Below are 50,910 nucleotides of genomic sequence, written 5' to 3'. Positions count from 1 at the left end.
GGGTCAAATGAGACATGTTCTCTTCCTCCAGAATCTGTAGCCTCCAGCGCCTGCTGTTATAGGAGCAAAGGAGGAGCCCAGCTGGGCTGTCCTCAGTCCTATAGTTTAACACTATAAATAGCCAATGTTTCTCAGACAAGCTTGTCAATTTATTTCACATGTCATTTAATAACTACAACTTACTATACGTCATAATTCTGTTTAAGTTGTGGAACTGCTTCACTGGTCATCAGAAACGTGGGTTTTGTTGCCATGCGGGACTGTGGATTCAAAAATAGCCTCCAAAGTCTATAATCCTGGCCTGATGCCTCAATATTGTTCTATGTCTTTGTAGGAGACGTAAAACACCCTCGTCCAACTGACAGATGGTTTGACTCAGAATTTTGAGGAGCCCAATACCCCATCTTTCTGGTTGCAGAAGGGGGCTTAAAGTAAGGATACCCTGGTTCTATTCTCAACTCATCCACTAACTTTTGTGTAATGTGAGCAAGTCAATTGGGTCACCTTTTTTTAAAGTAACTACAGATTTGGGGTGCCTCCATTTTTGGGGTGGCCAACTGGAGACACCTTGGTTCTGGAGTGCTGAATGCCCATAACGCCACTGAAAGTTAGCGAGAGAAGTGTTCAACACCTTTGAAGAGATGCACTGGGTGATAATGCTTATGTACTCTTGTAACATACTTTGGTATCTGTGGCTCATCCATTTTTATTTCTAAAGTATGTCACACCAAGAAGAGCAGAACTGGTGTTAACAGTGGAGTCAGTGCAAGACTGGAATAAAGAGGAGGTGGGTGAAGTTGGGATGATCTGGCTCCTTAAGGGTAGTGGTGCCTAGGAGTTAGTCCACCCCGCACGTGGCATGCTCCCTTTAAGATTTTGGGATGTCTAATATACAGGGACCTAGGAGACATTGTCAGAGAGAAAATGGTCCAGAGACGAAACAGTGTTTGGGAAGAAATCCCATTACCGTTCCTCTAAAGGCCTTGAACTAGGAGCCTGGCAGAGTGAGCAGGGCAAGACTCCGCTCTCTCCCAGCTGACTGAGCTTTAGGAAGGGGACTAGCATATATGCTGCTCTTCCCTCACAGGAGGAGACGGCTGCCTTGCTGAATCCAACCCTCTGAGCTTGGGGTGTAATTAGTGGGGAAAGGAACCAGCTGAAGGAGAAGCTGGCTAGGTCCTTCAGCTGACCTAAATTGCAACTTCACCTCTGAGGAGGAGAGCAGGGGACTCCTGCATTAAAGGGGGAGGGACTGGCTGTCTGAAGTGCAATTCTAGCAGGAAAGCTGAGCTCTTTGAGGGAGAAAGTTATTATCTGCCTGACCCACAACCCCAGCTTTAGGAGAAGTGCTGGGGGGACTCCTGTCTTGCAGAGGGAAACCAGAGGGGTTGTGTGAAATACAGCCTTGTGGCTGCCAGAGAGGTGAGTTGCAGTGAGCTCCTCAGCAGCCAGCTGTGAGGAGCCACAAACTCATGGTGGGAACAGCAGAGTCTGCAGACCAGTGTAAGATGCTGACAAGCAGGGAGAGGTAGGAGTGGCTCAGGGAAGTGGGGAGGGATTGAAGGAAGCGTCCTTAACCACCTAAAACAGGATCTATGGGCTGGAACCCAGAGAAGAGGCTGGGCTTGAGTTCTCCTGCCTCTGACCCAGACCAAGTGAGCACGTACAGCCTTCAAGAGCAAAAATGATGAGTCTCAGATGGGAACTGAGGGTCCGTCATAGAGTCCGCTAGACTGTAGGTCTTCCTGAAATTTTTTGGACCCTTCTATTAACTGCAGAAGGGGACTGGACTGAGAGGTGACCTGGCCAGAGAGCTAAAGAGGCTTGAAGTAGCAAACGCTTACAGAACAAGGTGGACAGACAAGGGTGTGTTATACTGGCAGAACCCTGCAATTCAGAGTCCTGGCACAAGAGGCTGCTCTGGCAGTGAGTATGCCCTATGACGTAGTTCAAACGTGTATGGTGTACCATGCTACAAAGAAGTAAAGGGCTGGCCGCATTTCTGAGTACTAGAAGAATGAGGGAAGTAAGACAGCTAGTGGTGATATGTCATTTATTGTGCTAATGTTTGCCTTGGGAGTGCAGCAAAACAGCAGCTGCTCATACTCCATCAAATGAGCATATACACAGCTTGTAGCTATGAACTCATGATCACTGCTTCTGTGGGAAGCACTGAGCATTACTATGTGATATTCACACCACAGAGTGTATTCTCTCATTACCCTTCACATGAGTCCATGTAATGTAGCAATTTTTTTTATTTTTTTGTTTTTAAAAGTACATAGCACATACACATTGCCAACATGAGTTACTGGAATGTGTATGTAATTCCTGGGTGGCCTGAAGGATTGGTAGTACCAATGTGACAATAGAAACAAGAGACCGAGCCTGGCCTCTGGCATCTCATTACTTGGTTTGGCAGGCTTAGCTGTATTGGCCAGGTAACTTAGGTGGACTTCAGGGTGAGAGAAGTGGATGACAGTCATTGACTGCATGTGGGCTATTTGCTAGATGATTCAAAGTATTTATACACAACTCATATACAATTCTTCATACAAAGGTTCTCTAAGTACAAAGGCACATGCTAAACTGCCATTTAGTGCTGCTTTGTCACTTCTCATTCCCCCTCTCTCCATAAAATCTAGTTATGGACAGTGCATACAGTGCTAGCACCCAGTTGGTGCTGTACAAATAAACTAATAATTCACAGATCTGTGGCACTGACTTTAAGACTGCATAGCCATTTAGCGAAAAGAGAACTCATGGAGTGAATGGAAATTAGGTGAACACTAGAAAGGAAATTACACTTAACCTTTTGGCATTCAAATATGATTCTCCCGGTTTCTGATCCTAGTCAGTTCCATGTTATTGTAAACAGGGACCCATTTGATGATGATTGTTTCTAGTGGAGTTCTGCAGAGATTTGTGCTTGGCCCTATGGTATTTAACATTTTTATCAATAACCTGAGAAAAAACATAAAGCCATCACTGATCAAATTTGCAGATGACCACTGTGGAAATACCATGCCAAGTTCTGGTGCCCTGCGATGGGGTGTACAAACCCCACACTGGAGAGCAAGGAGTTAACAAACAGCTCAGGGCCCAGGAGGTTCTGCCCAGCCACATCTGCAAAGCCAGTACAAGCTGGAGGCAGGGCTTTACAAAGGGGAGCAGAGCAGCTCAGAAGGAGACAGCTGACAGGAACAGAGGGGTGCTCTGAAGGGAAAATATTACCCAGGAACTCATTGCTAACAAAGGAGAGGCAGGCAACTGAGACTGCAGGCCAAAGACTTGATTAGAGTGAGTTACATCGGGAAGCAAAAGGGGACTGGGGTAGGGAGTGGTCCATGGGAGGGCAGTGGCTTAGCACCCCAAGGTGTCAAGTGTAGCTGCCCACCGTTGGGCCCTGGACTGGAACCTGGTGGAGACAGCAGGCCCGAGAGAGCATTACCACACCAGGAGTCTTCACCTAGGTGACAGACCTGCTGGAAAAGACCTTGACTGTTCCAGAGCCTAGCCCCAACAAAGTCTCTATGCTAAAGGAGAGGATTGGTAAGTAAGCCTTGGGGCAGAGGCACTGAAGGACTAGACTGTGCTTTAAACAGGGAGGTGCTCTGCCAAAACCCAGCATAACCATTAGGGGGCACTGTTGATGATTGTTGTGCCTTCTATATGCCCACAATTCAAAAAGACTTGATAAATTATAGCGGGTTCAGAAAAGCGCATGAGAATGATTAAAGGGTAGAAAATGTGCCTTCTAGTGACAGATTGAGCTCTTTCAGTCTATTTAGCTTAACAAAGAGGTGGTTAAGGGGTGACTTGATTAGTCTGTATGTACCTATGTGGGGAACAAATATTTGATAATGGGCTGTTCAATCTAACAGAGAAAGGTCTAACACACTTCAACTTCCAGCCATTTAAACAAATTCAATCTAAACAAATTCAAATAGAAATAAGGTGCACATTTTAAACAATGAGGGTAATTAACCACTGAAACAATTTACCAAGGGTCAAAGTGGATTCTCATCACTAGAAACCTTTAAATCAAGATTGGGTGTTTTTCTAAAAGATCTGCTCTAGGAATTATTTTGGGGGAGTTCTGGGGCCTGTGTTATACAGGAGGCCAGACTAGATGATCACAATGGTCCCTTCTGACCTTGGAATCTATTAATCTGATGGCACTCTTAGGTGAGTGGCAAGGCAGAAGTCTACCAGATTGCCTTGTAGAATAGTGGGTGAACAGCGTATAGAAACAGTGCAGTCTTTCTAAGCATGGATTTGCATCTGTGCAAAATTTTTCATTTGACAGCATGTTCCCACTATGACAAATGTCTGATCACCACTCATTTAACAATATTTTTATTGCTTCTGCATAAAGACTTATAAAGCACAATGCAAAGGAAAGAGTCCCTGTCCCAAATAGCTAATGGTGTGAGGACCAAATTGCAGCATTTAGCCACTGGCCCACAGACGGGGAAATGCAGAGCTATTCTACCCTCGAGGGAGCTCAAGGAAGCACAGTCTCTCCTCAAGACACCTGGTATGCAAGGGTACTGTACTTTCTGTAGTATCCTAAATGATGGTGCAGGTTATTCCCCTAGTGCACATGGCTGGTTTCACAGGCTGATACCTTCATCTGCTCCTTTCTGCCCCCTCTGAGGCAGTGTACAGGAATGGAGGTTGTTTGTAACTCTGAACAAAACATTGTGGTCGTTCTTTCAAAAGTTTACAACTGAACATTGACTTAACGCAGCTTTGAAACTTTACTCTGCAGCAGAAAAATGCTGCTTTTAACTGTCTTCATTTAAATTAACCAAGCACAGAAACAGTTTCCTTACACTGTCAAATTTTTTTAAACTTTCCCTTTATTTTTTTAGTAGTTTCATTTAATACTGTACTGTGCGGTATAGTTGTTTTGGGGAGGGGGGTTGGCTCTGCTGCTGCACTGCCTGATTGTGTACTTCTGGTTCCAAATGAGGTGCGTGGTTGTGGTAACTCTGGTGCTCATAACTCAGAGGTTCTACAGTATACCCCAGGTATGTTCCCTGTGATCTAATGTAGGGATTACCTAGGAATTACCACATAGGTTAACTTCTGTACCACCCATGGTCCAGCTAGTTCAATATCTTGTCTGTCGGTGGCCAGTACAAGATGCTTCAGAGGAATGTGCAGAAACCCTCAGTGGACTTGTTCATAAGGAAACATCTTCCTAATCACCATCAGTTGATAGCTGGTTTATTCCTCAGGATGTTGAACTTAATTATATTGTTGTCATAGCTTTTAGGAGCTCGCTATAGCTGCTGCTTGCACCAACTCCTGTGTGTTTTAGGACTAAATTGAGACTAGCCGCTTCTCTGGAGAATGCAATTGGGAGAGGCCTTTGCATGTGGTGGGACATGCTCCTCAGATATGTTTCCTCCATGCTTCGCTCTTGTGCAGCTATGGAAGAACCAGTCCCAATGTGGCCCTATGAAGAGAAACAGCAGGTGACAATAAACACAGAGAGAAGCTGGGTAGGTGGGATGAGGCAAGGCTGAAGACAATAAGATCATATGGCAGTTCAGAAGAGTAGTGCATTCCTCTTTGGGCTTGCAGGGCTTTTTGTTATATAACAAAGTATACGTAACGCTCATAGTGCTGTAGGGCTGACAGCAATTAGTCTTTCCTAATGAAGTCTCTCTTTCACTATTTTGCTAGAAGTGATTTCCAGCAAAGATGCACATAGGCTAGCTAGGCTAGAGGATGTGCAAGGAGCACACTTTCTCAGAAAGAAGTAGGTTGAGTTTTCCCTGAGATAGGAGTATGTTAGTGTAACCATGGTTAATCATTTCATATACTCTGTCTGCACATACATGTGAGTACAAAGAAATCTAATATTAAACAGCAGGACTGTTTCCTAGCACCTTCCCATTCTGCAGCTTCCCAGAACACTTCTCTAATATAGTACTGTATAAACAGGATTTGGGCCAAATCATCCACTCCTTACTAAGGCAAAACCATTATCACTGTAACACAAATATCAAACTTCCAGATAAAACCTCAGGAGAAATTCAATAGATGGGGGCTAGATAGTTCCCTGGGGGTCTGATGCAACTTCCATTGAAATTATTATGAATCTTTCAGTCAGCTTCATTTGGACTGGGAGTGAGAATTAGCCCTGCACAGTTGTGCAGTGAGCCTTCCTCTTATCCCTAGTGGACCTGTGCAGACGCCAGGCCCAGCCACTGTTGTTGCACATAAAGACCAGGAAACTAGGTACTCCACTGCTTCTAGGGTGTCTTAAGAGCAGTGTAAGTGTGCTACTATCATCTTGTCCCCATCCCCTTCCACTTCCACACTAGCTAGGCCAACAGAGGAGGTGTATATGAGGAGAGGGGGTTATTTTACAGTCTTTTAGAGGTGGACCAGCAGCCACTGTTGTGTACTCTTTCCCAACGGTATTCTGTTTGTCTTGGACACAATCCCTCCTCCCCCTGAATGTGCATGGTAGCTTCAACTAGCACTCTAGGCCTCTGTCCTCCGTGGGAGATTTTCTTGAGGAAAAGTACAATAGGACTTGTTCCTTTTATAGTGTGGCACATATGACCTCAGTTGAAAGAGTAAAGTGGGTAGGGATTAGACCTTGCCAAGCTTGTGTTCTCTTTCTGTAGATGTGATCTTTTCTGCTGTCTCTTGTTAAATATTTGTAGCAAAATCTAAAGTTCCCACCTATTTTGGGAAATAAAAGTGCTACCATGCCAGCACTCTGGTCCATGTCACAGCTGCTCGGTCTCTCAAAGCTCAAAAATCAAATTTCAGTTAGTTTTTATCTTGGATATATTTTTAATTTCAATTAAACTAGCTCTTAACAACATTTCACAGACTGAGAAAATATGTGCGATTAAATATGATGATTTGGAGTCATTTAATAATTTACTTCTATTTAGTCAGCAGTTGAATGTTTTCTTAGCTAATTTTATTAGGAAGCCGCAGGTCTTTATGTATGTAACAATAATGGGCTAATTCTTCCAAATTTTACTCGTATAAGGAGTCCCCATTGAATTTGGTGGGACTGATCACATGGCTAAGGTTTATAAGATTTCCATTTTTGCTAGAGACAAATTACTGATGCCACTTTACTGAGCTACAGGATCAGGCCCTTTGTAATGTTTGAGTTGTGATTTTCATATAACTTGAGACCGTTGGCTGTGTTTGGCTTTGGGTTTTGTTATAATATTCAGCAAAACATCTAAACTAAAAAAAGTCATAAATACACCAGAACTATAAGCTTAGTAGAGGATAGAATGACCTAGAGGATTGATAATGGTAGGATATTGAACCTTTCATCTCTTGGGCATGGAGATGAACCTGGCCCACGCTAGTGCTGGCTGAATGCCTTACCAAGGACAATCAAAGACTGTGACAATTCTGGCAAGTTTCTCCTTTAAAAACAAATTAAGGAATTTCTGCAATTGTTTTACTTAAAAACCTGGGATGTCAGTGAAGGGAGTTTGTTCATATCCTCAAAAGATTCTCTAACCAGCGGATGTGCTGGATCTCAAGTTCACAAATCTTAGCTGTCTAAATACAGTTATGCTGATGATGATGTCTGATGAAGAAATATAAAATAAAGTTTTAATTAGTGTGTCCAGATAAAGCTCTATCCTGCTCCCACTGAAATCGAGGGCAAAATTCTGATTGATATCAAAGAGGAGCAGGAACAGACCTATAATAACAATACACTATAGATCACAGAATCATAGAACTGGAAGGGACCTCGAGAGGTCATCTAGTCCAGTCCCCTGAACTCAAGGCAGAACTAAGTATTATCTAGACCATCTCTGATAGGTGTTTGTCCAACCTGCTCTTAAAAATCCCCAATGATGGAGATTTCACAACCTCCCTAGGCAATTTATTCAAGTGCTTAACCACTCTGACAGTTAGGAAGTTTTTCCTAATGTCCAACCTAAACCGCCCTTGCTGCAATTTAAGCCCATTGCTTCTTGTCCTATTCTCAGAGGTTAAAAACAACAATTTTTCTCCCTCCTCCTTGTAACAACCTTTTATGTACTTGAAAACAGTTATCATGTCCTCTCTGTCTTCTCTTTTCCAGACTAAAAAAGCCCGATTTTTTCAGTCTTCCCTCATAGGTCATGTTTTCTAGACCTTTAATCATTTTTGTTGCTCTTCTCTGGACTTTCTCCAATTTGTTCACATCTTTCCTGAACTGGACACAATAGTCCAGTTGAGGCCTAATCAGCACGGTGTAGAGCGGAAGAATTACTTCTCGTGTCTTGTTTACAATACTCCTGCTAATACATCCCAGAATGACGTTTGCTTTTTTTGCAACAGTGTTACACTGTTGACTCATATTTAGCTTGTGATCCACTACTCCTTCCTAGGCAGTACTCCTTCCTAGGCAGTCATTTCCCATTTTGTATGTGTGCAACTGACTGTTCCTTCCTAAGTGGAGTACTTTGCATTTGTCCTTATTGAATTTCATCCTATTTACTTCACACTATTTCTCCGGTTTGTCCAGATCATTTTTAATTTTAATCCTATCCTCTAAAGCACTTGCAATCCCTCCCAGCTTGGTATCATCCACAAACTTTTTAAGTGTACTCTCTATACCATTATGTAAATCATTGATGAAGATATTGAACAGAACCAGAACCGATCCCTGCAGGACCCCACTCGTTATGCCATTCCAGCATGACTGTGAACCACTCATAACTACTTTCTGGGAACGATTTTCCAACCAGTTATGCACCCACCTTATAGTAGCTCCATCTAGGTCAGGCTCCCTGCGCCCTCACCCCCCGCCCTCCCAGAGTTATTTCCTGCAGGCCGCCAAGCTCCCCTCCCCCCCCGCTTCCGCTCCCCCTCCCCCCAGTGCACCGCATCCCCGCTCCTCTGCCTACCTCCAGGCACTTTCCAGGAGGGAGGGGGCAGGAGCAGGGAGCCACGTGCTCAGGGGAGGAGGCGGGGCAAAGGCGGGGATTTGGGGAAGGGGTTGGAATAGGGGCAGGGAGGGGGCGGAGTTGGGTGGGGACTTTGTGGAAGGGGTTGGAATGGGGGCTGGGAAGGGGTGGGAAGAAGCGGGGCAGGGATGGGGCCTCATGGAAGGGGTGGAGTGGGGGCGGGGCTGGGGCAGAGGGGGTGGAGGGTATCAATTATTCGGCCTTGGGCAATGGAGCAGTGCAGGGAGCATGCAATATAAAACAATACTTCCTCCCCCTTGAGAAGGAAGCTGGAACACAAGATGCAGCTGAAGCGGTGGCAGGGGGGGACGCCCCAGAGGGATTGGATACTTTAAAGTATCATAGCTAAACAACTTTGTTTTGTGTGTGTGTGCGTGCATGTGCACGTGCACGTGTGAAAAAGTTTCCAGACAGCTAATGCATTGGCTGAAAAAGAAAATGCAGTTTTGGGTTGAACAAAAGTATTAATGAATTAGACGCTAATTTGCCAAATACTATTGCCCGAGCAGTTTTTGACCTAGATTCACAAGAGGACTTAGGTATCATGCTACCACCAATGATTTTGTGATCACCCCAGCTCTAACACTCATTTGGGATGTAGGGGGCTAGCGTTCAAGTCCCCACTCTGCCTGATTTGAACTTGGGTCTCCCCGGTGCTAAGTGAGTGCCCTAATCACTGTGCTGTAGTGTATTGTGGGCTGCATGGGTCAGTCTCTTCTGTTGAAGTTGTTCCACTTTTCACTGAAATACTTGGAAAAATCATTGGAGCAGTGACTGGAACCTGGGGGTCAGCAAGAGAGATGAAGAGAGCCTTGTCCTAGAACATCCAATAGCCTGGAGGTTAGGCCACTCATGGGAGACCCATGTTCAAGTCTCTGCTCTAGTGTAGGGCTTAAAATGTGGGTCTCCCATGTCACAGGCAAGTACCCTAGGCTATGGGGTAAAAGGGCTTCTTGCCCCCATCTCCTTGCTTTTGTGAATATAGCCCAAAATCTCACTTGCTTTTATTAATGAATAAATAAAAGCCTAAAATGTTCTGTTTGGGGTCCAACATGTTTTGTTCAACCCAAAACAAATGTTTTCCAGCTTCTTGATTCACTGAAAAACTTCAGTTTCATGTTCACCAAAACCCAGTAGATAGTTTTATATCTTTGGAACTGCCAGCGATCTGACAAATCAGTTATTTGACCAGCACTTGTCATGACTGCCCTGATGCTTCGCTCCAGGGAGCAGTGCAGGGAGCGTGCAGTATAAAACAATACTTACTCCCCCTTGAGAAGGAGGCTGGAACACTAGATGCAGCTGTAGGCAGGTCTCCGCAGGGCTGGGACACAGAAAACAAAATACTGAGGCTTGGTCTCCACCTAGGGTTGCCAGTTTTGGTTGGACATATTCCTGGAGGTTTCATCACATGATATAATCTTTAATTAAAGATTAATCTTTAAGATGGCAACCCTATCTATGCTATTCTGATGTAAAATCTTTATACTACAAGCTTTGTAACCAATATTCCTGGTGTCTCTTCCTCTTTCTGTCTCTACTTTGTACAGACACTCTGTCTGGCAGGCTCTGTGCAGCTGTCCCCGTTGAGGTTTGGCAAAACACTTTGGGAGTTAGTATTTTGTTTTTCGCCACTCACAGCAGCATCTTGCCCACCTCCCATCACCCCAAGAAACTAAGTGAGAGGCTCTACAGTTTGTTGTAGTGCACCAAGAGACTCAACTTAGCCAAAACAAATGGTTCCTCCAGTTTCTGTAAGTAATATGCTGCCTGTGTTCTGAATATAACACAAAAACATACTGATAAGGACCGAACAGACCGATGCTAATACAACAGCTCTTCCACAGTCACTTTTTGCGGCTCCTGCCTTTCTAGTTGTACTTGTTTTTAACACTTTCTGTAAGTGTCAGGGGTTGGAGCCTGTTTTATATTAGAGCTGTCAATTAATTGCAGTTAATGCACCCGATTAATGCAAAACAAATTAACTAGATTAAAAAATAGTTGTGATTAATCAGTTTTAATCACACTGTTAAACAATAACAGAATACCAGTTTAAATTGATTTATAGATATTTTTAGATGTTCTTCTACATTTTCAAATATACTGACTTCAATTACAACACAAAACAAAGTGTACAGTGCTTGTTTTATTTTTATGACAAATAAAATATTTGCACTGTAAAAAAATAAACGAAAGAAATAGTATTTTTCAATTCACCTCATACAAGATCACTCAGTGCTCCTTCTTGTTCAGCCAATCATGAAGACAAACAAGTTCGTTTACATTTATGGGAGATAATGCTGCCCACTTCTTATTTACAATAAGTAGAAGTGAGAACCTGAAAGTGAGAACAGGCATTCGTATGGCACTGTTGTAGCCTGTGTTGCAAGGTATTTACATGCCAGATATGCTAAACATTCGAATGCCCCTTCATGCTTCAACTTGTAGGCTCTAAAGGTTTACACTGTTTGTTTTTGAGTGCAGTTACGTAAAAATATTTATAATAATTCTACATTTGTAAGTTGCACTTTCATGATAAAGAGATTGCACTACAGTACTTGTATGAGGTGAATTGAAAAATGCTATTTCTTTTGTTTATCTTTTTTACAGTGCAAATATTTGCTTCAAAAGAACACTGGGAGGATTGTGGGTTACATTGCAGCTTGGGCACCTGTGGAATACTGGAGATGTGGGCAACAGGAATGAGAATTGCACGATTAGAGCACTGATTTTTTTTTTCTCTTTCTCCCTCTTACCTTGGTTGCTGATGGCTTCAACAGCCCAAGATGGGAATACAGGTCAGGCTGTAATGGGCAGGTCTGTTTACAAATGTTTGTACTTGCCTTCAGTTCTTTTTACTGAGGGCCACTACACTAGTCCTCAGTAATCTAAGGATTCATATGGTGTCTGAGGGTGAAAGACAAAATTGTCATGTGCAGGGTAGGCATGGATTAATAACCTAACAAGTATTTATTCCTTATCATGAAATGTTTTGACATTAGAAAAATTATTTAATTTAAATTAAGATGGTTAAAAGTAGCCTTTTTCTTCAGCATAGTAAAGTTTCAAAGCTTTCATAGTAAAGTTTCAAAGTATTAAGTCAATGTTCAGTTGTGATTGTTCTTTCAAAAGTTTACAATGTAACTCTGAAATGTTCATAACTCTGAATATACAAACAACCTCCATTCCAGAGGTGTTCGTAACTTTGAGGTTCTGTTGTATGTACTATCACCACTAGGTGGCATGAACCTGATACAGTATGGAATGTTTCATGTGTCAATGTTTCAACACTTAATGCACCACTGAACAGCTGATATCCAGTAAGTCAAAAAAGATCACTCACAAAGTCATCAAGCTAGACTCATTTAGGGATCCCACTCTATTTTGGAAAAAAAAAATCCCTACTAGACAAATAGAAAAAGAGTAATTTGTTCTGAACTAAAGTACGACTTCCTCCCTCCAAAAAAAAAACCAAAAAACCACTGCTACAATCAAGCTTCAATTCTATTCCTCTGTAGCTAAATCATTAAAACAAGTAAATTTTTCTGTCTCCTGTTCCAATGATGTGGACATCTGGGGCTGCGCCATAAAAATTAGGATTGTTGGCCCCTCTGGCTCTCTTCTGTCCCCTCTGGTCATGTCAGTACGCCTCATTTGGTAAAACTTTGCCTTTAGGCCACAAGGGTTGTAAATTTAAGTCTCTCACCAGAACTTGGAATCCAAGCCTGTACTGATACTACACTGCAGTTCTGGGAAGTGCTAATCTCACAGAGGTAGTGCCCTTTGAATGTGATATTAAACTGGAAGGTAACTGTCCAGATAGATGTTCAAGATCCGAAGGCACTTTTCAAAAAGAGCAAGGATAGTTTTACACCCTGGTTAATATTTCCTTTCCTCAGGGAAGAGTCTGAAGCTTTGTGCAATTTATGGCTAACTGTGTAAGGCAGTCTCTGCATGAACAGTATCTAACTTGTCACTTTAGAAATTAGTTTGCGATTATGGGGTTGGACACTTCATAGCTTCTGTTGGCCAAGCTTATTGCACTCTTTTTAAGACACATTAAAGGGGACCTACCTGGCTATTGTAGAGCATTTTTTTAAGTTACAGAAATATATTCTAGTTCATTAATACAATTTCAATTTAAGGTTTTGTAACAAATTATTATTATTTATACGGCTGTGTGGGTGTGGAAGGCACTTTAAAGATACAGAAAATGACAGGTCCATGTTCTAAGAAACCTACAAGTTAAATGAGATTTAACAGGACAAGCGAACAATAAAGAAATGGCTAGGTTGAAAGGACTGCAACAGTGAACTGCCAGACTTAATGATATGGCCATATCTTGTTTCCTCTTCAGATTTTTTTAATGCATCAAATTGTGTGGAATAAGGTTTCTGGACAGCATGCACAATGAAGGCCAGGGTGGAGATTAGCAACACAAAGCTGACTGTAAAAAGTGAGTCGTGTGGAGGGATTTTAAAGAGGAGTCTGAGGTTGCAGGATACATAAGATCAGAAAGGAACTTTTGTAATACTTGGAACACAACTACCAGAATTGATGCATGCTTTATTGCCTTTGTAAATTACTCTTATGCAAGATCCTGAGTCATTTGTGTCAAATGTGAATTTGGTTTGGTTTCCTGGAACTGATGCTATGTTCTAGATGTTGTAGTGATGAGGGCTATGTAAGTTAGATTTGGTCAGAAAATGGAAGGGTGGGACGGAGGTTTCTCAATGAAACCTGAGTTTTTGCCAAAGAACCAAAAACCTTCCTGTTTTTTGGCCCAGAAGTGACATTTTTGGGTGGGTATTGGTTCTTGGTTTTGATTAATTGATTTTTATATTTATTTATTTATTTATTTATTTTTGGTCACAGAAAGCTGATAATGTCCATGAGAATTTTCATTTAATCAAAACCCCAGTTTTCCATCAAAAAAAGATTTAATGGAAACTTTTGAAAACCCCTGATATAAGTACTTGGATAGACAGAAAGTAAACCATCTTATTCAACTGCAGTTTTGATTTCGATGCCTGTTAATTAGTACTGATTTATTGTGCGTATCGCTTCTGAGCACATGGTATGCCCACAAAAGCTATACCCGTACCTTGATGATTGTAGAAAATGCTGCTTAGTGAATTTTGCAACAGCTAGACATTGTGAAAGGACTTCACCACTAAATCACCAGGTTCTCCTAATCTGTGGTTAGATATGCTGGGTTTGTAATATGTGCCACTGCAGCTAAACCTAGAATCAAGATCCCGTTCACCCACAGGAAGCAGCATTTCCAGATGAGCTAAGAGAATTGTGCCTTGCAGAAGTTAATAATAGTAGGGGGTGGATCTTGTGCCACACCTTCATGAAACAACATATTTTAAGCTAATGTTGAAAAATCATTCCAGCCATTTTTTAATTGGTAACTACAAATACTTATGTTGGAAATCTGGTTTACAGTTAATCAGCCAGCCAATCGGGAAAGAGAAACATACCATGTGACATGACCTTTGTGCCAAATCAAATCAGCTTGAATTTAAAATATCCAATAGGCCGTACCTTTTTAATGGAGGTTGGAGTTCATGTTCCTGCATACGCCTCTCCTAGAGCCCCAGGAGAAACTCTGGCTGAGGGATTCCAAGTACTGCAGCTAGGGCCTTAAAACCACAATCCTCGCCCTTTTCGAAAAATCAGCTTATGCCTGTGCCAGTTCCACTCCCTTTTATACACCCCTCACCCCCACCAAAACCTCAGCTGTTCAAAAAATCAGCAGCACAGTGAGTGTATCCCGTATTTCTTTGTGCAGGCTTCCTGATCTATTAGACAAAATGGCTGATCTATTATTGATGGGGTTTTTGTTTTGACACATGTTTATGATTAACTTTAATCAAATCTTTGTGTAAAAACTGCCCTGGTTAGTGGATACTATTGTATTTCAGGTTTTGTTTCTTCTAAAAATACATGCAGATAGGCAATTGGAAAGCTGTTGCTTTAGTAGCAGGCGTTGTTTTTATTGGTATTATTTTCCTTAATGAAAATATTTTCTAATGTCAAAACATTTCATGATAAGGATCTCCGAGGTGCTACATGACACAGCTGTACTTATTGTTTCCATTAGCTGCTAAGATGCTGGAGCAGTATTCAAATGCTCATTTGTTTTGTACTGAGAAGCATCTCCAAACACTGGGTGGGGTTAATGTGAACCAGGCATTTTTAAATAGACCAGCCAGCCCACCCAGGAACATAAGGGAATGTTACAAGGTCAAGTCCAATTAAAGCTCTCCTCCCTACCCAAGTATCTTTAATTTCTTAAGACAACTTGTGTGTATCATATCATTTATGTAAGTCTGTTTTGTGCTGACCTCCAATTAATTCCCTTCCCACATATTATTCTCTCCCTCACCCACCACAGTTACTAATACATATGTAAAGATCAGACCGGCCCTAGCTTACGACAGCTACTTTTCATCTGCTGCTGTTCTGCAGAGCAATGTTGTTCTAATGATTTAAAACCTTGAAACAACAATGACAGAAAGAAAGAACTTCCCGAATTAGTTACTTAGCAGACCAACATGCTGCTACCTTATTAGATAAGTTTAGGGGCCTGGAAAAACATTACTTTGAAGACTTTCTTTAATGGTGGAAATAGAACAAAATTCAAGTCTTAAAAATTAAATATGGACCTGAATCAAAACTCCTGATCCAAACTGGAACCAGAATCAAATTCTACAGGCTAAATTGTTCTCTCAGTTACATGGGTGTGTGACTCTGGAGCAGCTCCATTGACCTCAGCAGAGTTTGTCCAGATTTGCTATGATGTTGCCATCAGGTCAGAATCTGAATCAAAGTTTGGGTGTTTTGGATTTGGCCCATTGTTGAGAGACGCGCACATTGTGAACTCAGACCCAACCCACGATTGACATTCAGAGCTGGAATTTAGGGGTTGGTTCAGGCCCTTCTTTATTCATAATTGTTGTTCCATAATTTTAAAAAGTTACAGCTACAAGGTACAATCTGGACACAGCTGGCAAAGGCCATTGTGTCAAACTAATTGGAAGGAAAATGTATTTGTTCTTCTAACCTTAACAAATGAGATTATATTCTTTGTCCTCTTTCAAAAGGCTTTTTAAAAACTGTGCCTCTCACTTACACCAGTGTGAATACAGAGTAATTCTGTGGAACATGATAGTGTAGATTTTCTCCCCTGCTCTGTGTCATTCTAGTGGCACAAAGGAGGAGTAACTGGCCTCTTCTCCCCTGATTGTAATTTCCATGGTGTGTGGAATTACCTAGTGGAAGAAGAGCCCAGGGAGCTGACTTCTTCTCATACACACATAACCCAGTATAGAGGGTGAGAAGGGACTGGGAAGGATGTGACCAAAGTGCATTGTGCTCCAGTCCTCAGCTGGTGGATGATCCTTTGGGACAGATACCAGCTGATGGAATGTAGAGCAGCCTTCAGTCTGCAATTGGCTTTTTGATGCGCCCCCGCCCCCACACACACAACTCACCATGCCGGAAAATCTGGCCCAATGGAACCTGTGTGAATGCAGGCTCGTCACATGCACGTGTGAATGCAGGCTGGCACACAAAATCAAGTCCTCTTTAGTTTTGTTATAGCATGTTTTTATTTTTATTATAGCATATGACTAAATTGGAATTTACCTTTCATAGGATTGTAGTTAGAACTAAGGTAAAACTCTCCTTCTTAGAATGCTGCCCCAAGTAATCTATACACAAATGACTTTTTACATCTTTTTAATGTATTTCTACCTGCTATTAAGAGCAGAATTGGCCTTTAAAGTTTGTAGTACAATAAAGATCCAGAATACAGCAACTCCCTGTAGCAATACTGAAATGTTTTGGGTGATTACTGTAGTGTTTTGGTTTTGGTTTTTTAGGGGGTTGTTTAAATAAGGGATTTTTAAAATATTTTTAAAGGAAATATATTTCTTCCATTCATATTGCCATGCTCTCACCATAACACCAAGGTTTAATCTTTGTGGGCCACGGCTTGTCTGCATACGCACATATGTTTGTAGCACCAAGATCTTTCACTTGTGACCGTGCTGTGAAACAAAGAAAGTGCATATTTAACAAGAAGCAGAAACCAAACATGTACACACCTTTTGCCCATCTGTCCAGCTGAAAATTGAAATGTCTTTTTTTTTTTTTTTTTGGTAATTGTGGCTAATGTTGACGGAACCCTGACATACTAAATAAAATTGTTTTATCAGGTCTGTTAGTAATTCAACTGAGATTTAAACATTTTAAAGGGAGAAGCAGAAGTGTATAGGAGTTGGTATTCTATGTATATCTCTACATATTTAAAATTGGGATAATTGGTGAATTTTGATCCTTTCGTTCTAATTATTTGTTTCTGAAGTTTGAATGACATACACGATCTTCCAGTACATTTTAATCTTTCGGTGGTTGGGTAGTTTATCATGGGCAAAACACTTAAAACCAAACAACTAATTCCTTATTCAAGACCTTACTCACAGATATTTTACTATGAAAGTAGTCCCGAATGATTTCAATTGCACCATAACAATCTAGGCTCAAGTTTTAACTCTGTGCTTATTGGGACAACTTGCAATGTGGTAAATGGGAATCTGCCTGAATAAAGACTAAGGATTTCATAACTTGGATAATATTTTGTTACAGGATAACTGCAAGCTAAAAAGAATTCCTTGAACATGCAAATATTTTGAGAACTCTTTAAGTACGATGAATGCATTGGGAAATATTTTATTTCCATTCTCTGGTGAGCAGCTTCCCACTGTATTTCAGTTTGAAAGATCTGGAGTCAAACTAGGAGGCAAGGGAATATAGCAATCATGCCAAATAACAGATCAGTAGATTTATTACATACAGCTGCATCTGTGGTTTTATTTATATTTTCAGAATAAAAGGAATACACTCTAAATGGAAGGAATATACTGGACTGTCACCATTGTCTCCTCAAGGTTCACTGCAATGAGCATGTAATTACAATTTCTTCTATAAAATCTCCAAGGACAGGTCTGAACTGTGGCGCAAAATTGCTTATTGTAGCATGTTTTGAACAGAAGCGCTACATGGAAATTTAACTCCTATTAATTATATTTTATCACAGGCAGTGTGTCTACTTACTATGTGCAGGAGCTGCATGTGGTCTAGGGAGTCTGGAATTATGCCTGATTTGACTAATTTAGACCTTTGCAGCTGACTTTGTACTGATCACACTTTCAGGGCAACCATCACCACAGACTGTGAGCTACTTTAGGCAGCATATTTTGCTGTTACATGAAAGGAATGGTGGTTTAGCCTTCTATTCCTGTATATTGCAAATAAAACATCGGTGTCCTGCTTCTCCACTGCCTTGTACCTTGGGTTGTCACTTACACCTGTGGCCGTGGCTGCAAAACACTACCTCATCGGAATAATAGCGTTATCTACCCTCTCCACACTTGCTTTGCACAGGAAAGGGCATGATACTGCTCCCAGTGAAGGCAATAGCAAAACACCTCTGAACTAGAGTAGTGTGGGATCAAACCCTGAATGACTAGGCAAGGCAGTGGAGAAAGAGGCCCATAATACTTCTGTACTATCCAATTTCATACTATGAGCCCTGTCCTCGAGAGTAAACATTACATCAAAGCTCTTCACCCATGTGAAAACGTTTGAGTCTTACACTGAGCATGGGTAGGTTTGTACTTGTGGCAATTTGTGGGTAAGTTGTCCACTTCACTACCCCATCACCGTCCTACGTGGTTATTTTATTTGTATTACCCGGAGGCTCCGGCCTCAGCACTAAGCCCTGCATAAACATAACACATGTCCCATGCCCAGAAGAACTTACCGTCTCGGGTTCCCCATCAGAAATGTGTCATCTGCTGTGTGGATTATCCTCGGCTTTCCCCTTCTGCCGCAGAAAGGCAGTGTTGCCATAGTGATAGGCCCTGCCGCTGCCACCTAAGCAGCCTCCAGAACTGGCCCTATGCAAAAGCAAAATAAAACAAGATAATACTTCATCATAAAACTCCTTGTGAACTTGTTATAAGCTCTTTGAGGCTCTGTCCACACGATAGTTTGTAACCACCACTTGGAACCATTTTCAAACCGTTACAGCCTTGCACAATCGCAACATTCTGTACATGCACTCTCTACTGCTGTAAATAAGAACAGTACTGTATATAGCATCACTTTTGGATTATCAAGGTGGCTTTTTAAAAAACAAAAAAAACCTGTCCACAGTGCACGGGGGGGAAATGATGTAATCATGCTAGCAACTGTCATAGGAGTCATGGGGGAGCTAATGCAGCAAGTTTTGCCGGACTTGACAACCATTTTCCAACACGATTGTTCCTAGCAGGGTTTGTTGAAATATTGCTGAGACCTAAGGTGAATAACCGTTTGGGGTGCCTCTTGCAAGCTAGAATCACAAGCATATCAGATCACCTTGTCTCATAAATTATTTGTTCTTCATCTACTTATGTTCTCATAATGTTCTGTTCTGTCCAAGTTCCAGGCCCCTGCCTGGCTCAATTAATTGCTAGTTTGGCAAGGAGTTTGAGAAATGTTATACCCTAACTGTGATAAACAGTGTCCTATATAAAATATACAAGTGCTTTTTATTGAACAGCAGAACATAATGAAGAAATAGTGATGCCAGCAGAGAACGGAAACACTTTTCTGACAGACAGACCACTTTGGCCCCAGGCAGATGCAAAGGAATACTGTAATATCAGCACCAGCACAACTTTGTCATCATGACCTGGCACTTTTGCTTTCCACAAATATTCCAGCATGCATGCTTAAAACTTAGTCTCTTCAAATGTTTGAGGACGTAAAACTCCATCCCTCAAGTTTCTTGGGGAAACCAAACACAACAGAAGCATGAACATAGAGGAAATTCATGTTTAAATTAGAGTGAATTCTTGTGGAAAACATTTTTGCTGCATTCACCCAGCTGTAATTATCTGATGACTGCTCAATGAGTTTTGGGAAATAAATTGATGCCCAGAGGGAGAAAACACTGCAACTTCACAACACAGCACAGGATGTACTGTATTATATTCAGGTTTTTAGACCAGAGAATCTGAGCACCTGCATGATTTAGTAAGCAGAAACAAGTCCAAATAGTCTGCCCAGCTCATCATCTCTAAGATGTATAATGTGTACTCAAACTTTTATCCTGACTCCCAGAACTTCTGACACTCTTCCTTTACTACAGATAGGATACAAGGTACTTGAATAAGAAATTTAACCTTGGTGACATGTAGAGTTTATTAAAGACTGGCGGTAATACCATTAGAATCAGATGATGTATGACTGGACTGAATCAACCGATGAAGGACAAAGACAGTCTTCACATTTAATTGATTGGTTATCTTTTCTATTGCTGTGTGGAGTTTTACTAACTAGACATATAAAAGGTTTCTTAAAGTGCCTTTGGCAGAATGAAGCAAATATGAAGCGTATTGCAACATTAGGATCATGCAATGGGCCAAATCGCGTTTGCCATGTTTAGACAAGTAAACCCATTGAAAACAATGGGATTTGCATGAGTAAAAGGAACAGGATTTAACCTGACGTCTGAAAGATACTTTGGATGGGTTTCATACACCTGCTGCTACATTTGTTGTAGTTTAATATAAAAATGCTTCCTAAGGCCATTTAAAGTATGCCTAGTATATTATTTACAGGTGTTGAAAGGAGGATTGATGTCTGAGAGGAGCCTATAGCAGGGTGAGGCAGGTGAGGAGTATGCATACTGAAATCTCTAGCTGACTCTACCACATATTACATAAAAATTCCAGTTTTTACCGGGTATCCTCATTACATCCCCTTAGGCTCACAGAGAAAACATGTTTGTCAAACGTTAAATAAAAACAAATATCGCTTTTGAAAAGTGAGCTTGAGCTATCAACCCTTCACATACTGGCCTCTGTTGAAGTCAGTTAGGTGCATTTAGCACTTGCTACAGGTGGTGGATAAACAGCACTGGAGACTAATGTTCTCTCTCCCTGTAAAGTGTGCTAGGCATAGCCTCTGTGCAAGCTTTCGCAGGTGGTCCTGACCAAAAATCCCACTTCTCTCTTTTTTTTTTTTTAATAAAGAAAATGGCCCTGATTCTCTATTCTCTTGTACCAGTTTATACCAGTGTAACTCCACTGGCTTTGATGCAGTCATCCCAGCATAAAAGTGGTGTTGAAAAATCAGGCCCTTGCTTCTTTGTCTTCATTTGCAGTTCTATTTTGATGTGCTCAAAGTAAATCTTCAAGCTCAAGTAAATTGAAGTGTACAGTTATTTACCAAGAAAATGCATAGAAATACAAAGGGTTGCATCTTCCATAAGAAACTGTAGAGATGTTCAGTGAAATAATTTCTCTATTGTTCAATGGCCAGAGCACTCTTTCCAAAGACCATGCCTCCGATAGCACATCCACATTCATTATAGAAATATAGCAAGCCGCATTGTTCTCTGTACAAAACATTTCCTCTTGCCCTCTTGTAGGGATTTTTCAATTACTGTAATACTTTCATAAGAGAAGGGGAGGTGGACGCTTTCAGGGGATATTTTAATGATGTTTCACTCACACCTCCTCCATCCATGCAGCGGAACAAACCCCCCTTTAGCCATGTGTGCGCTCTACTTTTCATCACACTTCTTTGCTCTTCTTCCCTACACTTAAGTATGAAGCACCCTCAGCATGTCAGCAGGCATTTTCTTTTCAAACCCCTACCCTACACTTTTCCTCTTATCGTAAGCGTCTAAGTACCATTCAAAAACAAGAAAAGAAGCTACAAGATCGTCCTGACTGATTATGCTCTACTCCAGCTGCCCTTGACATCTTTGCGGTTGCCAAACAATGAGATGGTAAATATTGCTGGGAGTGTGGAGTGAGGTCATGGGCATAACACAGCACTTGTACCTATTTCAGAATCATTCAATCGCACGTTGCCATTCCAAGAATATAACTGATTTACTGCAAGTAAATGCTCCATGGAGAATTGGCTTAAATGTCAATGGAAATTTTTTCAAAATGTTGACAAAAAATGGCAGACATTTTTTAGCAATGCCCCTGTTTGCTTTTTAGTCTGTTTTTGACTAGCTCAAACAAGAGGTATTCCTATGATGGTCTAGTAAAGCAGTTCAGTTTCCTGAACACCCGAGGAACCACTAATATTTCATCTGTACCAGTTAAATATTTTGTGAGCTAGAGCACATACAAAGAAGTTGGCAAGCTAGTTGCCAGTGCAGGTCATGGCATGCCCGAGAGAACTGCAGTTATGATACACCAGTGACTTTCTAAACACAGACACACATCACTTAAGGATAAAGTAAGAAGAGGATCCTACAAACATTATGAGGAAAAAAAAATGATCATATATGTGCTACTGCATACTAAAAGGATACGTATGATATGCTGTACAGGATCTTGGCAAGTGTTACTTTATTTTCCATAGAGAGAACTGAGCCAAATACAAGTAAATGGTGCACCATTTTCTTACAGCAGTTGAACATTATAGTAGTCTTTAACAATAGGTATTTCAGGATAAATTCTGCTCTTGGTTGCAGTCGGACTACTCCATCTGAGTCAATGGGGCTGCCCTGTGCCTACAAGAAAAGATGTGTGCAGTGTTGCTGTAGCTGTGTCAGACCTAGGATATTAGAGCGGCAAGGTGGGTGAGGTAATATCTTGTATCAGATCAACTTCCATTGGTGAGAGAGACAAGCTTTCAAGCGACATACCCAGAACTCTTCTTCAGGTCTGGGAGACTTACTCAGAATGCCACAGCTAAATGCAAGGTGGAACACATTGTTTAGCTACTTATGTTTTGCAATCTGTTCCACCTTGCCAAGATCCTCACACATCTTGTCTCTCTCTAATATAAAAGATGTCTAGTGTTATACCAGGGTCCTGGGTGACTGGACTAATGACTTCTGTTTCCTTTTCTCTCAGGAGCTGCTGTGTGGGCAAGTCACCTGACCAGTCAGTGCATCAGTTTCCCTCATTTGCTTACACAAGTCGAGCACATGAAGTCCTTACACGCACGCAAAACTCTTATTGGCATTTGCTTCCCGTGAACATTTATTATAACCTTCCCCCACCCACCCACAAGTCGTCTACTTGCCTGAAGCAGCTTCCTTCCTTTTTTCTTTTGGTTTGAGATGCTGGACTAGAGAAAGGGGTCACATGTGACTAGCTTAGCCTATTGAATTTAGATAATCTATCAGATTCAGCAGGTATTTGCAGACTGATATAAACAACAGCCTTTCCCACAGAACGCTCCCGCTGCACCTCACTTATAAAGTACGTCTTTTTATTACAAATATGAGACTATATAGAAATCTACAGGATGAATGTTTAAAATATGGTTCTAGTTTTGTTAGTCACTGTTTGGAACTGTTATTCCTACATCAGCATTAAGGAAAGCAAGTTGTTTGCTACTTACGATTATTGGTTTTTCATTTAATTAAAGGCTTAGCCTTATGCTCCAGTATTCACAGAGCCAGTTAATGCTTAATTGATATTGTGATATTCATTTCTTCATTGCCTTGTGTAGCTGCAAGGGGAGGGGTAGGAACTCTAGATCTGGGGCTGGGGTGAGGTGGGTTAAATAGTACTATGAATCCACAAAAAGATTTCTCAGTCATCCCCATCTGGTTGCCGAAAGGGGATTAGAGAGGACTAGAAATGTTGGTACCTTGGATCCTGAAAACACACCTGTGCATTGTTTGTGAGCAAGGCTGGATTAAAGTAACTGGTGCCCTACACAAACTAGGAAATGGATTTCCATCTCCCATGGCCCTGCTCTGCTGCCCCTCCCCTACACTGTGACATCTCCCCCACTCAGAGCGGCAATAATAGGGAACCCTCTATCCTTCCAGACAGGCAGAGGCAATAAGCCCCCCACACCCCACCCCACTATCAACAGTAGTAGGTGCCCTCTTTCCTCACCAGAGGGTCTGGGGGCATCAGCTGGGGCCTAGTACTCACATCCTTGTTGTGGGGTATGTGCTTGGATGCGTGGGCGTGGCCCACTGCACTCTTCTCCTCTTCCCACGCACAATCTTCATTTGAAATGGGGCAGGGTTAACACTGTACTGAGGTGATGAGGCCACTTCACACCTCTCAGAGCTATTGTTTCCGATTGTCTGCAGACACTACTGCGCTGGTTACACGAGTCACATTTTCAAGCTTCTCTTTCCCAATAACGAGCGCTAGAAATGTACTTTTTTTTTTTTTAAATGAGGGATGAGATTCTGATGTAATCACATGACTCCAAAAGTTGGGGCCCAAGGCATGGATCTCTAGTGCTTATGTGTTAATCTGGCCTTGTGTGAGAATTATCACTGTTTTGAGAGAGAAAAATAATGTTATACTGAGACCAGTACTGGCAGGACATAGCAAACTGAAACTCTCTGCATCAGTAACTATATTTTCTTGGCATAGTGAAAGACAGGGAATAGAGGAAACTTATAATGTAAAGATAATTTGTGTTCTTATTCAACAGTCTCTACAGGACGGCTATTATTGATATAAGATTTCATATCTGCTGAACAATAACCACCAGCTGCGATAAAACTCATCATTGTCACCCCTGCTATAACTACAATTCAGATGCTATTTTCACCCTGTATGAATCAATACCAGGTCAATATACACTGTGTTTTAAATAGGTCTTGGGGACATTGTTCAGAGCTCTCTAAGTGAATTCAGTGGAATCTGAACAGCCTGGCCTGGGGAAATGGGGCTAAAGAAAAGATACAAATGTAAAAATCCAAATGTTAGAGCAAGATGTCCAAACCTATATGAAAGAATTAAGCACTGTCCTTAAAACATACATGCCTAGTGCATGCTAACCTCAGTTTATCCATCACTCTGATGCTTTGTCTTTTAAAATGTGATGCCAAACTCCAAATCAGCTCTGTCAAATTTCAGTCTGTTTTTCAAAATTGCTCTTAGCCGTTGCTCGGCATGACATGTGTGTGATATTGCTCCAATCAAAGATAAAATCATTACATTTTCTTTTAATCAAGAAAAGTAAATGAATGTGTTTGTGGAACTGCAGGCAGGGATAATATCTGGCTCCTTGTTCTATACTTACCAAATGTGTTTCCTGTGGCCTTCTAAGTAGCGTTTACCAAAATACTGTGAATGGTTAATGTGCAGATGAGATGTCAATAAAGATCAAAAGGAGGAGTGAAGACAATGATTTATTTCAATATGTAAAGGCTAGTGCTTCTATATGGAAAACTACTGCAGCCAACAGCCCCAAACTCTGATTATTGCTATCTGCCTACATTCGAAAGGCGGGGTTTGCATGAAGGGGGGAGGCTTTGCTTCTATCATGTTTTTGTTAAAGAGCTTAGTTCTGCCTATGCCCAATGTTTAATGCAGCCAGTTTGGAGAAATTACTCGTCAATTAAAAATTCTATAAAAATAAACTGACATTATCATAATCCTCCTTACTAGGAAATGTGGACAGTTAAGAGCTTTATCATCCTGGCCTCTGACAAAATCCTGCAAGACTCGTGGCTGTGGTATTAATTGATTGGTGTCATTTATAGGTAATCTAACAACACTGAATAATTTATTTTCCAATGACACATGCTGAAAATAAATGGTTGCTCTGATAAGTGCACAGCTTTGGAAGGAATTGTCCTACACAGGGCTTCAGGTAAAGATTAAGGTTCAAAGATCTCTTTCAGAATCCTCTATTATTCGCTTTAGTATACAAGGCTTTCATTACAGTAGAGGTGCATGGAATTCAATATCCTTTTTCAAATCAGATTGTCTGTTATGAATTTTAGAAGTCTAGAACATGGATACATGAGAACAGGAAATGTACAATGTATAACACAGCCTTGCAAACCACCATAAAAATTGACCAGTTTAGGCACAAAATCTGTTTTCCACTCTTTTACGTGGTGCAGATGAGGCAGAAAAAGAAAAGTCCAATAAAATTAAGTAAGTCCACTTGTCCAATGAAAATTATACACCTTAATTGACTGTGAAGTAGAATTTTGCAAGGATCACTTAATAGGAAGTGGCTCTCCTTATTAATCTACACCATTTTCCAAGCCTCATGGATAGCCCTAGTTCATCTGCTCACACGTCTCAAGATTTTAAACACCAAAGAGCAGGAAAGACTGAGGTCATATAGAACATATAACCTATCTGTGCTATCCCTATGCTTTGTTTAAAAAAGAAAAGGCTAATGTGATGGCCTACTAGATAAATGGCTATATGTGATGGCCTGATGTGACGGCCACACTATCATGTGATGGCCTCCGGAGGAAGGCACACAGTTGAAGCAAAATCTGTTTACTTACAAACATATACATGTAGGGTTCACAGTAGAGGCTCATGCACTCATGTAAATGGGTGGAACCCTGAGCCCACTGACTTCAGTGGGGCCAGGATTTCATTCAATGTGAATTCCAATGTGAATTCCAGGAAGGATTTACATCAGTGAGTCCAAAATATCCTAAACCTAGAACCTTTCTTTTTTTGGTACACTAAAATGCAGAATGACAGAATTCCTGTAAATTCAGTCTTATTGGTAAAATTAACTATATGCATGTGTCTTATAATAAGAATGATCATGTGCATTGGAAGTGAAAAGCCTTATAGAATTAAATAGGAATTAAGTCAACATAGAATGTAGGACTCTTCCATAAGAGCAGCATTTCTAGAGTGGTACACATTTGAGTAGAATGCTGACTGCAGCCAGCAGGTCCAGCCTTGTTTCCAGAGAAGTCAGCGGCAAAACTCACATTGACTTCGTTCAGTGCTAGATGGACTTCAAGGTTTTCATTACTCACGCCCTGAATATAAACATCATTTATATCTGACTGAAAAAAATGTGACTTTATTATTTTAAAGCATTTACCAATAAAACAATCCTCACTAACATCTGATTGCTCCGTTTTTCCACTGCTATGCACATCGGAGCATAAGTACAAGTTCAACTGATTTTGTAAGTGGTGTAATACATGGGGCAATACATGGTTTGGGATGAATAAAACGTTATACACAATTTGCAGGGCCCAGGATCTGATTGTCTTAACGTTAGTGCAGAGTAAAGCATGTAAAAGCACATTGTATGACAGACTGAAATATGTGGAGACAATTCTGTATTAGGCTGTAATAAGCATGTTAATTAGAATCATAGAATATCAGGGTTGGAAGGGTCCTCAGGAGGTCATCTAGTCCAACCCCCTGCTCAAAGCAGGACCAATCCCCAATTAAATCATCCCAGCCAGGGCTTTGTCAAGCCTGACCTTAAAAACTTCTAAGGGTGGAGATTCTACCACCTCCCTAGGTAACGCATTCCAGTGTTTCACCACCCTCCTAGTGAAAAAGTTTTTCCTAATATCCAACCTAAACCTCCCCCACTGCAACTTGAGACCATTACTCCTTGTCCTGTCATCTTCTACCACTGAGAATAGTCTAGAGCCATCCTCTCTGGAACCACCTCTCAGGTAGTTGAAAGCAGCTATCAAATCCCCCCTCATTCTTCTCTTCTGCAGACTAAACAATCCCAGTTCCCTCAGCCTCTCCTCATAAGTCATGTGTTCCAGACCCCTCATCATTTTTGTTGCCCTTCACTGGACTCTCTCTAATTTTTCCACATCCTTCTTGTAGTGTGGGGCCCAAAACTGGACACAGTACTCCAGATGAGGCCTCACCAATGTCGAATAGAGGGGAACGATCATGTCCCTCGATCTGCTCGCTATGCCCCTACTTATACATCCCAAAATGCCATTGGCCTTCTTGGCAACAAGGGCACACTGTTGACTTATATGCAGTTTCTCGTCCACTATAACCCCTAGGTCCTTTTCCGCAGAACTGCTGCCTAGCCATTTGGTCCCTAGTCTGTAGCAGTGCATTGGATTCTTCCGTCCTAAGTGCAGGACCCTGCACTTATCCTTGTTAAACCTCATCAGATTTCTTTTGGCCCAATCCTCCAATTATTATTGTTCATTCTTACAGTAATTCTGGATGCCAACATGGCTGTCAGAATAGCCTAATTTAACCAATAAAAGAATAACCACCTTCCCTAAACATTTTTCCCATTAACTCAGCTCATAAAGAAAGAAATCCTGCTCCCCTTCCCATCCAGGGTCAGGGAAAGCCCTAAATGCAGTAGAACAGCCTTAGTTCTGCCATGCAGGGGCAGACTCTCAAGAGGTCAAGCCTGCATGGGGAGGAGTGTACATCAGTCCATTGATTGCAGTAATAACTGTGCTGGTGCTCTGTGCTACATAAAGTTCAGTCCATCCTCCCACTGAACCCAAAGATTCCTTACACAAGGCCAGTTTACTCAGGCTCTGAGCTCTAAAATGCGAATATTTGACTCTACAGTAAGAGCCAAACAGCCATAACTCAGTCATGGGAACCTCTTCATCCTTCTGCTTCCTGCATATTTCCCCTCTAATTGTGCCCAGGGCAGGTACCAGCTCTCACATTCCAGGAGCAAAGTAGGATTTTTTTTTCATTTCAATTTTGGTAGAGAATAGCCATGCCCTTTCTACTTGCCTGTCCATGAAGCTCTGTTTTACCTCCCTTAAGCTCTTCCTCTTCATCTTTATCATAGAGCTAAGGTTTAGGGAAATGGAAAATTTCCCCCTGGGTTTTTGTATTGGACTGTCACCAGTACCTACCCTCAGGCCCAGATGTATGCAAAATTAAATTAATAAGCTTGTATTGAGATGGATATACCAAGTGTTCAACAGTTATGGCCTGTTTATAAACTTTTGTAAAGGAAGTGTAATTTGGGGGCCCGGGGATGGATTACCTGGACTTGACTGAAATATACTTTTCATCCTTTCACTTTTTAAAATCTAAGTGTATTGTTTAGGTAAAGATAGTTAGATAATATAGGCAACATCCTCAGTGGCTGTAAATTAACATAGCTTTATGATCCTGTATATACATACATTAGAGATGAGCCCAAGGTGCAAAGTGGATCAAGAGTCAAACTTTCCCAACACTTGAGAGTGTTCATATCTGTGGTTACGGATTTGAGGTGGTTATAGAAAACTTATGCCTGGCAGTTATTTGGGCCTTGTATTCCACTGTCACTCCCTTTCCAACTCACTATAAACAGAAATTGTGGTTTGCCTATGTTTCACTACCCTTTACACATAGGTGTCATCAAGCCAAAAAATTGTAAAGTATCCATTAACTTGGGGGTATACTGCATCTCAATTTTGTGTACCCAGTTTGAGGCACATGGGCCCAATTTTTACAGGTATTGAACATGCACAGTTCCCAATGTCTTCAACTGAACTTCTGAAAAAAAGGTCCAGTGACTCTAATTGGAACACATCAAACCACTGATCACTTTAAAAAAATTGGTTTACCTCTTCTCTAGCTGCATTGACCTTAAACTGAACACTTAGCTTTAGCTCAGAGTTATAGAATGCTCAGCTGGTATCAGATTCTATTTGACTACTGGCAACTTTGGTTCTTGGATATATGTAAATGGGAAATGTTTCTATCCGTTCCAAATTCATTTTCAAATTCCATTTTTGTTCAGAATATTAGTGGGTGCTACTCCTGGTGCCTCAGAAGTATTTTTGCTCACTTTTATTGTTATATACCATTTATTTAGGTTGTCACAGGATGTTGTTTGTCTGTTTGGTGTAGTGTGATTAAGAAGGCCTAAAATCAGCGGAAAGACAAAGAAATGTGCTCCAAATGTACACGGTGGGACAAATCTTCTGCCCAGTGCCTAACCTGAGTACTTGGGTTGAGCATTGAGGTGACTAGCAGGTGCAGGGGATGAAGGAATCTTCCTTCTATGGCTGCTACTGTAGCTTTCCACCACAGTCTCCACTTGGGTAGTGGAAACAGCTGCTGGATCTCTGTAATTATGGAGTCCTGACACCACTGGTTCACCAGCCTGCCTCCAAATCCTTATATTTGGCACTGATGCAGAGAGTGCCCCCCATACACACACACACAGAGCTAGGCTTTACATGCCGTAGGGGGTGTACACACCTTGCAGGGGCTGTCAGAATTCTGCCTCTCCAACATGTTTGCCCAGCCTGTGGAGAAGAGAGCAGGATTTGTTCCTTAGCCCAGAAAAAGTTTAAGATCTCAAACACAGTCTCCTGTCACAGCAAGACACTGAGATTATTGTGTTTCAGGTTGCAGGGCCATGTGACCCTGTTTCAACCAATAGCTATAATAGTTGCCATCATCTACTATTGACCACATAGGACAAAAGCGCAAGGAGTTTTGTTTGCTCGATAATGACAAAACTAGTTATAGAGCAAATGTACCATACAAAGCAGGCTTAATAATTAAGCAACTGGACAGGATAGACAGCAAATGTCTACACGTTTTTTTACATGCCTCAGATTGCATTTGAAGACATATGGACAAAGATCAAGCAATTTTAACTAGAATATCAAAGAACTATTTTTGCATTTGAACCACCGCTGGGGTGTTTTTTCTGCACTCCTGTAGCATGATGGTGATACTCAGCCATAAATATTTCAAACACAAAACTGGCCTTGGGCTGAGACCTTGGAGTCTGTTCTCCCAAACGCTGTGTGCATGTTACAAACGTGCAGGGTGGTGGAGCAAACCCCCTTGTCTGTCAGTAAGCCTGGAATTGATTTTCAAATGTGAGTTATAAACACCTGACAAATAGGATTGATGGTGAAATCGCTGACAGATTCTTAACTATATTGGTGCTAGGGTTCATCATCACTACAGTGCAGACAGTTGTTCATACTCAAATGAAGCTGCTTATGCCAGAGAAAAGAAGAGGAGAACTTGAGATTTCTGGAGACAACTTAAGGATCAATACTTGCTCTTTCAGATAGCACATAATTGATAGATTTTTTGGACTGTTCTGTAACTAAAGAGCTCTGTTAGAACTTACATATAATATTTTCCATGCATTACTTTCAATGGAAAAAATCATACTAATAGAACATCAATTTTGAGATTTTAATCCCACAAAAGTCAGGGACATTCAGATGTAAGATTCCCATCGTAACTGTATTGCTAGCCCATTGTGCCTATGTATTATCATAAGTGCTTTCCTTACACAGTAACATAACACCAAACAATGGGACCTGCTGTATGACAAATATTTATTTTATAGACAAGAGTTAAGTATGTGGAGGTTTGAAAGGTCTAATATGCCAACTGAAATAAATAAGACTGGGCAGGAATTATGACATCAGACATTCCCAGAAATGACTGGACACAGTAGTACATTTGTACACACCATTGGTCACTGAAAAGATAGTATGATTTGTCAAACTTGGTGGGGTCAATCAAGACTAGTGTCCCCCCCATTAGCAATAGCCAATACATGTTGCTTCAGAGGTGAGTGGGGAGGAGTGGGAACCAAATATTGTCATATATATTTTATTTTTACTATTTCCAAAAGATATATTAGATATAATAATATGTTAGATAGATATAGATATAATCAGGGCCGGATTAACGCAGGGGCTTTAGGGGCTGCAGCCCGGGGCCCTGGGCTAAGGGGGGCCCCGGTGCAGAAGGGCTCAGGCAGGCTGCCTGCCTGCATGCTGTGGCCCCACGCTGCTCCCAGAAGCGGCTGGCTGCTGGCACATCTCTGCAGCCCCTGGCATGGGGCGGGAGGGAGATGTTCTGTTCCCCTCCCGCCCGGGGCGTACAAAGACGTTGTAAGCGCCTCCCAGCTGGAGCCTGCACCTCGCACCCCCTCCTGCACCCCAACCTCTGCCCCAGGTCAGAATCCTCTCCTGCACCAAACTCCATCCCAAAGCCCACACCCCGCACGCTCTTTTGCACCCCAACACTCTGCCCCAGCCTGGAGCCCCCTCCTGCACCAAACTCCCTCCCAGAAAGAAACTAATATAACAGCTGTTCTAAGGGAAGAAGTAGGCTATTTTGAATTAACTTTACTATATTCTACATGTTTTAAGACTGAAATGTAACCACAGAACGGCTTTATGTTAATTAAAAGCCAAGTTTAGTATAGCATTAATAGCCTGGATGCCATAATTGTGATCATTTTGTTTTAAATTAGGAAAAAGACTTGTATACAGGGGCCCCATAAAATCTAATAGCCCCGGGCCCACAGGAATATTAATCCGGACCTGGATATATTAGATATAGATTAATAGATATGATCCCTGCCCCAAGGAGCTTTCCGTCCAATTTGAGACACAATCTGATCACTTAAGGTTAACAAACAATATGAAGAGGTTGGGGGTGAAGAAGGACAAGGGCAGCAAGCATGTGGCTACTCAGTTTAGGCATGGGCATATCTTAATGTGCGCTTAGCCAACAGTATGTACAAGGTTTAGAATAGAAGTGTGAAGCGGGACTCCTTCAAGGCCTTTGCAGGCAATCAGTTGATTCCTTGAAGCGTGAAAATCCGTTATCCTTATTTTAACTTCTTCACATCAAATATTAAATAGATTGCATGGAAGTGACTGGCTTGTGCAGCATAGAGCCTAAATTCAAGGTGTAACTTGCATTTTATTATGCATCTCCGTCTCTTGGTAAATACAGCAGAGACTGTTACTTAAGAAAAAACATAACATATTCTTAGTACACAGCTACGCTTCTTATTAGATTAGATCTCTATTCGTCTACTGTTTTCTTGGAGAAGCAAAGGGCTGAAGGTTCAAGAAAAAGACAGCATTTTAATACAGTCTAATTGGTTTTTCTCGTAGGAGTCCTGGTCATAAAAGCTAATTAAATTATACTGATCTCTATATGCAAAAACCATTCTTTTTCTCACCCTCAGAAAAAAAATTGGAAATGATTCACAATACACAACTCTTTCTGAAATAATTAAGACACATCAGACTTTCCTGACACCTTTCTTTGTGAAGAATGGATTTGCTCAGTAGTTATTTAACCTTCCTGAGTAAGTGACATCCCTCTCCAGCTTTAGGAATATGCCCGATATGTTTATTTCAGCTCTTGCTTTGGAACTGATAGTAAGATCTGCATGGACAATTTACAATTCAAATCTCATTGATAATTCTCTAGAGAGGAAGTAAAGGAGAAATGAAGAAACCAACAGTACACTATTTAAAATTATATGATAGGCTTAACACTTGATCATTATGCAGTCTTTTCACGTTATCTTTTATAATGGCCACTCTTTTCACATTAAGTTATTCTGCCTTGTGAGGGGTTTTGGCTTTTTTGTAGTTGTTCAACAGTATCTCAATCTTGATTATGCAAAGGACAATCCCACTATTTTTCCATCCTGACCTCTCATTATTTCCCCATATCTCTATAGATCAGGCCCACAAGCCATTTTAAGCCAGCTGGGGAGCTTGCCCCGCTCCAGCACGCCAGCTGGGGCGCTGAGTTTGGGGGCCGCACCACACGGCTAAGCCTCGCTCCGGCGCTCCAACTGGGGCGCAGGGTCGGGGGCCGCACTACGCAGCTCCCGGAAGCCATGGCATGGCCCCGTTCCGGCACTCTAGCCGGAGTGCAGGGTTGGGGGCCACTCCATGCGGCTTCCGGAAGCCACAGCATGGCCCTGCTCCAGCTCCTATGCACTCCAGTGGCCCCCTCCAGCGCTCCAATGGGAGCTGCAGGGGTGGTGCCTGTGGATGGGGAAGTGTGCAGAGCCACCTGGCCTCACCTCCGCACAGGAGCCAGAGAAGGGACATGCCACTGCTTCCGGGAGCTGCTTGAGGTAAGCGCCACTCGGAACCTGCACCCCTGAGCCTCTCTCCATGCCCCAACCGCCTGCCCCACCCCTCATCTCCCTCCCGCTCTCCAAACCCCTCAATCCCAGCCCAGGGCACCCTCCTGCACCCTAAACCTCTCATCCCCAGCCCCACCCCAGAACCCGCACCCCCAGCCAGAACCTGCACCCCTTCCCGCACCTCTGCCCCAGCCCTGATCCCCCTCTCGCCCTCTGAACCCCTCAGTCCCAGCCCAGAGCACCTTCCCTACATCCCAACCTCCTCATCCCCAGCCCCACCCTAGAGCCCGCACCCCCAACCAGAGCCCTCACCCCCTCCCACACCCGAACCCCAATTTTGTGAGTATTCATGGCCCGCCATACAATTTCTATTCCCAGATGTGGCCCTCAGGCCAAAAAGTTTGCCCACCTCTCCTATAGATGATTTAAGGCCAGATTTTCAAAGGTATTTAGGCACCTGAAAATGCATAGGTGCTTTTTAAAATCCCACTAGGTGCCTAGCTGCATCTTTCAGTGCCTAAATACCATTGGAAATCTGGCCCTAAGCAGCCCTTACACAAGCAAGGATCCCAAGGATGTCAATGGAATTTCGGCTGTATAAGAATTGCAGAATCAGGTTCCTCTAGAGCTGGAGTCAGTGTATTTCAACCAATGTCTTTAAAATAGGCTTCTACCACCAAGGAGCATTGTCCAAATGCCTTAATACTGTTGTTCAGAAAACAAATGGTAAGAATTAGCTCAGTTGGCAGCTGAGAGCTTCTGCAGGCCTGCGTAACCTTCCAGACTTCCCACCTTTTTGTTTTTCTGCAGATACGAAAAATTGAGAAGTAGGACTTTTTCTTCCACTGGCTGAGGTGGTATGCTATTATCAATGGACAGGCTGCTGTAGTGAAGTGATACAGTTCAGTTTTGCCTTATATTGTTGATGCCCTGGTAAAACTCACTAAATAGCTGTCTTTCAGTCTCTGCTAGGCTTTCCCTTCTTGTTGTACTATTTCTCTTTCTCTCTTTTTCTTTTTCCTTGGCCAGTAGAAAACTGCGAGCATTTTAAGAACTATGAACAGGGCAACTACCTCTTCTAGTTTCCAACTCTGAACTAAATGGCAATAGAAACTACAAGCATGCATATAATTAAATTCCTTTCCCTATCCCAGCCTCATCCATTCTTTCTCCTAACCCCAAGCATTTTTTAAAAAATATCCATGACCTGATTTTAAAGTACTACGCTTACTGTATTTGAAATAGCAACAGAAGTCCAGAAATAAGATAGCTTGACATACTTTTCATCCTCAAATAATGTGCATTTGAGACTTTGCTCAATGAAATGAATAAGTGTTTTTCTATTTAAGTGCATAGTCTGAGTTAAGTAGTGTAACTCAGAAAGAATTGTTTGAGAGGCTAGGATTAATTGCTGTGATCCACAGCAAGAGAAATAAGAAGTGTAATATGAATAATAAAGGGCTTAGAAAAGAAATGTATGAACCAAATAAATTCCATGAGTAAAGGGTGACCAGACAGCAAGTGTGAAAAATCAGGACGGGGGTGGGAGATTATAGGAGCCTATATCAGAAAAAGACCCAAAAATCGGGACTGTCCCTATAAAACTGGGACATCTGGTCACCCTACTGAGTAACTGACCATAACAGCAAATCCATCTGAGACAATGTCCTCAATTCTGTGGCATTCTTGAGAAAAATTAGAATGAACTATCAAAGGAGGCATCAAATTAAAAAAAATTGACCAGAACTAGAACTCTTCAAAACACAGTGAAAATTTTTCTTGAAAAAAATTGTCAACATTCCAATTTTTTTAAAAAAATGCTGACAATCTCTAATAGGAAACTCCATGACTGAGGTGGGAAGACTAGAGGAGGTACCATTGCTAATTTAACCAAACTGTGACAGGTACCATTATTGATCGGGTTAATGATGGATCACTACTTACATTTAAAGCTATTTAGGGCCATATTGCACAAGGGGATCCACTTCAATAGATTAAGTCAATCATACCAAGGAAGACTTTAATTAACCCCTCGTCTTCCAAGAGCCAGTTTAGGATTCAAGGCATCTTATTATGATGTAAGGTATATTAAAGTTCTTGGTTGTTACTTTTGTTTGAGGAGGGGAACGTATTAGTAACAAAGCTGCGTCTCTCTGTCAAACTCCAGAATGTGCAGTAGTACGCAGGCAGTCCAGATACAAGAGCTACTAGTTGAGGATCAGATTGCAAGAGAAAGAAAATATAATATAGCACACTGGAAAGTGAACCTGTGAAAGAGAAAGAATAACAGTTCCCATCAAAATGGGTCCCTCTTACACTGTTCTTAATGTGACCCCGTAGGACCTAGATCAAACTCTGAGTAATGTGGACTTCATGACATACTGTTTCTCCTTTTTGGCCTGAGCAGTTAGCTCTCTCCCATCAACTTAGCATATCTTCACCAGACTCGCTAAATCGACACTGCTGCATCAATCGCAGAGGTGCCAATTTAGCCAGTAGTGTAGATATGGTCTTAGAGTCCTGAAGGCTGTTTTGGTTAGAAAGACAAATTGATGGAGTCAAGTATTTCTTTAATGCAAACTTGTTTATTTACAAAGAATGCACAAAGTCCTGTTTCTCTGAACACAGGAGGACTCAAACAGGAGATATTTCATTGCTCACAGTTCAAGCCTTTTTCAGCCAGGACTCAGCTCAAAAAGCTTTATCTAGGCTTCTTATTTCATTAATTTATTTGTTTTCCCCTCTGCTTTTTCTCACTGGAACAGGTACAGAGAAGGGCTACTAGGATGAGCCAAGGAATGGAAAACCTGTCTTAACTAAAAGAAGGCTGAGCGGAGATATGATTGCTCTCTATAAATATATCAGAGGGATAAATACCATGGAGGGAGAAGAATTATTTAAATTCAGTACTAAAGTGAATACAAGAACAAATGGATATAAACTGGCCATCAGGAAGTTTAGACTTGAAATTAGATGAAGGTTTCTAACCATCAGAGGAGTGAAGTTCTGGAACAGCCTTCCAAGGGAAGCAGTGGGGACAAATGACATATCTGGCTTCAAGACAAAGCTTGATAAGTTTATGGAGGAGATGATATGATGGGGTAGCCTAATTTTGGCAATTAACTGATCTTCGACTACGAGCGGTAGATATGCCCAATGGCCTGTGATGGGATGTTAGATGGGGTGGGATCTGAGTTACTAGAGAATTCTTTCCTGGGTGTCTGGCTGGTGAGACTTGCCCACGTGCTCAGGGTTTAGCTGATCGCCATATTTGGGGTCAGGAAGGAATTTTCCCCCAGGGCAGATTGGCAGAGGCCCTGGGGTTTTTTTCGCCTTCCTCTGCAGCATGGGGCATGGGTCACTTGCTGGAGGATTCTCTGCACCTTGAAGTCTTTAAACCACGATTTGAGGACTTCAATAGCTCAGACATAGGTTAGGGGTTTGTTACAGGAGTTGGTGGGTGAGATTCCGTGGCCTGCGTTGTGCAGGAGGCAGAGCCGGTGCAACCACTAGGCGAACTGGGCGGTCGCCTAGGGCGCCAAGTGGTTGGGGGCGGCCAAAAGCACGCTCCGGGGAGGTGGAGGAGCGGAGGTGAGCTGGGGCAGAGGAGCACGGGGAGGGCTGCCTGCACCAAGTAACGTGGGGGGTGGCACACCGGGGAACCACTCCCCGCCCCAGCTCACCTCTGCTCCACCTCCTCCTCTGAGCGCGCCACCCAGCTCTGCTTCTCTCCCTCCCAGGCTTGTGTGCCAAACAGCTGATTGGCACCACAAGCCTGGGAGGTGGAAGAAGCGGCAGCGTGCTCGGGGAGGAGGCGGAGCAGAGGTGAGCTGGGGCGGGGAGTTGCCGCATGGGACGCGCCTCACGGTGGAGGGGAGCTGCCACAGCTGGGGCGCTTCAAGGTGGAGGGGGGTGGCGGGGAGCTGCCGCAGGGGGGGTGCGTCAGGGCGGAGGGGAGGTGCAAGGTGGAGGTTTCGCCTAGGGCACAAAACATCCTTGCACCAGCCCTGGCAGAAGGTCATATTAGATGATCATAATGATCCCTTCTGACCTTAAAGTCTATGATTCTATGATTCTCTAGGCTCTCTCAAGGCTATGCTCCCAGTATTTGGTCTGCTGTCTCCTTGGATTTCTGCTCCTTTTCTGCTTGTGTTTCTCACCTCTTTCCTCTCTGTCACACATATGCCATGCCAATACAATCAATCCCCTGCCCCTGAATTTATCAGATCACAGAGGAACCCCCTTGAGCCACATGGCTGACTCCTATGGCAGTCTTGTATGTGGCTTTGTTTTGGGCAGAGGCTCCTATTGTTTCAGCTATCTATTCCTTTATTCTGGATGAAAGGTTGCTGTTACACCCCTCAACTTCAACAAGACCTAACAAACACCCCGCCCCATGACAATACTATCCAACAGCAGAGTGGTAGAACAAGTGAGTGTTTCTCAGGGACTGTCTTCCTTGTGTCTAGTATCGTACCAAGCACCTCAGCACTTAACAAATAATAATATTTCAAGTTTGCGTGTGTAAAGGTGAACTTGTGCATACATGAAGAAAGAGAATTTTAGGTTGCAACTGGCCTACTCGACTGGAACAGCCTGATTTTACCAGTGTACTCTAACCCTCCATTTTAATTTTCATTTGTGAATCTAGTTTTGGTCTTGTCCCCTTCTGAAGGCCCCAAAGCAGTATATAAAGTGCCTTTAGATTTTTAATCTAACATTTTTCTGTGGGTGACTAGATCAGTTGGGCCAATAAATATGGCTGACACATTTTAATTAAAATAGTTGCATGGATCAGTTATATCCTTGTTGGTAGATCAATGGTGTGGACAGAGATTCACAGCTTTCCTTATTAAAAATGTCTGAAACTGTTCATCAACACAGCTATTATTCAGAAGGCGAGACTCTATGCAGCCTCTTATCTTCTCAGTGAAGCGCTGCCACTTGTTTGTGTTTACGATACGGATGGTTAACCTAGATGACAATATTGTGGAATATCTAATAACCAGTGTGGGCAATATGATTACAGCCTGTGACCATGGCAGAAGAGCTGTTCTCCTAACACAGTCCACTCTAGATTCATGGTGACTTTAGTGAAGACTTTGGGACACGTTTCCCCAGTCATTGCTTCCTTCCTCCCATCTATCCCCACCCACAATTCCATATCTCTGTCATTTCCTTCTTCAAAAAGGGGCCCCAGTTTCTGCAGCTGTTGACTTTGGTTCCCAAATGTGCTTCACAATCCTTTTGAATGGCTGCAGTGATACTTCGAAGGTGGTGCTAAGTCACAGCCAAGGGCTGTCGGGTATACTGAAACCTAAAGGCATCCATTGAACTAGACCAAAATAAAAATAGGGATACTCTTTTGGTAGAAGGACTAGGGTACATGCTTTGAAGAACTATTGGAGCTGCTATAATTCCTATACTTAGATAATAATACATACATTATTATGATGTGGAAACTAGTATCTATCTCAGATACTTATATGGCCACCATCACCATAGTATATGAGCAGCACCTCATAGTCTTTAATGTAGTTATCCTTACAACTCTCCTGTGAGATAGGGTTGTTATCCCCATTTTACAGATGGGGAACTGAGGCTCTGAGAGGCTAAGCGACCTGCCTAATATCAGACAGGAATAGAATAAATGTGCTTACAGCATCCCCTATGGTATGTGGGGGCCTCTACTGGCTGCTGCTCTCTGCTGTCCTGTATTTTGCCACTGAGGGAGCATACCTGATGAAGTAGCAGTCTACTGGCTTTCTCCATTGCTCCCCCAAACTTCTTCTGCCGATAACCATGAAGTCTCTTTCCTCATTTGTCCTATATGAATAAAATAAAATCTAAAGTTAAATTGGGAGCTGAAGAATGAGTGGAGAGCAAAGGGATTTGACACAAACTAGACACAACGTTTTCCAAACAGGTCAGGCGGTTGGAATTTTGAAGGCCCAGAAGTTTTTTGCCTGGGACTGTCCTGAAGTCTTGCCCCTCCATTTTAGGAGACACAGAAATAACTTATTTCAGAGTAGCAGCCGTGTTAGTCTGTATTTGCAAAAAGAAAAGGAGTACTTGTGGCACCTTAGAAACTAACAAATTTATTTGAGCATAAGCTTTCGTGAGCATATGCATCCGATGAAGTGAGCTGTAGCTCACGAAAGCTTATGCTCAAATAAATTTGTTAGTCTCGAAGGTGCCACAAGTCCTCCTTTTCTTTTTGAGAAATAACTTATGCAGCTCTCCATTTTCTTGGCTTATCTGTGGGTACAGAACTAAATTAATTGTTAAACTGTCCAATTTCTTGATCCCACCCTCCAACTAGCCACAACCCTTTCTGGTGGATCAGTTTTTCCTTTTACCTACTGTCCAGTGAAAAGATATTTGAGGGATCTTCTGATTAGAACTGGTAGGGAATTTTTTGATAGGATCATTTTTTTTATTACAAACAGTGTAGATTTGGCAAAAACTTTTCAAGGGAATGCACCAGTTTTGATTGACTCTTCATCAGGAAAGGTTTCTCAGGTCCAGGATGGAATTTTTGCTCGGAATGAGAAAGTACATATTCCCCAGAATAGCTCAGTGGAGAGGGCACTGGGTCATGGGAGTGGAAGAGCAGGTTCAAGTCCCTGCTCTGCCTGATTCAGAGACTTGAACCTGGGTCTTCTATTTCCAGTGGTGCGCTGGCTATTCTGGGCTTGTGTCTCTCTGGTTTGAAAGGTCTCTGTTTCAGCTCAATGCAGAATGAGGAAAAAACCTGAAATCTCAAATGTTCCTGGGACAGAAAAAATGTTTCCTACCTTACTCTACTTCTCAGGATAGTAGAATTTTTCTCTGCATTTATCAATCAGCACTTATTTTGAATCCTTTAATTAGCCCTTTGACCTATTTCTACTCATTTTTGTATAACTCCCAGTCCTCTTCCATACAACAGTGTTTATATTTGCTAGAATACAGTGTCTGCTACTTGCTTCTATTATTCTTTTTTATATCTACTTAAGCACTTTTCCTGTGGTATCGTGGCTTCTGTTCCCCATTTCCTAGTTTAGACTAAACAAGGAGGAACTGTAATTGTTGAACCAACAGTTTCTTGATTATACCCGACTTGGGTGCTGCAGACTTAGCTACTTGCAAACTGTTGAACGTTTTAGTGGAATTAGTGTAATTGTGGGTGTTTACTTCTAGTGAACTGTATAAAGTAAAAGTTGTACAAGAAGCCATTATTATTGTGCAACCTTCTGTCTTTAGTCAATTTTGCTCCACTTTCGCTAGAATTTATTAAATCATTCATCTTTGCTCTGTGATTATTGGTTGCCAGAAGAGTAGAGTAGACACTAGGAAAGCTTGCAATAACCAGGTGAAAGAGAGGCTGTAATAGCCACTCTCCTGCTCCATGAATGCATAGCTTGATATCCAGAACCACAATCAACCACAAGGATAAAAGAGAGTATATGATAAGACATGTGCTTCATTCTTTCCTGTCTCTGATCTTTTAATTCCAATATTCCATTTCAAAGCAGTACTGGAATAAAAAACAACCACAACTGAGCAGTCATTAAAATCTGTTCTTTTTAGGACTTTTCTGGACTAGCTGACCCTCTAACACTTCCATTTCCTAAGAATATTGTAACTATGGTAATGAGCATTGGCCTGCTAAACCCAGGGTTGTGAGTTCAATCCTTGAGGGGGCCATTTAGAGATCTGGGGCAAAAATTGGGGATTGGTCCTGCTTTGAGCAGGGGGTTGGACTAGATGACCTCCTGAGGTCCCTTCCAACCCTGATATTCTATTCTATGATTCTATGTAGACTGAACCAACATCATGAATCAGAACACACTAGATTTCTGAGAAATTCCAGTTGGGGTGTTAATTTTGTGGTTTGAGACAAGTACATGGAATATGTCTGTGACTTTGATAAGCCATCTGAGGAGTTTATTTGTGCTCAGCTTTTTTTAAATATTGCATTATGTACATTATAGGTAATGTTGCCTCCTTTTCCCTTTCTTTAATTTCCTGTGGTGTGGCCATGGGGGACTGCCCATCACAGGCATGGTGAGATGAGATAGGTCACCAAGGAATTGTCTCAGGAGGTATGTTGGTAGTGTCAGCTGTCCTCTGTTGCCTCAAATAAAGGGTAACATCTGAGACTAACGTTTAACGTTTGTTACCACTCCAGACAAACACTAGTATGGAGTTCTTAATAGACTATACATGTTTCTTTTAATGTATTTGGTTTAACTCAGTGGTTCTCAACCAGGTATTTGGGGTCCCTGGGGGCCACAAGCAGGTTTCAGGAGGTTCACCAAGCAGGGCTGGCATTAGACTTGCTGAGGCCCAGGGCAGAAAGCCGAAGCCCCATCACATGGGGCTGAAACTTGGGGCCCCAAGCCCCGCCATCCAGGGCTGAAGCCGAAGCCTGAGCAACTTAGCTTTGCAGGGCCCCCTGTGGAATGGGGCCTCAGGCAATTTCCCTGCTTGCTACCCCCTAACACTGGCCCTGGCTTTTATATGAAGAAAAACAGCTGTGGCAAAGGTAGACCATGCAGTTTTTTTAGCCTGTTGAGGGGGGCCTCAGAAGGAAAAGTTTGAAAACCCCTGGTCTAACTGATGCTATATTTGGGGTCAGAAAGGAATTTTCCCCAGGTCAAATTGACAGAGACCCTAGAGATTTTTTCCCTTCATGTGCAGCTTGGGACATGGGTCACTTGCTGGTTTGAACTAGAATCTCTGTAACTTGAAGTCTTTAAATCATGATTTGAGGACTTCAGTAACTCAGCCAGAGGTTATGGGCGTATTACAGGAGTGGGTGGGTGAGGTTCTGTGGCATGTGATGTGCAGGATGTCAGACTAGATGATCATGATGGTCCCTTCTGGCCTTTAAGTCTACAAGTCTATGAAAGTTGTAACAATCTGTATTAAAAAATTTGTCTCTCATTTTTTCTTTAATGGTTAAATATAATGGTATCACATTGTCCTTTCCCCTTCCCATTATTCTTCACATGTGCTAGTGGAGAAAACTCAGGTCTCAAAAGAAGAGAATGAGTGAGATCCTCATCCCCATTCCAAACACTTTATGATGGGTAAAAGAGCCAGAGCAGAATAAAGGGGCCCTAAAAGCCCTGGTACTAGCCAGAGAAGAATTCACTTCTGAAAACAGCTGTAAATCTGCCTCCCAATGACATTCTTACCAGTCCTGGCATGGTGCGGGGAGGGGCAGTAATTCTGGGCAGCACTGCAGCCCCAGGGCAGCTGGGTATATAACTTAGGCTCCCCCCATCGCTGTCTATATTATGGCTGTGAAGTCCAGGATTGGGACCGTCTTGCCCCTTGCCAGTGAGTTTTATGCTGTCCTCTTAGAATGGGACCAAGGGTTAATAGCAGGTGGCTGGGAATCAGGACTCCTGGGTTCTATTCTGGCTTGACCACTGATTTGCTATGTGAGCATGCATAAAATCGTTTAACACCCATGTATATCTATTAAATGGGTATAATACCTCCCACGTAGGGGTGCTGTGAGGCTTATTTAATTTTATAAAAATTATTTTAGATTCTCAGATGAAAGTAGCTATGTTTCTACACAAGAGTATTAATAGCCCACATCAAGCTAGTCTGATCTTAACACCAAGTAATGAGCTAATTATCATAATGTGAGGGGCCAAATTCTACTCTAGAATGCACACACTGACTTCAGTGGGCACCTCACTGGAAATCTGAGATCAAAACTTGGCTTGCAGTTGGGGAGCATCTAGGGTTTAATGCTAGCAGTGCCATTGGTTTTTAACTAATTATGTATCTTTACAAATTGCTTACAATTTATACCACTGAAAATAATTGCAAAGAATTGCACAGGTTCTCTTGTTGAATAAATCTAAATGATCTGGTTTTTTTGGCTCTCCAAAGTTTGCTTTGTAATTTTTACTTGTTTTGACATATTTGTACTGCTATTTTTATTATTATTGCAGAAAGTTCTTGGGTGTCATAAATAGTCAGCAGGCAACTTAATTAGTCATGAGTGTACATTTCTGAATGTCAGCTGAATCCCTCCTTTAGAGCGCCTGGACTATCAAGTTAACAACTTCAGGGAAACTTTCCCCTAAACCACATAGAACATTAATAAAAGATAAAGGTTCTCTCCACTTAAAAACGGAAAACCCTAGATAATCATACTGCCCATGTGTTAAAGGACCTGTGCCTTGTCATTTCCTTATACTTGTTTAGATTATATGTCAGTACATGCAATATGTGGATAGATTATGGATTGTTTCCTGATTTTCAGGGACCCTGCAGCTTCTCCTAGAATTGGAAAGGAAATGTTAAATTTAATAAATAGCAGGAGATATTACTGATACAGAGTCAGGGTCAGGAAATGCAAAAAATGTTAGACAAGCATTGTTAATATTGTGCAAATATAAATAAGCTACTTCTTGATCTTCAAATTCACAGTGATCATATGAAAGTAGTAAAATAGGCTTCATATTCCATTTTTTAAAAATAATTTTGCTACCAAAAAACAAACAAACCATGGTTCAGTTGACGCACAGAATCTAAAAAAGTCTGTTCCTGCAATTTCCCTGACTGCAGAATTTCCACTGAAGCAATGGGAGTTCTGTTCATGGAGGTCTTGCAGGATTAAGCCCTATCTTTGTCCCTGCATCATTCAAACTATCTCTCATGAGAGAAGAAAGACATACATTTTTGTTTTCCAGTATTCTTTCACTGAGCTATTAATATATTTGGTACATAAAAATTATTGGAAACTGCAACTTTGTGTACCCAGTGTCGCAAAAAATCCCTTACATCAGGATATATGAAATCCCGGTTTCAAATTGAAATTCCATTGTCTTCCCCAGCACAATGGCTTTGATCCTGCTTCAACTGAAGTTTTGTTACTGAGTTCAACAGAAGCAAGAACAGACCCAGATTCATCACTAATTATTACAATTAAAAACACCAGAGAGGAGCCTCCAATCGTGAAACGGGGAGTTCCAACTCTGTAAGCTGTTTCTTCCCTCCACTCCATGGAAGTCCCCACAGAGAGGCTTTAAAAGCATACGATGCCCACAGAGCTAGAGGGCCAGGGCTTGGATGGGGACCAGATACATTGATTTTTCTTTATGGTCTGGAAAGGGGAGAAGCTCAAATTAATAGAACCTAAGACAGAGAGGCCCACAGAAGCTGGTAAAGCTAGACAATTGCAGGAAGCAAAGCGCATCTGTATCGGTCTCTCTTGGTTCCTGTAGAAGCATCCAGAGATTAAGGGAGGAGAACTCTCCATTTCTTCCATGCTTCCTCATACATGCAAGGCATGGGAGAATGAGTAGGAAACTCTGTGTATAAACTCCCCTCTCCACTGTGCATAGGTGCTGGACCTATGGGTGCTTGGGGTGCTGCTGTGAGACTTAACATGATTTCCATCATATATAGAGTTTACAGTTTCATTCAATGGCTCTCAGCACCCCCACTATACAAATTGTTCCAGCATCCCTGCCCCTGTATAGGTTATTCTTGACTAGGGGGAAATGAAGACCTTAGTTTACCTTAGCCAAGTTTCTCTAAACTAACTTACCAAGAAAATAGAACATTCTCTCCAGTATTAAGTCCTACTCTAAATTTATGAAAGAAGAGATCAAGATAATGCAGAGAGTACAGGATTTTCTTAATTTAACAATTGTCTTTATATCTTAAGATGTTATATAGCATATTTTGTAATGCATTTTATAAATCCCTCCTCCTTCTAGCTTGTAACTAATGTTGAATTTTCAGTAATCAAATGTCTAGTGCTAAAATACATGTTTAATCTCATTGTTCTTGTGTTTCGTAAAAGTAGGGAACTGAACAATACACTGGATTTCTTGGAACAAATGAGTATAGCTCTTGGGGCCTGCTCCAGCTCCTATTGTTGTCAATGACTCTGGTTTCAATCAATGTTCCATTAGGCCCTTATGTTCAATGAAAACTACTTATTACTGAGGGCCTGATCCAGCTCCCATTAATTTCAGTGGAAGCTGGACATACCCTAACGGTTTACTTGTGCTCATTCTGAATCCAGACTTTGTATTTCTTTACACTTGTTCTATACTTTGTTTCTTAGTCGTTGCTGGGCTAAATACAAAGCTTTTAAAAACCCCAACCTATGGCCAGACCATGCTAGTGATTTAGAATTAGAACTCTCTATTGAGACCAATGGGAAGTTCTGATTAAAAATCGGTGATACAATATGACCACAGGAAATCTGCTTTTTGAGCTTGTGGGCCAGACTGGGCATAGCACACAATAAAAATGAGAACATCCTTAATCAAAACCCACTAGTTCTTAATAAATGTGTTAATTTCATAAAGCACCTAACACACTTCTGCCTCTATATAAATTTGTGTTTAGATGATGTATTGTTGAAAGTCTGAGCCCTGTGTTCAGGCACTGATTCTGATCCTTTAACGGTCTGAATTTTTTACACACAGACGTAAAAAATATTAAAGATGCAAGTTCACTGTAGCTGATGTGGTCAGCTACAATCTCCTTTGTTCATTGTTTGTTCTCCGTCTTTTGAATGATTTTCATTTGTTACTTTTAATTATTTTGCTGTCCCAGGAGAAAAGTAAATAATCTATTGGCAATCAGCTTTCCTCTGGCTCTAAACTCTATGCTCCCTGAGGCTTGGATACTCTGAGCAGATGCCCCATGCCGTGAGGGCTAGAGAATAATATGATCAGAAGAGGTGGGAGGGAGTGGGGTGTAAGAAGACAGCTCTCTTGCTCATGATCATATTAATGTCAGCTCCAGCATTCTTCTGGACAAATTCCCACACTTATTAGGTTAAAGGGGGCAGGACAACTAGAGACATTTCACTGGTCATTAGTGCATCGGAGCAGCCCATAGGTGAAATGACAATAGGGACCAGGTCCAGAAGAAAAAAGGTGGTTTAAGCGTCCCTTGTTTTCCTTTTTTAAATGAGAGCTGTACACATATCCGAACAGCTCTTCCTGCATAACACAATATAAATATTAACAAAGCTGATCACTTCCATGTCCTTATACTGTACCCTTCCCATAATGTCATTTTCACAGTTTTCTGCAGACTGCCTAGCACCCCCCTATATCTGTGTTAAGGAAGTCACAGCTGCAGGGTTTTCACTCCACACAGCTTTTAGTTTCATACAAGGAACTAAAACAGTGTTCACGCGGCAGCATTGCTGCTGACTCACTGAAGCACAGCGGTGATGCTTCCTAAAATCGTATGAATCTTAATGACCTGTTTCACATTTTGTTTGACCTTCTTGCCTACGAAGTTGTAAATGAACCTTTTCATTTCTAACACCTCCCAGCTATAAAGCTGAACAAAAAACCCTTCTCTAGCGTCAAGAAGCTACTAAAAATGCACCTGCTTCTTCAGGAAGCTGTGCTCCATAGGCCACCCCCAGCGCGGTATGTGGTCTCTAATCTTGTACTGTCTTTTTCTTTTCTTCTTTTGTGTTTGTGTTGCAGGCTGTAAGCCCTTTGGGGAAGGAGTTGTTGTCTATTAGACACTGACCTCTTCCCGTACAGCATAATGTACATTTCCAGCTCTGTACATTTTTTTTTAAAGTGTTTCTTTCATTTCAGCTACACACTGAGTTAGCTTCCTAGCCTTTGGGTAATTTGCAGCAAATGTACTTTTCTTCCCCAGTGTTTTATGAGTTGCTTCCTGCTCTCTAGCTCTTGTTACTATTTGGTAATAGAGATGAGATAGAGTATTATTACTAGACTTAAATATTTTGAGGTTACCGTTTTTATTTTTCAAAAAATTCAAATTTGTGCCTGCACGAGAAGGGAAACGCATCCCCATCCCCAGAGAAGCCTTGACTTGATTAGCACTTGCATTTAGCTCAGACAACTCATTATTAATATTGTTACCTATTTCTAGTGAATCTGACTGAGAGATCTGCAAGGTTACTAGAGTTAATCACTACAAAACAATATCGAAAATTATCCAAGAGGATGGAAAAACTGTTCTGTTAAAAGTCAACATGGGGTGGTACAAAACAATGGTTTGAAGTAACTGGAAATTCACATAAAAATATCATCTTATCCATAATCTAGTAAGTTACATCACATTCAATAAGTACAATTTTTTATGACTTTCACTTGATCTTAAAGTACTGGGGCCAAATTCTCAGTTTTTACTCAAGCTAGTGAAAAGGTCTGTCATGCCTCTCAAAAATAAATAACAAGGAAGTCAGCAGAGACAAGCTCAGGAATGACTGGAGACATATAGAAACAAACACATAGGTACTTGCTTTCAGTGTCTGGAGCTTCTAGAAAAAGCTAGGCATGGCAAAGAGGGAGCCTGTCATTGAGTTAGGGATGGGCTTACAAGAACAATACAATACTTAACTTCTTAAAGTCTGAAAACTCTGCTGTAAGATTCTATCAAATGAAAATATTGTGGGTCCAATCCAAAATTCCTCTCCCACTGGGCAAAACCCTGCCTTTCCCATTAATTTTGCTACTCAGGTTAAATTGCAAGTAGTCAGGGGAGACCTGTTCACATAAAGAACCAAAGTGGAGCCATTTCCCCCACCTAGGCCAACATCAGGGGGACCCATTTTTCCTCCCCAGCCACCCTCCAGCCAGAGGCTGCAGGACAACTCATTTGCCATCACCAGTGCTGCTGCAAGGAACAGCTGCCAGGTAGGAGATCCACCTAGAGGAACCTCTGGGGTACTGAAGAGAGATGATGATTCAATAGGATTGATGGTAGAAGGATTGGTAGATCTGGGTAGGGAAGAGTATAGAATTCATGAAGGAGGAGGTAAAACAGTGGAACTCAAGGATTACTTTTTTAGGGGCGTGAATAGTATTTTACGCTGGGAATGTTACTCAGATGCTAAAGTGAGAATGGTATAGAATAGAATGTTGCCCACTGCAGACCAAAGAGGAAATGTTTTGAGGGTTCCACTTGTTATGATTTTGGCAGTATGTCACCGAAGCCACACCCTCAGAGCAAAAGTGAGGCGGTTCCAGGCTATATTTTAGAACTGTGGGCTTCATTTGACCCATAGCTCATAGTTTAGACACACTTGGGCTAAAGATTATGGCATTCTTGTCCTAGTTTTAAATAATTAACTCTGCACTTGCTGTTTTTCCTGTGCTGATGCCTCTACTGGTTATCACAGATTCAGTTGAAATTACACACATTTTTTCAGTCATTTCTGATATTGTTACCCACCATGTGCTACGTGCTTTCCAGAAAAAAGTAGGGTGAAGACATAAGGAGTTTTGCTTTTTCTATTGACTTCATTGCCCTGAAGAGTTCACAATGGGAAGCCTCAGATGAAAAGTGAAGGAGATCATCATCATCATCATCATCTCAAAATAGAAAACACGTGTACATGTGTCTTGATTAATACTCTGGAGGATAATACATTACTTTGAGAGTGACTGTTCAGCGGAACATCTGAGCACTGTCAAATATCCAGTGTCTCTCTTCAATGGTAAAAACAGTGCACAGAGCTATAGCCTGACCTTATACATTCCAATTACACAGCCTACGTGAGTTGATCTGTCCTGCATACATAAAGCATTTGCAGGATTTGGGCCCATACTTGGAGCCATTTCTTTTCACTTGAGAAGCTGTTCTAGATACTGTCTTTCCAATTGAGATTAATAAACCTTTCCAAAAATAAAATCTGCAAATTTAGCAACGTGTTATCAAATTCAGGGCTACAAAATAATTTTCCCCTTAAGCATAATGAAAGGGATTTGAGATTGGAGGTGGGCATGATCCTTCGGAAAAGTGAGGCTCCATCATGTCTCATGGTCCAATGGCTGTATCCGAAATAATCAGTTTCCTGTGACTGCAAGGAGTGGACGATGGTGGCCCTCATTCTTGGTCATCCTCTTCATGGATGCATCTAAGTTTCTATGTGTCATTCCTTGAATGTCATCAATTTAAAAGAGTGGAAAATGCTTACGTAGAAAAGTGCTTTTCCTGCTTTTTAATATTTGGGAAAAAAATTAGCAACTATGCGGTGCTTTTTTATTTTTATTTTTTTATTTTTTGGTAAACGTTTTCATTATAAATTTTCTTAGAAACAGCTTGGCATATTGTAGTCTGAGTCATATAGGATTTGATCTCCCTAATGTGGTAGTAAACCAGGAGTAACTCCACTAAGTCACTGGAATTAAACTGGTGTAAGTAGGATCAGAATCGGGCTCATAGAATCTAATAGCTTTCTCTGAACAACATGAAAGTAGCCTTTGCCTGCGTGTGTCTTTTGGAATTAATTCTGATTTTCTGACTAATGCCCAGCACAATGACTATAACAATGCTTGGAATCAAACAGCAGTCTAAATCCATATATGAGAATTAACTGCCACATCAATCTCAGCTTGGGAAACAGGTTTTGTTGTATTCCATTAAGTATGAGACTCTTTCAGGCACACACTTAACACATGGTGGGCTTGATTCTGTTAATGGTACTAAGAGCAAGTAAAGGTTGCAGGATCAGACCTGGTGTTATCTCACTAATGTCTTAGGCTCATATCTTTCCTAGCCTCCTCTACACTGTCACACAACCGAGTGTTAAAGACTACCAGGAGACTCTTTATGCCATTGCTGTAAATGTCTGTTCACCAATCCTGTGATCTGACTAGCTTAAATGAATGGTCATTCCCGGATAAGTAAACATAGGTACTGCAGAGCATTCAACAGTAAATTACCCTATTCCCAGTAAATTCCTGAATATCTATTATCATTTACCTGCAGTATTGGTAGGTAGTACTGTACCAACTTGCTTTCATTATTCAGTCATTTCCATCAGGTTTATTGCAGCCCCTGCTGTTCTTCTTCATTATCTCTTATCCTCTGTGGGCCCATGTATCATTTTCCAGGATCCAAGGTCTAGTCTTAAAAGCCAGTTTTCCTCCCTGAGCTGTTACTTCTTTTTTTCTTTTTCTGCCAGGTTTGATGCCTTTCTGCAGGTTCCCTGTGCATCTTCAAAAACTCCAATTCATTTCAAACTTTCTCTGCTCTTAGTGGCTGTACTCTGATGTACTGACACATCAGGAAACTGGACAGCAGGGTGATTTCTTTAATTTAAATGTTTCATGTAATAATAAGATATATATTAAATATACCTAGTATTGCTAATCCAGTGTGCATAAAAGAGATGTGGATACCCTGAATCCCCTCCTCAACTGCTTCCAGATTTTACTTCTCACTGGTACCATCATGCTCTAAACTTAAAGGGAGAGAGGGAGGAAGAGATATGCACAATTTTTTAAACAAACGAAAGGAA

At 41.7% G+C, this 50,910-nt stretch overlaps 2 long non-coding RNA genes across 4 annotated transcripts; one reads left to right on the top strand and one right to left on the bottom strand.

The window, feature by feature from the left end:
* Positions 1 to 3,126: 3,126 nt before the first annotated feature.
* On the top strand, positions 3,127 to 25,306 carry LOC119564535. Of its 2 annotated transcripts, XR_006291421.1 has the most exons (4): positions 3,127 to 3,300; positions 22,519 to 22,622; positions 22,904 to 23,254; positions 24,459 to 25,306. It is a non-coding gene; the product is annotated as an uncharacterized LOC119564535 (long non-coding RNA). The 2 variants fall into 2 exon arrangements; XR_005223515.2 differs by lacking the exon at positions 24,459 to 25,306 and having other exon boundaries at positions 3,130 to 3,300; positions 22,904 to 23,444.
* LOC119564533 lies at positions 13,777 to 40,630 on the bottom strand. 2 transcript variants are annotated; one of them, XR_005223514.1, is made up of 4 exons: positions 40,436 to 40,630; positions 39,378 to 39,464; positions 29,957 to 30,003; positions 13,777 to 18,931 (listed from the first exon to the last, which is right to left on the bottom strand). It is a non-coding gene; the product is annotated as an uncharacterized LOC119564533 (long non-coding RNA). The 2 variants fall into 2 exon arrangements; XR_005223513.1 differs by lacking the exon at positions 29,957 to 30,003.
* Between the last annotated feature and the right edge of the window lie 10,280 nt (positions 40,631 to 50,910).

Source organism: Chelonia mydas, chromosome 1, assembly GCF_015237465.2.
Source record: "Chelonia mydas isolate rCheMyd1 chromosome 1, rCheMyd1.pri.v2, whole genome shotgun sequence".
Taxonomy (NCBI): domain Eukaryota; kingdom Metazoa; phylum Chordata; order Testudines; family Cheloniidae; genus Chelonia; species Chelonia mydas.
Note: the sequence above shows the minus strand (reverse complement) of the source record. Positions and strands in the feature narration are given on the sequence as shown.